Here is a 72089-nt window from a genome sequence, read left to right as displayed (position 1 = left end):
TTTCAAGTGTTAAAGCGGTTCTCTGCCGCTCGGCTGATGGCCCAGGACATGACACCGGACGCTTAGGAGACACAGTTAAATATTTCAAGCACAAAATCACTGCACCATAGGTAAAACCAACAGAAGTTTAAGAGCGCAGGATCGCACATCCACACCTTTGCCAAAACCAATGTGAGACTAGCGGGAGTGAGACTGTGAGACACGTGCGCATGACTTGTATTGGTGGGAAAGCGGTGCTCCGCACATAACTGTGAGTTTAACGCATATAAGGAGACGTTGGTAGAAATAGGTTCCTCGCATAACTGTGAATCCACATAGTCTGAAGCTGCATATAATGAGGATAGAGTGTATAGAGAAAAATAAATCAATTACAGTAAGTATGTATATGTATATTAAATAGTTAAATTAAAAATAATGCAAAAACAGAAATAATAAAAGTGTTCATGGATTCAGATGCCTTAGGTGACAAACCAAATCTCCCCAAACTCCTAATGAAGTATAGTTGCTGTCTTGCCTTCTTTACAGCTGCATTGATATGTTGGGACTAGATTAGATCCTCAGAGACCTTGACATTCAGGAAATTGAAATTGCTCACTCTTTCCACTTCTGATCCCCCTTTGAGGATTGGTTCATGTTCCCTCATCCTACTCGTTCTGAAGACCACAATTAGCTCTTTGGTCTTATTGACACTGAGGACAAAGTTGTTGCTGCCACACCACTCAACTAGCAGGTGTATCTCACTCCTGTACGCCATCTTGTCTCCATCTGAGATTCTGCTGACAATGGTTGTATCATCAGCAAATTTATAGATGGCATTTGAACACATAATCATGGGTAACAAATACATAATTTGTTACTCAATTAAATGGTAGTTTGTCTTTTTTTAATACATTCTTAACTACTTCTGTAAAACTTCGCTTAATTGGGCTGCCGCTTGATTAGCCCAAATGTACCTGTCCCGATATGTCCTAGTTAGCCAGAATCCTCTATATAGAGAAAGGTGCCGAAAAAAGGGCAACAATGTCATAAAGGATCCTACCCATCCTGCTTCTGGGCTGCTTGTCCCACTCCCATCAAGGAGGAGGCTACATAGCATCCACATGAGGACCAGCAGAGTCAAAAGTTGTTACTTTCCCCAAGTAATAAGGCTGATCCAGTAACCCACCCCTCCACTGCTACTTTATCATTTCCTGTCAGAGTTACCTTATGAGCAGACACTCCTGTGCTTCCTGACATACAATCAATTTACTGTATTATATATATGTTAATACCTTCGGAGTTAATATTTATTGTGTTTTATTATTTTGTTGTGTTTTTTACCTTATTATGTTTTCTGGTACTGCATCAAATCCAAAGCATCTATTATTTTGTTCTCCTTTACATTTGGGTACTATAAATGACATTAAACAATCTTGAATCTTGAATGATTTCTGCTTTAAGAGCAGTCAATGTAGAGTGCTCAGAGATGAGATTGTAAGGTCCAAATATTGATAGGAAGTCCTATATTCCTGGAAGAATCACTGCACAAGGCTGAACTGAGAGTATTTACTGGTTAAGGTATGGCCTTCAAGAGGAATGATAGTTTTCCAAACTCACTAAGGCAGCTGGGAGTTTGCCCCTGAATTTAGAAAGAACAATTAGAAGCTAACTAGAACTAATTTGGGTTAGAGATGATACAATTAATTTTGTACAGCAAAAGAAGAGATCGGTTTAAAGCTGTTGCCTCTGAACTCTCAAACTGATTAAGAGGAAACACCAAGATGAAGGGATGACCCAGTGATCCAGATAGTAGATACCTCTGTTTCGCAGTTCCAGTGACCCAGATTCAATTCTAACCTCCAGTGCTGCCAGTACAGAATGTGTACATTCTCTCAGTGACCCATCTGGTTCCTCCCACATCCCACATCCTAGCACATATGGGTTAATGGGTTAATTTGCCTCAGTGGTGGAGTCTGAGGCTATTGTTGGGCTTATAGGTGAATAAAATAGGATGGGTGTAAGATCTGATGGTGGGACAGCACTCCACATGGAACTAATGACACCGGTTTATTTATAGAAACTTTGTCCCACTATATCAAAACCCAGAACTGAGTGGTTTGCAGACAACTTTTGAGCAAGTTCAGATACTTTCAGCATTTAACCCCTGCAGTCTTCATATTTTTAACACTCTTGTTAAAATTATCGTTGAGGTACTCGAATTAAGAGCAAATACTGATTATTCAGTCAATCCAATCCAAAGGATGGCAAGCACACCACATTAGCTTTTGCAATTCACAGCTGACCTCCCTCAAAGCTGGTAGAAGAATAAACATTGAAACAAAATTATGTGATTTAGAAGCAGGTTATGTACCAGGGAAGATAAATAATCAAAATGAAAGAGAAATATTAGTTTTATTTGTCATATGTGCACCGAAACATGCAGTGAACTGCTTTGTTTTTGTGAAATCACATCAGTGAGCATTGTGCAAGTGTCACAACGTTTCTGGTACCGAGATCGCATGCACACAGCTTACATCTTTAGAAAGGGGAAAGAAGCTAGAGGACTTGGAGAAAACCCATCCCATCATAGGGAGAACGTTATTGTTCTCTGCAACCCATTCCCATCAATTTCCCCAAGGTTTTACCTGTCAACTGCATTTAAGGGAAACTTAGAGTGCCCAATTAACTCACCAGCTTGCATATCCTGGATATGGGAGGAACCTCACATTGTCATTCAGGAGCAGTGCAACTACACTCAGACAGCACCAGAGCTCTGCACATTACCACAAGAAACTGCAGAGAGTCCTGGACAGACCACGGAAACCGGCATCCCCTCTATGGAGTCTATCTATATTTCTTACTGCCTCAGCAAAGCAGACAGCATAACCCAAGAACCCACCCTATTCAGAGATACTCTCTGTTCCGTCTTTCATCAGGTAGAAGGATCAGAATCAGGCGAAAGTCCTGAAGTTTGTTCACTTTACAGCAGAGTACAATGAAATAGGTAATTATAGAGAACCAAAAAAAAGAGTTACATTAAGTTTATATATGCCTTTTAAATAGCTAAGTTAAAATAAGTAGTGTAAAAAACAGAAATAAAAAAGAAGTGAGGTTGTAAGATTGTAAAACACAAGTTCATGGGTTCAATGTCAATTTAGAAATCGGATGGCAGCTGTTATTGAATCGTTGAGAGTGTGCCTTCAGACTTCTGTACCTCCTTTCCAATGGTAGCAGTGAAGAGGGCATGTTCTGGGTGGAGGGGATCCTTAATGATGGACATCACCTTCCTAAAGAACCGCTTTACAAAAGCATGAATGTATGTACCACCAGATTCAGAGAGAGCTTGTACCCCGCTGTTACAAGATTTTTAAGTAGATATGGTACAATATGTTGGGATCTTGACCTCACAATCTACCTCATTATGATTTTGTACGTTATTATTTACTGCATTGCACCTCCTTTGAGGATGCTTGACTTTATTCTGCATTGTTATTGTTTCACGTTGTTATCTAATTGTACAGCCCTCTCCGTAAATACAAGACTATTCCATATTCTATTGTTGTTTACTCTTTTTATTACCATAATGCACTTATGCTTGGAATGATGTGTCTCGATAGCTTGCAAATGACACTTCTCACTGTATCTCAGTACATGTGACAATCATAAATCAATTACCAATTACCACTTCTCCAGATTTTACCAAGCATTAACTGGGAGACTGAGGATGTCAGGCATAGAGTTTGTCGACCCCCATGCCTGCATCTCTCATCCAATCCCTTGGGGAGTGGGGTTTTATCCTGAGACAATAACATACAAATGAACTGCTGCTTTTCTAGATTTGAGTAATGCTAATTCCATAAACAGAGTCTGTGTGTTTGTATTCCTCAGTGAATTATGCACGTCATACTGCTGCAGTATTGTGCTAAATCCAAGTGACCTGAGAGACTAACTCTCAACTGAGAACATATGATTTCTCTTTATAACACTCATGTAAGGACATAAATCACACAACAAATAATAGTGATTGTGATTTATATCCACTTACAATTCTAATGGGACTATTTTTTACATGGTCAAGACTTATATATGCCTGTTATATTGATTTCTTTTAAGAAGAAGCAAAGAGAAAGATAATTTAAGTATTTATTTTTCGCAATCACTTGCATTATAAACAGAATAATTCTGTGTGGCCTGTCGTGAGTTGTAATGTTCCAATTATCTGGTTTCCATCAGCAGCAGAAATAAATATTCTGTCACATAATACTCTGCCTCATCTACTCCACATGTCCGAAGATATTAATGATTCTTATAACCTAGGTTCTCTATGCCAGAAATTAAAAGTGCAAACTTAGTTGGCTTGGGCGTCTCTGTAGAATTAATCTCAGTTTACCAAGCAATGCAGAGCCCCTGAGGTTTGGAATAAATCCAGCACAAAGGTGTAGGTTGAGAAGCACAAAGAAAAGCAAACCACAAGAAGAAACCGATGGCCAGTCAGAGCACAAGTGCAGAGTAGCAGTGACCTGGCAGTGCCGGTATTACCGTGATTTCACGGTAGTATTCAAACAGAGCCATAAAAAAAAAAGCAAAACTCAGCTTATTTATAGTTTATATGAAGCTGGAGACTAAATTCCACTCTAGAAATTGATCCCGACGATTTTTCATTTTTATTGTCTGTGTGTTATAAAATAATAAAGAAGATTTGTTCTGCCTAGAGTCAGTAATATAGTGTCAAGCCAAATGGGTTTCAGCTGGTTTTTGCAGGTATGAGTTCCAAAGGCAAATCTGCTGATAAACTAGAATAATATTGTCACTAAACAGGAAGCTTACTTGTGCAGGATGTGTGGATATTTGGCATGAGAACTGGAATACTACTACACTAGAGAGTGATCTCCTCAGGTTGGAATTATAGTGCATCGACGGACTGGTTTCGACAGGTCTTTATTCCACTGTTAAACTGCAGGATGCTGTTATGCACATTGGAGATCCATCTGTTTAAATTCTGAAATATATGTTCACTGTTTGATTTGGCAGTGTTTTATAAAACGATAAAGACAAACTATTATTCATATTCATGATTCCAACTGCTCAAACCAACTGCTTTTGCTAATTTTAGTGATGGAGTACAAGTGCATTAAATATGTCAGGATGCCAAGCCGAAGCAGCAGTAGGGTGTGTGGCTGTGATTGGGGCTGCTGCATAGCCTCCCTCTAATTCTGAGCGTACGCCTAGTAAAAATGAGGACTGTAGTGTCACAAATGAGGAGCTAGTGCTGTCTTCCAGCAGTGCACAATACATACATTATTCTGTTGGCCAGGACAGAGCTCAGCCGAAGAGAATATTTGCAATAACCAGCAACTGCTTTGGAGGAGCTCATTGATTTTGGCTCAAAGTGCATAACAAGAAGTCAAGGAGAAGTCAAGGTGAGATAGTGAGACAATCCTTGTAAGTTAGGATGTTAGCTGTGATTGTGGAAGGCTAAAGATGTCACAAAGAGTGGCTGAAAATCCCTATGGTGTTAGATCTGTATCATGCATCTAGGGAATATTTCATTGCTCCTAGAAATTGCTGAAGGTGCAGAAGACCCACAAACTGATGAAAAGACAGTTGATGCTGAATGATCCACTTCTCAGTCAGGGTTATAGGTAGATATAGCACAGAAACAAGTCCTTTGGCCTGTTGACCATCATGCACCCATACAAATCCATTTTGTGCTTCCACCCCCACCCCCCTTTCCTATCAACCCTCCCCTTACCCAATGCAAACATTACCACTCACCATCACACCAGGAACAACTTATAATAGCCAATTATCCTACGAGCCATTATAATTGTGGGATGTGGGAGGATACTGTGGCACCTGGAGGAAACTTGGTAGATCATGCAAACTTCACACAGACAGCTCCGAAGGTCGGGACTGAACCCAAGCTGCTGCAGCAGCTCTCTGAGTTGCACCACTGTGCTGCCCATAAGAACTTCTGTCTTTAAGATACTTCAGTGCGTCCTCCTGTTGCTTGCCTTTTTCAATTAGACATGAATTCAGCGTGTGTCCTCTGGAACTGATGCAATACAATAGCCCAACAAAAACAGCAAAGCACACATATATTTTCAGCCTGACTCTGTCTCCCTGCAGTACAGTCATCTGCAATGTCATGCAAAGCAAGGGAAAAATTCTGGTTAGATGAATTGTGTTAAATCTTTTCTTGACCTGCTTAACTTGTAGCTGAGCACACTGTTTGGTCCTTCAATTTCCATGCCAGTTCCTCTGCTGAATCTCTAATTCAACTGCATTCAAGAAAATAAACTTTTTAAATCAAATACAATAAAATTAAGTTACTGATTCCTTGAACAGACATCGACCAGGGAGATGTGGGCTGCAAGTCCAGCTAGCACGCAGCTATAGTGAGGCTGAAGAAGATTTAATATATATGCTTTGTTAGCCTGTTCTGATATATTTCCTGATTGAATCCAGTGAGAATGATGTCAACACCAACAAATGGAAAGTGAAATTTGGTGGGGGTAAGACAGGGTGGGAGGATGGTGCTCCCAGCGACTCCACTTGCTGGGAGTAGAGGACAGTGGGTAGAGGAAGGGGAAGGCAAAGGGCGGAGGTGCTCTCAGATCTCTTTGCAGATCCATGAGGAGAGTCTGCCAGATAAGCATGTCCAACAGTGCTATGCAGTCTTCAACTGCTCTGAAATCTGGGAGGATGGATAGCTGCAAACTTGATAAGAACATGTTGAAACATTTAACCTCCCTGGAATCTTAATGTCCATCGCTATCAAACAAGGAGGAGGTAAAATACATCCTTAGAACATTATTGTTGCACATTGGATAATGATAACAGTAATGCACAATGTTACATCAGTGCTTAGCTCCCACCTGTATGGTAATTGTAGATAAAAATAATTCTTGTTCAGGTTGCATGGTATCGATTTGAGGGATATTGATGCTTATGTGGGTACAGGGTACAATGTAGAGAGCTCTACGTTCAAACAATGAAGCAAAGAACCCCCTCAGCCACATTCAACTCACTGTGAAAGTGAAGAGGACGTTGCCATATGCTAACATTATATTTGACATTTACCATGATACACACATGCACACCAGATTGCCTGATGTGACAAGCTGAAAGCATCCAGTTGCACAAAACCTTCAGCTCTGGTAATATTCCCTAGTACTGTAAAATTTATTTCTGTTCTAGACATGTGGATTACCTAACTACAGGTGTTGTGAGAAAAAAATCGCTCATGTGTCAGTGTGCTCAGGTTGGTAAAATGCAAATTCCAGAACAGTGATGGGTGTAGGCTAAATGCCTCAGGCATCTTGAAGACAAATTAATGCTACTGAGATATTAAAATTAATTTTTGCATGTTTTGTACTTTACATGTTTGAAAAAGACCCTGGAACGTTATGTAAAAATTATGCCAAGTTTTGCACTAACATTCAAACATTTATGCATTTAAAACCATCTGAGTTTGCATTTGGCCTCTCATAGATTTATTTACCTTGTCTGAGTTAATGGAATTTCCAAAGGAGATAATCCCTAGTACCTTTTACTGAGATCTCTAAATGGCAATGAATAATGAGGGAAGAATGCAAGACTTACTGCACAAAGGAAGGTCCAACATAACATCTTGTTACAGTTTCAACAACTTAGATTTAGTTAGTTATTTAACAGAATGACACAAGGTCCTTCACAAACCTGCAATTCTAAAAAAGCAAAGTTCTTTTGTTCAATAGCTCCGTGGCATTAATTATCTTCAAGATGTCTACTTAAGCCAGCCATTGATGTCTGATGAATGTGGCTGATTTTCTAATGATCATGACTTCACATTCCACTGAGATAAATTGTGAGAGTGAATTCAGTTATATTGCTCACTGGTGAACTGGCATATCATAGGTGCCACTGATGGTTGTAAAAAACCCATCCGTTCATTTACATTTTTCAGGTGAAAGTTAGCAAACAAATGGCTATAATACACAAGAAACTGCCAAATTCAAGAGCAATTTAAAGAAGCCATGTAGCAGTACTTATGTCCACTGTTAAAGGTACAAAATAAACTTGTCAAATTTGTCTCTTCACTGTCCGGAGGTCTATGTTCATCCATTTAATGTCATCTATGTATATGAGAAATAAGTGCATCTTGTTAGGGTGTGGTACTTCCCAGTTTACTGTGATGGAATACAGCAAAAGCAGACAGCCTAATGGCAATGACAAATGCAAGAATGTTTTTTATTTTCCTGGAAGAATGATGATCTGGCCATACCTCTATTACGAAACATGCCAATTTGATTAGGAACTGCACCAGGAAGTATCAAGGCCTAGGATTTTGAACCTTAGTGATTAGCTTTGAGAGGATGATAGTGTTGAATTCTGAGATGTAGTCAATCAAGAGCGCCTTGATGTAGGTATCGTCATTGTCCAGGAGTTCAGAACCTGAACCAGGTTTAATATCACTGGCATATGTCATGAAATTTGTTGTTTTGCAGCAGCAGTATATTGCAATACATAATAATAAAAAACTATAAACGACAATAAGAAGTATATCTTATAAAAATAAATAAATAGTTCAAAAGAGAGGGGTAAAAATAATACAGAGGTCATGTTCATGGGTTGATTGTCTATTCAGAAATCTGCTGGCGGAGGGGAAGAAGTTGTTGCTGAAATGCCGAGTGTATGTCTTCAGGCTCCTGTACCTCCTTCTGGGTGATGGGAGTCCTTCCTGCTGGATGTGTCTTTCTGAGGTAACCCGAATACTGGAGAGGCTAGTACCCATGATGAAGCTGGCTGAGTTTACAACTTTCTGCAGCACTTTCCAATCTTGTGCAATGGCCCATCCATATCAGATGGTGATGCCACCAGTAAACGTGTTCTCCACGGTACCTCAGTAGAAATCTGTGAGTGCCCTCAGTGACTTAGCAAATCTCCTCAAACTCTGAATTAAGTATATTTGCTGTCATTCCTTCTTTGCAATTGCATCAATATGGTGGGCTCAAGATAGGTCCAGAGAGGTGTTGATATCCAGGCACTTGAAACTGCTCACCCTTTCCTCTTCAGATCCATTGATGGGTGTGTGTGGTGTGTGTTCCCTCACCTACCCCCTCCTGAAGCCCACAATCAATTCCTTGGCTTTACTGATGTTCAGTGCAAGGTTGTTGCTGTGACACCACTCAACCAGCTGATTTATCTCACTCCTGTACGCCTCCTCATCTACCAACAACAATTGTGCCATTGGAAAATTGGACGCTGTTTGAGCTGCTGTGGGTATAGAGAGAGCAGAGCAGATGTCCAAGCATGAGCAAAGAGCCAGTAAAATAGCATCTACTGTTGACATGTTTTGATGGTCAACAAAGTGAAATGGATCCAATTCACTTCTCAGCCAGGAGTTGATATGCTTCATGACCAACTTCCCAGAGCACTTCATCACAGTGGACATAGCTGCTATTGGATGCCAGTAATTCATGCAGGTTACCACGGTCTTCTTGGGCACCAGTATAATTTAAGCCTGCTTGAAGCAGGTGGGTTCTTCAGATTGCTGAAGTAAGAGGTTGAAGATGTCACTCCAGCCAATTTATTAGCACCTTTTTGCATGCTTTCTTTAGGACTTTCTTTAAAGAGGTGGCGAAGACAGGGTGCATCAAGATTAATCACCATTGTAAATTATCCCAGTTCGGTGAGTGGAATGTTCTGGCATAGATCAGGAAAATATAGGGGATTAAATGGAATTTGTATAGGATTAGTGTAAATGGGTGCTTGATGGTCAGTGTGGAATCATTGGGTGAAAAAACTTGTTTCTGTGCTGTAAAGCTCCATTCTATGTATGGTATTCCACCATCTGTTAGACCCGGTCCTCTGATGAGATTAAGTGTTAATTGCCTTCTCAGTACAAGGGCAATTAAAGATGGCAATGAATGGATGAATATAAATAAACATATGAATATAAACTATTGGAGTTACTCCAATTCATATAGTGGCATAGTAGCATAGCACAACGATTTACAGCACAGGTGGCCTGGGTTCAAGTCCCACCGCTGCCTGTAAGGAGTTTTACGTTTTCCCTGTGACTGCATGAGCTTCCTTTGGGTGCTCTGGTTTCCTCCCACAGTCCAAAGAGCTCCCGGTTGGTCAGTTAATTGGTCATTGTAAATTGGCCCGTGATTAGGCTCGGGTTAAATTGGGTGTTGCTGGGCAGTGGAGCTTGATAGACTGGAAGGGCTTATTCTGCGCTGTATCTCAATAAATAAACAAATTCTGAGTATGCCAATGAACTAAAGTATAGATATTCTTTACCTAGTATTTACAAATCAACCAGGTATGAAAGGCTGCAGAAAACTGGAGTCAGGTTATAAAAGAGGAACAGTAGCAGCAGCTATCTTAGAATAACAAGTGTATATTGCATACAAATGAACAGTGATAATCCCTTTACTCTGGCATTATTCATTTAAATAGAAGTGTACTTGAGTGATTGACAGTCAAATGTGTAGGAGCATCTTACATGAGAGTTTGGCTGTGGCCATATCATGTCCTGAAGATCACATATTACTCTATCTAATCTTGTGAAATTAATACTCAGGCTAATTACTGGGGGCAGACTAAATCATTACCATGTGTTGTAAGAGTGTAAAGAGGTAACTTGTATAGGGATTTTTTTCCCCCAGGTTCCCACCCTGAGTAACTGATCAAAGAGTTTTAAAAAGTTACAAATACTTTGGTGAACTCTTTCTCCAAATCCTGAAGGGACAAAACCCATCAAATTACATTTTCCCATTTCATTCATTCCTCATTCCCTCTTCTTCCCTCCTACTTGACGTGATGCTAATAATGTCACTCAACACCTCTTTCTGCTGCTCCCTTGCACTGATCCATGCTCCACATTTCTTCTCCTTACAGTTGCCATGAACTGCTTTTTCTTGGGGGGGGGGGCGGTGGTAGATTTAAACATTGTGAAGCAAGTGAGTGGGTGCTGAGGTAAAAATCCAGGCAAACTGACACTGAGTCAAAAGCTGTCTCAGACACACTGAATCCTGAGTTTACTTCAGAGCCCACAATACCTAGGGAGATGCAGTTTGTAAATTATCATATTAATTACTCAGTCAATTAATGTTGGTTATTTATACTGTTAGGGATTATGAGATAACTTTAATTAGGAGTTGTTGTTCCTTTCTGCACCTTGTAATGCATTGGACAGCAACCTTGATTTTTGTATGTTTTTTTACAAATCCAAGTTGCTACCTCGACACTCAAACACGGATGGAAAGTGCGAAAGGGGCTGCCCGGATTCGAACATTTGGACCACTTGCTTCAAAGTCCGGTGCAGATGCCACTATGCCACAGGCCGGTTTTTAATCAGGAGTATTAGTCAGTAATACAAACAGGAACCAGTCTTCAACTCGGACCAATACAGCTGCAAGAATAGATACCATTGTCTGTGAAGAGAGCAGGCTATTGGCTCACAGTGAGAGATCTGGTTTAAAAACAGATACTTTCTTGCTTGCATTGACCGAACATACTATTGACAGTAAGTCTATGTAATTGCCCTACATCAAACCAGCATCAGATATCTTCATTTGAGATCATTTGCAGCCTTGTGTCTAAGATCCAGGGAGGTTTCTACATTGACACCATGAAGTGCATTCTAACCGGCTGCATTACCATCTGGTATGGGGGTGGGGGGTGGGGGGGGGAGGGAAGGAGATCTACTGCACAGGGTCGAAGTAAGCTGCAGAGAGTTGTAAACTTATTCAGCTCAATCATGGCATTGGCCTCCATAGTATCCAGGACATCTTCAAGGATGCCTCAAGAAGGTGGTGTTCATCATTTAGGATCCCCATCACCCAGATCATGCCTTGTTCTCATCGTGAAAGAGGTACAGAAGTGTGAAGGCACACACTTGATTCAGGAACAACTTCATCCCCTCTGACATCTGACATCTGAATGGGCTCTGAACCCATGAACACTACCTCACTACTACTTATTTAATTTAACTATTTTGGTGTATATATACTTACTGTAATTCATGCTTTTTCTATTATTATGTATTGCATTGTACTGCTGCTACAAAGCCAATACATTTCACACCATATGCCAGTGATATTAAATCTGATTCTGATTATTTTGACAGACGATTGGCATATTAATTGATCAATCCATTTCTAGGGTGTTTATGTATCCAGATAGCCATCCTTCAATACACTTGTAAAAAAAAAATGTTTTGGATGCCTGGATTCCCAACAAAAGTGTCTGAATATTTAGAAATAGTCTTATTGGTTGAGATGCACTTTCATTGTAATTCTGCAATCGGAGTATAGAAGGAAAACTATACAATTGTAACTATTGACATTGGCTCCAATCACCAGCTGCTTTCTTTGTGCTTAAGAGTATAAACACTTAATGCACTTTAACTTCAAGGAGTCTTCCAAGAAAATCTCCTTGGCAGTTCTTTCATTGGAACATCTAAACATTTGTTTGTTTAATTCTAAACATCTATGACTCCGGTCTCTGTGTTCAAAGTTACAACAATAACATGCTCTTTAAGGACCAATTCTTAAATCAAAGGAAGATTGCATGTCTATCATTCTATCAAATTGAAAATGAATCATCTGTAACTCATAAATAGGTGCTTTGTCCCTATTTTGCCCGGGGATCAAGCCAACTAAATGTTATTTCGGGAAAGTATCTTGGAAACTTGCAAGATTTGGATGTGATAAGCAGAGATGTTGGACAAGTGCAAATATGACCTCCATTATTCTTTTTTTTATTCACCCAAAGAATGGCTACAACATAATTTATTTACTCCTTTTTTTCTTATTTCGCTCTGTAAGAAATGTTTTATATAGGATCTTTTTCTATTTTTGTTAGCCATCTTGTAACTAACTCTCAATTATTTTATGACCCTGCATTCAAACCTGTAAGCAACACACAAAGGAGCTGGAGGAACTCAATGGGTCAACCAATGTCCATGGAGGAAATAGGCAGCCAACACCTTGGGTCAAGACTTCCACCAGGACTGGGTATCCTGCAGCTCTGATGAAGGGTTTCAATATAAAATGTTGACTACTTATTTCCCTCCAGAGATATCGCCTGACCCACTGAGTACCTCCAGCTCCTTTGTGCCCTGTTCTAGATTTCCAGCATCTGGAGTCTCTTATGCCTTCAAACTTTTAAGACTTTTTTTATTCCAGTGGGGTTTTAGGAAATTGCTGTACCAGATTACCATTAGCACTAAAATTGCTGCTTCATATTTTTGGTGGATTCATTTGAATGTGCATGGAGTTTCTCTTTTTGTGAACTCCGGCTAAACGCAAATTGATCGTTGCCTGTCTTCAACTGCATCATTGCCACATTTCAAAATTCTTTATTAGTTTTGTTTGGGAGAGGCATTATGTGAGTACAAGTCTTTCTTTCTTCTTTCTCACCTTTTCAGCCCCAGATTTGAACTCCAGAAATGTTACCATGCAGCAAAGTTGCAATTAAGTGATTTGCACTAAATTTACTTGAACCTCTTTATATTTTCTTTTATTTTATGGTTCTGTATTAAAGAGCATTGAATCCCCACTCTCAAGAGACAATTTCCATGCTGGATATGCATGCATCACTAAGAATCAATTAAAAAGCTTATAGACTAGAAATAACCAATTTGAACATATCACACGCTCATATTACATTTTTCACAACTAACAAAGAGCAGATGAATTTGATATGTTAATGCAAATTCAAACCATATATTATTTTTCATGCTTTTGATGACAATACCAATGGTAACTTACAGATCCTTTGTATTTGTTTGATAGTTTTTGAATTGCCACACCCCCCCCCCAACCCCACCGGCTCTGTGTCATTTTCTCTTTATGAAGTATTCATAGTGAGACTCCAGCTCCGAATTTACTCAGAGCCTCTGGTGTAACGGTGTAAGTGGGGGCATGGAGAATGGGGGACAAAGTTGGTCAGGTTTAGGAGGGCTCTGGAGCCCAGGCAGGTTGGGTAATTATCCAAAAAAACACCATGAAGCAACAAGTTTAGATAGACCCCTGTTCTAAATGTGACCCTGATATTAATCAGAAGGAGGGGCTCCCCAACTCTTACCTTGGTCTGTCCAGTGATCTAGCTGTTGGGACAACCTGGACAACCTGATGTATAGTTTACCTTAGAGGCAGAAAGAGAGAGACTGGCCCCCCTATCTGGAACCATACTCAAAGCTTTATATGGATGAGCATTCCCTAACCTCTCTGCATTAACACTACACTCTTTACTTTTTAAGTGTTCATCTGCTCCTCCCTTTCACGATCTACGGAATTATAGATTGCTTCCAAAAAAATTGCAACCCGGAGAACTAACTGAGTGCCTTGGCGATGCCAGGTTTTTTGCAATTTCCTCTCAGTTGGATGAATCTATACTATCTCAAAATGACTTCTGATTGATGGTTCAAAAGATGTTCGTCACTCTGCCATTAAAATGGTATCGTACCTTATTAGGACTATGATCATTTTACCCATTCCCACGAAGAATAGAAATGTTTTCTACCTCCAAGATTTCAAGATTGATTAATGTCTTTTCCAATAGACAAGTGTAAAGGAGAATGAAATACTTGTTACTCTGGATCTGATGCAGTACAAACATACACAGTATGATAAAAAAACACAATGAATATAAATACATAAGATAGCTTATATGCAGATTGATTGTATGTCCATCAAGTGACGTACATTAGTGTCTGTACATAAGATGACTCTTACAGGAAATGACAAAGTAGTGGTGGAGTTAGTGGGTGGAGGTGTTTATCAGCCTTACTGCTTGAGGAAAGTAACCGTTTTTGAGTCTGGTGGTCCAAGCATGGGTGCTACGTAGCCTCCCCCCTGACAGGAGAGGGACAAACAGACCATGAGCAGGATTGGTGGGATCGTTCATGGTGTTACTGGCTCTTTTCTGGCACCTTTCTGTATATTTGTTCTTGATGGTGAATAGGCTGGTCCTGATGATGTGTTGGACAGTCTTGACTTCCCATATTAGAGGCTTCTTATTTGTTACGGTGCAATTTCTGTCGCTTTCAGTGATGCTGCAGCATGTTAGGATGCTCGCTGAAAGGGCATGAGCATAGACTGGCTTAACCAAGCTCTCTTCAGCCTCGTCTGAAAGTAGTGGCATCGGTGAGCTTTATCAATTATGTAAGATGTGTCTACGACCATAAGAGATTGTGTGAGATGTGCTCTCCCAGAAGTTTGAAACTGCCCACAGTTTCTACTGCTGTGCCACCAATGTAACAAGGCGGCGTAAGTGGTGGGAGTTCTCCTGAAGTCGATAAACATCTCCTTTGGCTTGTCAATGTTGAGGAAGATGTTTTTTGCCTGGCAACAGCCCTATCTCTTTTCTGAAGGCCGTCTCGCTGTTGTTGGTGACAAACTTGACAATGTGATTACGTGGGCATTTGGCCGTGCAGTCGTGTGTGAGCAGAGTGTACTGCAATAGGCTCAGCACACAGCCCTGGGGGGCCACATGTGTGAGGATGATGGGGGAGGGGGGAGCAAATGTGCATGCTGACTATCTGTGGTCTGTTGGTTAGGAAGCCCAACACCCAGTTGAACAGTGGTGTATTTAGACTGAACACTAGGAGTTTGCGCACCAACGTTTGTGGGACAATAGTGCTGAATGCTGAACTGAAATACAGAAACAACATTCTGTCATAAGCGTTCTCGGTTTCTGGGTGTGTCAGGGTCAGCGACATGACATATGCTGTGGGTTCTGTTGTAGGGTAACGTAATTGAGAGAAATGTAGATAGTTCACAACCACCGACATCGAGTTGGGGTTTCACTTGAAGAGGCTGGTGTGGCGTGATTACTTTATTATGTAAAAGGTTTTTATTGTACTTTTGTTGTGTCAGCTTTGGAGTTCAATAAAATGTGTTATGGATTTCATTAAACATAAAATGCCTCACTTTGTTTTATTTGCAAAAACCTACATTGTCAAATAAGCATATTGGTGAGTGTCCAGCATGGCAGGAATAGAGTTTTTGATATGAGTCTTTGCCAGCCATTCAAAGCTCTTCATGATGATCAGTGTCAGTGGCACCAGGCGGTAGTTGATTAGCTCCAAAGGTGTAGTGTTCCTTGGTACAGGGATGATGGTGGCTAATTTGAAACATGTGGAGAGAGCAGCTTGGATGAATTAAGTGCTGAAGATGTCTGTGGTGTGCACACTTCCTGAGTGTTCGGCCTGCGATGTTGTCTGGCCTGGTGCCCTTATGGGGGTTTGTTTTCTGCAGAGTCATTCTCATGTCTTCTGCAGTTACAGACCATGGCTGCTCACCTGGGAGGAGGGTAGCTTTCGTGGCTGGCATTGCATTCCATGCCTCAAAATGTGCATAAACGTTGCTTAGAGTATCAGGGAAGGAAGCATCACAGTCGATGCTGTTTGTCCTTGTGTAGTCAGTAATGTCTTTGATGCCCGGCCACGTACACTGGGGTTCATTGTCAGACAAGTACTTTTTTGTGTAGGCGATCACTGGGAATGCATGTCTTGGTTTTGCTTTTTCACTTTAAACATGGTGCTCGCATAAACATAGAGGGGTGATGACATATGCACTTCACATACTTTTACATATAACCCTCAATGTATTGTGTAAACAGCAAAGAATACTTAACCAAATAATATATTTACGATGTTACTCAAATACTAAAAACACAACACTGCTTATCTATAAACTCCAACTCAATATAGAACGTACATACATGCACAGTATACTATATAATTAAACATCCACAGCATGCTAGATTTTAAATTGTTGCATTCAGGCCTTAAGATTTAATTGCTGTAGAGCATTTCTTTCTCTTGTTGGATAACATCTTTCCTCATGGGGTGGGGGGGGGGGGGGGTTGCAAGGAGTAGGAGCTGCAGTCACACTGTTTGGCAGGAAAGACTTGTGGCTCTAAATCAATTTCATGTCCCGGCACCTCATTCATGGTGGTTGTAGGAGTTCATTCTTGGACTACAGGAAGTGGTTCTGACACCTTTGGACACCTTTCTTATGACTTTTTTTCTCCAGTCCTGCCTGAAATGTCAACTGTACTCTTTTCCATCGATGCTGCCTGGCCTGCTGAGATCTTCCAGCATTTTGCGTGTGCTGCTTGGATTTCCAGCATCTGCAGACTTGCTGTTGTTTCTTCTGGATGTGTTGGCATCCCGAACAGTGCATGGCAAGCTGCTTGATCTGCTGGTCTTTCCCAGGCCACAAGACAAAACTTTGAACCAACACTTTCATTTTAACCATGCTTACATGATTGGCATGCAGCTCCTCCAGCACTGTAGCTGTCAGCTTGGATGGTACAACAGCTAACAAGCCCCACATAAAACAACCCCTGTCAATGGCAAGTTCATTCTGTTGCTGGTAAAAATGGGGGAACGTGAGTTTTTGCTGCATGTTCCAGCCTTTTTAGGTGGCAGTGTAGACATAAGACAGTAAGGGCTCTTTTCTGGTTTCCCTTTGGACCATCTCTGCCATAATAAGAAGACCTTTGATGAGATTTAGGGAAAGTACATCAAGAAGAGTGTCCTCTTTTGGAAATGTTTCAGGTATTGCCTTTTCCAATGGTAAACGAGACAATCCACCAGCTTTTCCATGATTAGTTGACCTCTTGAATTCAACCTTGTGATTGTGTCCTCCAAGAAACAGAGACCCTCTCTGAATTTCTGCTGCTGCTGTAAGTGGAACGCCCTTCTGTGGGTTGAAAATAGAAACTAGTGGTTGACGATCAATAATGAGGGTAAACTCCCTCTCACATAGGTACTGGTTGATGTGTTTTACGCCCCAAACCAAACTCAAGGTCTCTCTGTCAATCTGAGCATATTTTTTCTCTGCAGAGGTAAGGGAATGAGATGTAAAGGCTATGGGGTATTCAGTGCCATGGATCATATCATGTGACATGACTGCACCTACAGTGAGCCATAAGACAAGGTGTCACAGGCGAGCTTCACTGGATGATGTGTATCATAATGTGTGAGCACAGCACCTGACTTCACCATTTCATTTGTCTCCTGAAAAGCCACCACACACTGCTTTGTCCATTGCCCTTTTTCCCAATCTGCAGCAATGAGTTCAAAGGTTGGAACACAGTAGCTAGGTTTGGCAAGAACATGTCACAGAAATTGACAAATCCTCAAAAGGACTGTGACTTTGACACACCCTTTGGCCTTGGGGCATCCACCACTGCTTGAATTTTCTCAGCACACTTATGTAATACTTGTGCATCAATGGTGTGGCCACAGTAAGTGATGCTTGGTTTAAACAATTCACACTTGTTGCATCGTGCTCTGAGCCCATAATTGTCTAATCTTTTTAACACAGTCTTGAGACTTTGGGGATATTCCTTGTCATCCTCACCGGTATCAATGATGTCATCCAGGTAACACTGAGGGCTTGGGCAGTCTTGCTGCACCTGGTCTATAGCTTTCTGCCAGACCACAGGTACAGGTCCTGCTTCAAAAATAAGCCTATTATAGCAAAAAATCTCTTTATGAGTCTTTATGGTGAACAATACTTTGGCCTCTTCCTCTATCTCCATCTGTAAGTGGACCTCAGATAAGTCTACTTTGCTGAAATGTTTCCCTCCAGAAATGTTTCCCTCCAGAAATGTTCCTATCCTAGGAAGAGTGTAATGATCTACTTTCAGTACTGTGTTGATGGTGTCTTTAAAGTCACCATAGATCTTGACAGACACATTCTTATGGATTACTGGGAGCACTGGTATTTTCATGGGCTCCACTCAACCTTGGAAAGGATTCCTTTAGCCTCCATGTGATCTAGCTCACTGGCTACTTTATCATGAATGGTATAAAGAACCAGACAGGCTTTGTAAAATTTGGGTGTGGCATTTTCATTTAACACTGTTTTCCCCTTGATATGTTTGAGTTTTACAATGTTATCATTGAACTCTGCTGTGGCATCATCTAGTAACTTCCTCTATTGTAAATTCAATCAATTTGTTGTTGTCTCAGCCAATCATGGCCCCTCCATTCTGACCTTCCTGTTTCTACCACGTACAACCCCAATGTGGCTTGTTGATTGTTGTATTTCACTGTTACGAATGTTATTCCCACAGGAAGTAGCTTTACTCCAGTATAAGTTCTTAGTTGGATATCTGCAGGCACCTTTGAAATGCCATTCAAACTCATTCTGTGGAATGACTGAAACAGCCGAGCCAGTGTCCAATTCCATTTTAATTCATTTCCCATTACCACTTCTGGTGTGTGCATACTGCTTGTCCATTGTCAGTTTTCACACTGTAATCTCAAGGTGATGCAGTCCTGTGTCACTCTTAACATTATCAGATTTTTCATCAACAGTGTGGAGACTATACTCTCTGGAGTGCAGAAGAATGAGAGGGGATTTTATGGAAACATACACAATTTTGAAAGGGATAGATGAGATAGAAGTAGGAAAGTTGTTTCCATTGGTAAGTGAGAAACACCTACCAGAGGGCATGGTTTAAGAATAAGGGGTAGGTCATTTAGGACAGAGTTAAGGAAAAACTTCTTCTCCCAGAGAGTTGTGGGGGTGTGGAATGCACTGCCTCGGAAGGCAGTGGAGGCCAATTCTCTAGATGCTTTCAAGAAGGAGCTAGATAGGTATCTTATGGATAGGGGAATCAAGGAATATGGGGACAAGGCAGGAACCGGGTATTGTTAGTAGATGATCAGCCTTGATCTCAGAATGACAGTACAGGTTTGAAGGGCTGAATGGTCTACTTCTGCACCTATTGGCTATTGTCTATTGTCTATTGAGACTAGAACTAGGGGACATTGCCTCAAGATTCAGGGGAGAAGATTTAGGATGGAGATGAGGAAAAACTGTTTTTCCCAGAGAGTGGTGAATCTGTGGAATTCTTCGCCCCGTGAAGCAGTTGAGGCTTCTTCACTAAATATATTTAAGAAGCAGTTAGATAGGTTTTTACATAGTAAGGGAATTAAGGGTTATGGAGAAAAGGCAGGCAGATGGAGCTGAATTTACAGACAGATCAGCCATGATCTAATTGAACAGTGGGGCAGGCTCAATGGGCTGGATGGCCTACTCCTGCTCCTATTTCTAATGTTCTTATGATCTTATTAGTGCTCTTTTTAAAACTGCAGCTTGACTTTTTATATTTACCCTGTGCAGTCCACTTATTTATGTCCGGCTGACATGCTGTTCATATGTGTCCTACTTTGTTGCATTTTCAGTAAGTTTTGCCTTTAAACCTGCATTAGTCTGGTGTGTGTGAGTGCCTGCCATAATGGTAATACAATTTGTTCAGCCAGGTTGGTTTCTGTTTAGAAGCTGCATTCTTATTCACAATCAGCTTCATTCCTGACTGTAACTCAATTATGTCTCTGTATGCAGTTTCCATTGATACAGCAATTTCAACTGCTCTCTAAAGTGGAAGTTGTGCTTCCATCAGGAACTATTTTTGAATGCTCTCTTGAAAGATTCCACAATCTAAACCATCTCTCAGTGCATCTTTAGGCCCATTACTGAACTCAATGCTCAGACAACTTCTTCAATTCAGCCATGTATGCTGAAGAGGACACCCCTTCTGTTTCATTCTGCTTATGAAACCTAAAGTGTTCTGCTGTCAATGGTGGTTTCTGTTCTACATGTTCCTGCATTACTTTCATGATATCAGCAAGGTTCATTTCAGCTGGTTTGGTTCTTCTAAGCAAGCTATATTCTCTTCCACCTAATGCACTAAGCAAAACTGGCACTCATTTCTTAGTCATTTGCTTCAATTACTACTCAATTCCTTCCATATATGGCAGGTAGTTATCTTCTGTGCAATTTACCGTGTCTATCTTTCCAATATAACTGGCCATTTATGCTCTTTTTTAATTTATGATTATTATCACCCAGTACTCACTGTTTATGAACCCATGAATTTGTCCATTTTCTGGCTTTTTTTTAACTTGTCTGTCTCTGTCCCTGCCTGAGGAAGCACATGCTGTGCTGTTTTTTTACCCGACTGTTTCTTGATGTGCTTTAACAGGTAAGTAGTCATCTCCTTCTTAGCTCTCTTATGTTTTATAACTCTGAATCATAAAATTAATTGAAAGGAAACATGGAGGCAGGAATGCGAGTCTCAGTTTTGCTTTTAAATTTTAAGCGAGGTGTGCGTAGGTAACATAGTGACTTGATGGCATATGTTGTTCCTATACTTTTTTATATAACCATTGTGTAAACAGCAAAGAGTGCTTCATCAAGCAATATACTTACAATATTAAACGTTACTGAAAAATTAAATACACAACAGTTGTGTCTCCACACTCGAAGGTAGCATCCCAGGCATTTAGTAGGGAATTCACCTCTGCATTCAGCCTGGACTTCTGTTTGTGCCACGAAATGACTGTTCTTGAGATACCAATGCTATCTGCACACTGACAGATGGGGCATATTCCTTGAGGTCTGTGTCTTCTCTGTTTATGACAGCCTCCTTGAACATCTGTCGGTTAGTCCATTGAATGCATTACTGAAGCATAGAGATTGCTTCATTAGGGCATGCAGTGATGATCCTGTTGACCGGTTTCTCCACTTGCAGCAGCTGTCAGTATGCTGGGATTAACATTATGGAGATGTGGTCAGAGAGGCCAAGATGAGGGCATGGGATGGCTTTGTCAGTACTGTGTCTGGTGTTATAAGCATGGTCCAGTCTATTTGTTCCCCTAGAGGCCATGGCGATGTGTTGGTGGAATTTGGGTAAAATGTCCGGCAGGTTAACATGTTTGAAGTCTTCCACAATCATGAAGAGACTGACCGGATGCCTGTTTTGTAGACAGCTGATGATATTGTAAAGCTTTCCCAGTGTGTCCTTGGCATTCGTGCTTGGGTGATGTAGACAGCAGAGATGAACACAACAGTAAACTCTTTGATTAGGTAATGGAGCTGGCATTTCATTGTAAGATGTTCAAAATGCCTCACCACAGTATATAGAAGTCTGCATCAAGCATTATTCATTATTTTCTGAGCTTTTAAAGCTTAATATTTATGGCCTTGTTCCTAGTGGATCTCCATGGTACTGTTGTTGTTCATGCCTACTCTGAGTCATATATTCATACAACATTGAACTGGGCCATTCACTCCACTAGCGAGGGAGAAAACAGAGAACTATCATCCTGTCAGCCTAACATCAGTAGTGGGGAAGATGCTAGAGTCCATTATTAAAGATGAAATAGTGGCATATCTGGATAGCAGTGATAGGATTGGGCCGAGGCAGCATGGATTTACCAAGAGTAAATCATGCTTGACTAATCTATTGGAGTTTATTCGAGGATGTAACCAGGAAGTTAGACAAGGGAGATCCAGTGGATGTAGTGTACCTCAATTTTCAGAAGGCATTTGATAAGGTCCCACATAGGAGATTGGTGGGTAAAATCAGAGCTCATGTCATTGGGTGGAAGATATTGACATGGATAGAAAACTGGTTGGCAGGTAGAAAGCAAAGGGTAACAGTGAATGGGTGTTTCTCGGAATGGCAGGTGGTAACTAGTGGGGTGCCACAGGGCTCAGTATTGGGACCACAGCTGTTTACGATTTACATCAATGATTTAGATGAAGGCATTGAGAATAACATCAGCAAATTTGCTGATGATACTAAGCTGGGTGGCAGTGTGACATGTGATGAGGATGTTAGGAGAATTGAGGGTGACTTGGATAGGCTGAGTGAGTGGGCAGATACTTGGCAGATGACTTTTAATGTGAATAAGTGAAAGGTTATCCACTTTGGGAGTAAGAACAGGAAGGCAGATTATTATCTGAACGGTGTAGAGTTGGGTAAGGGAGAAATACAAAGAGATCTAGGAGTCCTTGTTCATCAGTCACTGAAGGTGAATGAGCAAGTGCAGCAGGCAGTGAAGAAGGCTAATAGAATGTTGGCCTTTATCACAAAGAGAATTGAGTACAAGAGCAAGGAAATCCTCTTGCATTTGTACAGAGCCCTGGTGAGACCACACCTGGAGTATTGTGTACAGTTTTGGTCTCCAGGGTTAAGGAAGGACATCCTGGCTGTAGAGGAAGTGCAGCGTAGATTCACAAGGTTACTTCCTGAGATGTCCGGACTGTCTTTCGCAGAGAGGTTAGAGAGACTGGGCTTGTACATGCTGGAATTAAGGAGATCGAGAGGGGATCTGATTGCAACATATAAGATTATTAAGGGATTGGACAAGATAGAGGCAGGAAATATGTTCCAGATGCTGGGAGGGTCCAGTACCAGAGGGCATGGTTTGAGAATAAGGGGTAGGTCATTTAGGACAGAGTTAAGGAAAAACTTCTTCTCCCAGAGAGTTGTGGGGGTCTGGAATGCACTGTCTCGGAAGGCAGTGGAGGCCAATTCTCTGGATGCTTTCAAGAAGGAGCTGGATAGGTATCTTATGGATAGGGGAATCAAGGGATATGGGGACAAGGCAGGAACCGGGTATTGATAGTAGATGATCAGCCATGATCTCAGAATGGCGGTGTAGGCTCGAAGGGCTGAATGGTCTACTTCTGCACCTATTGTCTATTGTCTATAGTCCACGTCAACCCTTTTGTCTTCTACACTTGTCCAATTTACATGCATTAGGATCCATCCTTCTCTGTCTTGCATATTTAAGCCTCTATCTAAATGCCCCTTAAAGTCTGAATTGGAGCTTGTTAACATTTACCCTGCTATCTCCATTCCTTTTGGTTTTAGCTGTAGTCTTCATATGTTATCTCCAGTCAACATACAATCATTGTCTCGCTTGGAATGACTGGGATGGGTGTTTTCCAGCTGAGTGCTTTTCTGAGATTCAGACTTCAAGTTCCATTGGAACAGCAATTAGAGTAAAGTCAGTGAAAAGACTGAATGCAAAGCATGTTTTCATTTTATTGTATGCTCAGCTACTGAATGCATAGATTCATATTAAAACAAAATGTCATTGAAAGCCAAAAAAAAACTCATATGGTTCATCCAATACAGTGTACTCGTTAGACAGAATCACTTGGGAAATATTTTCCAATCTGCATCCTAAGCACATTAAACCAGAGCAGCCTTAAAACTATTCCAGCTGTTAGTTTCACAATAATCTCGAGTTTGCAACTGGCGTAGTTTAACTTCAGCATGTGTTGTAACTAGGGGTGTTCCGTTTTCTGGAGTCTTTTGCACTTTTCAATATATTTGAATCTTTGGAACAGTGATGGGTGTAGTTAGCTCCCTCTCTTTCACCACATTATAAACTGAATCCATCCTTGGACAGTTAGAGCAGCCCAGTGCTTAGAGGAAAATCTCCAGACTCACTCTATAGAAATGATGAGATGATAGTTTTGTTAGAATGGAGGGAGAAAGTAATCACATCTTTGGGTGCCCCAAAATAGTTCACATTAAATGGAAAATGTTTTAAAGTGGATTAATCTATGAAATATTATAGAGTGGATTTTTTTCGAGCATCAAGGTTAAGTAGATAGAAACAAACTAAATGTCCAGAACTTCAGATTTTTAGGTTTGGAATGGATAAGTGGACCAGAACTCTTGCTCTTCTTTGAAGTAGTGTGTTGCCTTATGTTAATATAAGGCAGACAGAAACTTAAAATAATGTCTCAGTGAAACATCTGCATCTGGAACAATGCAGCATTAGCCCTAGTTTGTTTTGGGGTATAAGCCTTGGTATTCTTCAGGATTTAGGACTAGGGCCATTTCATAGATAATGCAGGGAAATCATTATTTATACTTGGCTTAACATTGACAGTGATGTTTTCAGGTAGTAACACTCCGTACCTTGATAACCACACAAAAACAAACAAAGTAAGTTATTATTGGCTTAGAAAACATGCCCCAATAAATCTTTAAATTGATCAGGTTTTAACCCAATTTACGGACCATCTGCTGTACTCTGTGTTGCTGTGATGTATTACCAGCTCCCAAAAGAATGGTAGCAGATGCTCGTTTGTTTTACAACTGAACGAATTCCCTCAGACCATGAATCAGTTGCTAAAATATTTACTTCTTAGCTGAGCCATCTACAGGAAAGACAAAGAAATAGTTGGCAGAGGAGACTATTTCTGTAAAGCTTGCATATTCAGAGTGGAGAAGTTTCCTCTTTGCCTGTACCCAATAAAACCAACAAACAAAAGCAGGTTGTTCTGTTATTACATCACTGTTCGAGTGAGCTTGCAGTGGAGAAATGCTTGTTATATCTGCTCGTTAAAATCAATGATTGCACTTACAAAGGTTATTACTGGCTTTAAAGAATTTTAGGATAACCTGGGGTCTTGAAGGGGCTACATAAATACGTCTTTATTTTTTTCTTTCCATCACACATCTCTTTATTGTCTATTGTCTTTCCTGATGCCCATTTACAGTGTAGTAAAGCAGTGGGGAGTGCAACCAACCCGAAGCTTCATTGGCTCAGGTTCTGATACCAGTGCTGATCTCCAGTGCTCCACTGCACATTCTCCCCCTGACCAGGCGGGTTTCCTGCAAGCATTTCATTTCCCTCTAAAATCCATGCAGGTTGTAGGCTAATTAACTACTGTAAATGGACCTACCATAAGACTTCCTGGTCAGCGAACAGTGATTCCTTCGGCAATATCCTCCAGATAACAAATCTTTCCAATTATTTCACTTTTTCTGTGTCTTCTGCTTGTTCTCTTTCTTTTGTTTGTGTTAGGGAAACTGTTGAGGCCTGTGACATACAGTTTGGAACTTGAGTAAAGGATCCAGGATCTGAAGAGTTGGTTTGAGGAGATTAGAGATGGCGAGGGGGATGGGGCGAAAAGTTGAGAGAACACAAGCTGACACATGAAAAAGCCTAGAGACGAGGTGCAGTATCATGAATGGCTCCATCCCAAAGCAGCGAGCAAAATTGAAGCATTGAGGGGAGTGCGGAGACGGTCAGCAATTGGATCGGCAGCGTTCAGAGCCAGGTCAGCAGTCACTCTTTACGGAGGGTCTGAGTTCATGCGACTGCTCTCCTCGTATGCCGACAAAAAGACTGCTCGCAATACTCCAAGTGAGGCCTCAGTGTGCAAGTGTGTGGAGGACCCTGTGGGAGGGGAGGGGGAGTTGTGGTGGAGGGAAAGGTTTGCAAGAAAAATGAGCGAGGAAAATGGGATTGTTCTCTGAGATGCATGGACTCAGTGGGGGAAAATGTTGGAAAGAAAACTGGAAACATGGGCTACAGCGTATAAGTATTGAAGGTATAAGGCATCAGGCATGGCTGCTAGACTTGGTCAACTTCCTTTCACATCACAGCCTCGCCAGGTCCGAGTCTGGTATCTCACGGTCACGCATATCCTCTGTATGAATAGAAGCAAAATAACCCTGACCGTGCATTAGCCTGAAGTAGTCTATGTCTGTCACTGCATGCACGGCCCTATCTACATATCTGTCGGGGTTGCTGCTGCTATCTCAGCCGGTTCACATAACCTAGGCTAAATCCTGGAAGGGAAGAATTGGAGAAGGCTACAAGTTGAGGACCAGAGCAGAGGTGGACTGCCATTCAGTGGAGTACCCACCAGGAGTCATTAAATGGATTCATAAAGTTTCTTTGCTTTCCTTGCATTGGCTACCTCAATATCAGCCCAATTAATTACTGGCAAATATGTAAAAAGGACTTATATGTACACAAGTATATATTAAAGTGCAACAATGCTTATTTCAGGCTTCTATGCACAAATAGCAATAGCAACAACAATAGAGTGTGCTACCACTAACTAAACAGTCTTCACACAATCTGCTTTCCTGAAAATTTCTGTCCTATTGCATGTTATGTATGTCTGATGCAGGGCCTCCACCAGTGGGCTTCAAATAGAACACAATATCACAAAGTCAAACCACAACTGCTTACCTTGCACTTAACAAGTTTAAAAATTATTTAAAAATTATGTAATGAGAAAACATAAAATACGTGATTTAAAATGAATGGGAGTAATGTAAATAAATGATACTTGGAATTGGATTTTGTGTTAAAAGATTATGAAATTTTTTGTTTTTGATGTGATGATTGACGCCAAATATGTTGTTGTATCAGTAACAGGGGTAGGTGTAATAAGCTGTAGCTTCAGCCTACACCCTTTTGGTCTGTTTTAAAGAATATCTATGGATTTTGTTGTAATCTTGCCCCATGAAATCATCATTGTAAATGATGCTTTTTGTTATATTTGTACTGACTGAAATAAATTAATTTCATTCATTCATTCAAAAAATCTAAAGGTCACCCAAAATCTTAGAGCTTGATGCTTGGGACAACTATTAAAGAACAAAAACTAATGGAGAAAATTGTTGGATTCCATTTATTTATTTGAGATTCTATGCCACTTAATTGGAGTAGGAGACTGTTGCTAAGCAATTTCTGATAGACGTCAGATGTGTGCACTGTGTAGCCATTAGACAGTACACCATGCTTAGAGAAAACAACTTTTAAAAAGCGTCAGCTGTGTGTGTTTGTGTTTAAAAAAATTGATTTTTGAAACTGAAAGTTGGTGGGAAATAAGCAGTAAGACAACTCAGAATTGTTTTGCTCACAATGGTTTCCAGCAATCAGGTCTGGGGATGCCAGAAACTGTGGGAGTGAAAATGAAACAACTTCACTATTTCAACAAGTTAAGAACTATGAAGAATTTGAAAGTATCAACTATCATTAAGATGAAGACCTGGAGGATGCAATCATCAATAACATTGTATAAAGGCAGTCCATTATTTGCACCAGGTGTCTGCTGGTTTTGTTCCTTTACAGTCAATCAAAAGGACATGGCAATGTTCACTGTATGAACTCCTTCGTCGATAACTATTGGAAACTAATACACACTTTTATAGTACTCTAGTGGTATTGACAGTGTTCTAATTTGTTCTGGATTTCATTTAAATATATAACTTGTTACTCAATTAAATTAAATACCTTTTAACTATTTCCATGAAATTGGGCAACTACTTAATGGGATCAAAATTTACTGGTCCCGTTTTGGATCAATTAACCAGCATCCACTCTATTTACTATAGGTTGCTAAAGAAAAAACTGGTTAATGGCTGCATAACTCATGCAAAATAAGCAGGGAAATCATAAAATGTAGGAGAGATATAGCATGGAAACAGGTCCACTGAGTCTTTGCTGAACATTAAGAACCAGTGGTCACCAATCCTATCTCAACCTCTTCATTCTCTTCCCATTCCTATAACACACACCTAGATTCTCCCATTTACCTACTTCCTAAATGTTCCAGATTAATAATCCAGTTTCCTGTGAAATCAAATCCCACCACAACAATATGAGATTTTAAATTTTTCAGTGGAAGAGATCTGCTGTCCTTGGCATCTCTGACATGTATCTGAATCCAGACTTGCCAATGGGGTTAACTCTTCAATATCTTCTGAAGTAAACCATTAATGGTTCAAAAACTTTTAGGGCAATAAGCATTGACATTGCTAATGACATCCAAAAGTGAAATTTAAAGTAAATTAGAAGGTGTTAGATTGTTATAACTCTCTAGCTGTTTCATTCATGATTCTGAGAAACCGTATCTGCCCGGCAGTAGGAATTAATTCTGTGTGTTGTCTCATTCTGTTTAGTGTGATGTTGTTGCAAGCAAGCTTTTCATTGTGCCAGTACCTCACCATGCTTATGTGACAATAAACCCAACTTGATGTCACACCCTCACATATTAATTGTCGGTTTGGAGTTCAGGGATCTCAACTGTACACAGACATGGAAGCAGACCCCAAAATTGCTCTGCATATTTTGTGTGCTGATTGATGTGACGCTACTCACATTTGCTTATATGATTTACTTGTAAGGCCTCAATGTATGCAGTCATCTCAGTGGAGGAATTGCCTGCTCTTTCCTGTGTTGGGAGTACAAACTTAAATGTGAAGCTTCCTGCCATAGCAGAAGATCCTAAAGTGTGGGGGGTGTGAAGTGATCATTATAAGGACTGCTGCTTCAGATAGAAGGGCAAATTTAGATATGGTTTTGCTTGGAGCTGTATGAGTGGGCATGATGTGCCCCTGATGGACAATGGGACATGGGTGGCATATAGAGGGAAGTGGGGAGTGTTGGCTCAAAGCTAAAGACTGGACTAGTCAGACTCTACCCTCACCAGCACAGGCTCCAACTCACTATCACCTCAAGATGAGAAGGCAGCCTTTAAACAAACATTTAAAGCCCACTGCAGAAGATTTTATAAGTCATATTCAGAAGAAGACAACCTGTCAGAAGGAAGAGTAAGATTGGCTCTTTTGCTTCTGCTCTTCACTCTACCACCATCACTGCAGGATCAGCAACCCTCATCCATAAGCATGTTACATGCATCACGAACCAGAATGCAATTTGCCTTTGCATGACATGAAAGTAAAGAAGGTGTGCCACCCAAGACCAGAAACTTATTAGTGTTTAACATTCTGCCAGGATGATCAATTACTGTACAATGTTATTTGATGTGTGATATCAATAAGTATTTTAATTGCTGTCAATAAGTACTAAAATCTCTCCCTAATAATCCTACTTCATTGTTAATTGTCTAAATAATTATAGTAAACTACTCACACCTTTACCTCAGTCTGTTCAGTTTTTTTTGGCTAGCACTTAACTTGAACAAAGGTAGCAACAATAAATGATATTTTGTAATCTGTATAAAACATGCCAACCAGAATTAACAAGTATCTATCTCTTGTACTTCTTGATAGTCCTGCAGAAAGCCACCATGAGCTCACGTTGCTCAGTTACATACTTTTGGAGGAGCTGTCTAAGATTGTTATCTATGGTATGCAACTATGGGAAGTTTTGGCAGCCCACAAGAACCGTTGGTCTCTTTCAGCCAATTTCAGATTTCATTTACCTTAAATAGAAATGAATTGATATCAATTAACTTGGCCTACCAGCACCTAGATTTAAAAATCTGATTTTGTGGTTAACTCTCTACACATCTTCCTGTGTTCTTACCTACTCTGTTTCTTAAAATCAATCTCATTAATCAAGCTCAGCTATTATCTCCTAGGTTTCATATCCGATTATTTCCTTACATTTTACTTTATCATGTTCAGATTGTGTTTTAAATAAATACCATTATTGAATGGTGCTTCTACGATGATAAGACCTAATACTCCTTGAATTTGAGCTAGTGTCACATCACTACCTCAGCGGCAGACTGATGGAATTCCTAGGAAAGTTGAAGTTTACACCCAACAAGATTTCTACATTCCAGTGAAAAAGTTAGAATGACATTGGGTGTTTGAGTGCTTAAACAAAACAGGAAAATGCAGGGCTCAGCAGGTCAGGCAGCATCTGTGGAGGGAGGAACAGTTAAAATTTCAGGTTAATGACTGGAAAAGTAGGGAAAATTGTTTGTTTAAAGAGGGGGAAAAGTGGAACGAGTTATCTGTGTGAGAGTGAAGATCAAGGATGTCCGGCTGAGGTAATGTCTTTCAGTGCTCCAGGTAGGGGAAGGAAACAAAAGAAACACATATGAGATTGTGAGATTCAGAACACAGCACAATTTACTCAATTGAGAGATCTCCTCCGTAGATTACCGTACAGTTTGCAACACCCTTTGGACGATCAATGGTCAGTCATTGACTCCCTGAGCTCGGTTTTCTTCCAGCACAATTTCAGGTTGGAGTTGAGATGACTTCATCCCAATTGTGAAGATCACACCACCTCTCTGCACCCTAACTCAGGCAACCGTTAGGACATTGCCATGGCAGGGAGATCTCAGAGTAAAATTTCAATTTCATTCTCCAACACATTCCCACAATAGACAGTCAAGCGGCAGAATTTTGGTAATCAGGTAACAGCAATAACATTTGCTCTTCCACTGCTCCGACAGGCCCAATTGCATTGTTACCATAACTCAGCAGGGCGATTAGGAGGAGTATAAGATCTTACTTTACATTGCTGAACACCTCAAACCATTGGGCAAAGAAGGGTTCTACCTTGACACTCTCAGAACGACAGGAAGCCAGCAAGAACCAAACGCAGAATTATGATCAGAGCGGATGTATTAAAGATGAAAATTATCATTAGTAGAGGCAAAAGTAATCATAAATTCATGGCGTAATGTGGGTGTTATCAAAATACAGTAGTTATCCATGTTTCATTGATTTCAAATCTCAGAGTGTAATTTTTAAAAAATCCATCATAGTGTGAGTAAGGCACTATTTGCCCTTACCTCAAGAGGCAATAAAGAATTCAGCTTATCAGTGAGTTTTGAATCACATATGGGCCAGAGTATATCAGGAAAGTAGATTTCATCAACTGAAGGACAGTGATGAATCAGATGGGTTTTTGCAATAACCCAAGGGGTTGAGGTTTACCATCACTGAGACTAGCTTGCTTTTTAAATGTTTGAACTCATATTCCTAAACTGTCACAGTGGGTTTCAAATTCTTATCTCTGGATCAATGGTCCCAACCTCTGGCTGCTTGTCTTACAACATATTCATTACTCTGTCACTTAATGCCACTCCCTGCACCTTCCTCTTGGACAGAATTGATTCCAGTGGTAAAGCCAATGTTATTCACATTTAGTAGCATGCACCTCAACTTCTGTTGTCTGCTATGAACTTAATACCACCCATTTGTTGCACCAAGTTCAGATCCAATACACTGCTATTTTAGATGGCCTCATCTTAAACTTTCACAGATTCTTGCGACCCGGTCCAGTTTTACAACAAGTCTGGATAATCGCAGGCTATGCTGGTCACGGGAGATTGCATTTCATCACAAGATTACAGAGAAAACAAAAAGGCTGGTAATATTTGATTTGTCATCGGTTTATAAAAACAATGTTGTAACCCACAAATATTTCATTGTAATCTTGAGTTCAGTATTCCGTGGAAGGTACTAACTCTTCCCTTTGTTGTTGTGAGATAGTTCCGTTTATGCTCTGGTAAATATTTGGTGGAGGAGCAGCTAACCACAGTTAAATATAGTTTTCTGTCCCTGATTAAGCTGTACGTTGTTCACACAAGCAATTATCTGCAGTTCAAACAGCTCTGAAGGTTACTCACATGACCTATAACTTAGCTCACCAAGTGAGATATTTTATATAGTTCATACAAAAGGATTTATAGATTTATATGCTTTGAAAAGAAGCCTGAAAAAGATACTTGAAAGAATGCGGAGGGGGTCACAGCTCGTACAGAAGCTTGTAACTGCCCAGTTTCATTCTTGAGCAACTGCATCACAAAGCAGGCCAGAGAGCTTGGCAGCCTTCCCAGAATCCTCAGCATGTGGTAATACTGAGTGCTGGAGTGTTAACACCTGCCAACTAGTAGTTAGGTGTAAATGTCTCTATTAAAATAAACACTGTTGGTGGCAGTAATTGAAGCATGGAAGTAGATCTGTTGGCTGTAGTCATTTTTTTATCAATTTAATATCACCACTTGACTTGTGTCCCAAGTCTCTCATTAATTGTTTTTTCTACCCTCCCCCAGCACCCCTCTCCCATCGTATATTAAGGGCACTTAAAGCATCACTGTTTCTGGGCTACCGTATTTTTTAATTGAGTACTTCTTATCAGTGTTCTTTACGTGTGAGGACCGAGGGCCACCTGAATTGAAACAACCATCAGGAATGGGCTATGAGCAGGAATCCCTGCTCCAAACCTTAATGAACTCCTGGTTGCGTTTTAGAGTGCCATCTTGGAGCTCTTGACAGCGATATTGCCTGTGAGTCCAGGTAAGGATTCAAGTGTGGAAAGCAGAGCACTCAATATGCAGTCAGCTGACAGCCTGGGTTACACTGCTGGAGGAGTTGCTTTCCTGATGAGAAGTTCTGACTGCTTCCTGTGACGGCAATAGCAAAAAAGACGTATAATGGTTCACTAGGTCCAGAAACCCAGGTGCTGATGAAGGGTCTCGACCTAAAACGTCGACTGTTTACTCTTTTCCATAGATACTGCCTGACCTGCTGATTTCCTCCAACGTTCTGTGGGTGTTGCTGTCTGTCAGGAATTTCAATGTTCTTCCAGTGACCAAGTGGGTTTCCTCCAGGTGCTCCACTTTCCTCAAACACCTCAAAAATATGCAGTTTGATAGGTTAATTAGTCCCAGTAAATTGTCTTTAGTGCAATATTGTTTCTAGAGTGAGTGACAGAATCTAGAAGGAAGAATGTGGGGAAAATAAAAAAGGGAAGAATGAGAGGAGATCTTATAGAAATACATATAAAATTATGAAAGGGATAGATAAGATAGAGGCAGGAAAGTTGTTCCCATTGGTAGGTGAGACTAGAACTAGGGGATGTAACCTCAAGATTCATGGGAGTAGATTTAAAATGGAGATGAGGAGGAACTGCTTTTCCCAGAGAGTTGTGAATGTGTGGAATTCTCCTCCCAATGAAGCAATGGAGGCTACCTCAGTAAATATATTTAAGATAGATTGGATAGATCTTTACATAGTAGGGGAATTAAGGGTTACGGGAAAAAGGCGGGTAGGTGGAGATGAGTCCATGGTCAGATCAGCCATGATCTTATTGAATGGCGGAGCAGGCTCGACAGGCCAGATGGCCGAATCTTGCTCCTATTTCTTATGTTCTTTTATTTTTATGGATTAATTTAGGATGAGTTTAAACTGGGTAGTTAATCGTCAGCACTGACTCACTGAGCCGTGTTGTGTGACTGTGTTTTTATGAGATTGGGATGGATCATATAGAATTGTCGGCCTTCAGTCAGTGAAACAAAGGCCGGTCCTAGACTTTAGCACACCATCGAACATGAAACAATACAGCATAAGAACAGGCCCTTCAGATCATAGTATCTGTGCCAAAGATGATGTCAAATTAAACTAAATCCTTTCTGCCTGCACATGATCCATATCTCTTCATTTCCTGCATATTCATGTGACTATCTGAAAGACTCTTAAATACCACCGTTCTATTTGCTTCCATTGCTACTACAGGCAGCCCAAACCAGCACCTACCACTCTTCGTGTAATGAAACTTGCCCACACATCCCCTTTAAATTTTCTACCTCTTGCCTTAATTACATATCCTGTTTTGGACATTGTTACCCTAGGATAGAGATTCTGACAGTATTTCCTATCGTTATATCTCATAATTTTACAGTCTTCTATCCGGTTACCCCTCAGCTTATGACATGTCTATAGAAAACAATCCGAATTTGCCCAACCTCTCATTTTAGCTTATATCCTCTAATCCTCTTCTGCACACTTTCCAAAGCCTCCACATCCTTTCTATAATGGAGCAATCAGAAAAGCACACAATACTCCAAGTGTGACCTAAACAAAGTTTTATATAGCTTCAATGTGACCTCCTTACTCTTATGATCAATGTCCCTACCAGTGTAGACAAACATCCTGAGGCCAATTTAACAAAAGGGGGAAATGAACCTTGTGAATTTTCATTGCCACTTGATTCCACATGCAGTCTGTCTGGGCTGACCATCACTGCGTTGAAGATTAGCCATGTGAATTCTGGGCCAGCCTCAGAAGACTCGGCATATGAGTTCCATTTGATCTGAACAGGGATTCAAGGGCATACGTTTGGAAGACAGAATGAAAGTGGAAGGTTTAATGTTTTTTGGTGATATATATTTTCATAATTAAACTTTTTTTAAGTTTGAAGGATCTGTAATTACTCAATCACAATCCAGGCCAGGTGTAGGGAGTTGATGCACCATCAATAACACACTCTGAGACGTAAAGGCGAGATATCAGCTTTTATTGACTGGAAGAAGGAACAAGCAGTGGTTGACCACCATACTACATCCTGGAGACTGAGAGGCCAGGCTCAGACCTTGATCGCCTTTGTACCGGGGTCTGTGGGAGGAGCCACAGGAGCAGTCAGCAGAGGGGCGTGTCCAGACAGGCACACGTAGTTCACCACATTCACCCACCCTTTGTTTTAAAAGAGTCCCCATGTGGCGAAGGTTAAGTCTATCAGGTGGTCAAATCTGTCGCTGTGATCTACGTAGCACCGGCTGTGATTGCACAGATGCCGGCGGTGGTGGTGATTGCACAGGAGACGGAGGTTGTGCTGGTTCCAGCCCACTAGGCGCCAGTGGTTCCTCACACATGTGCGAGGCGCCTGGTATATATGCGTACGAAACGCCCGGTATATGAGTGTCGTGAGGAGTCTGTGTAGGGCCTGGTGTGCGCGATGTCACCTCGGGTACAGGGTTCATAGTTACCGGAGAGTGTTCAGGGTAGTGGTCTGCTGCCCCTGCGGGCGCCAGGTCGCGGACGGAGACCGTGTCCTCCGGCCCATCAGGTAAGACCACGTAGGCATACTGAGGGTTCGCATGTAGAAGGTGAACCCTCTCGACCAGCGGGGAGTATTTATTACTCCTCACATGTTTCCGGAGCAGCACTGGCCCCGGGGACGTCAGCCAAACTGGCAGAGTGGTCCCAGTGACAGACTTCCTGGGAAAAGAGAATAGGCGTTCATGAGGGGTGGCATTGGTGGACATATACAACAGAGAGTGGATAGAGTGGAGTGCCTCAGGGAGGACCTCCTGCCATCGAGAGACCGGCAACCCTTTTGACTTAAGGGCTAAAAGTGTGGCCTTCCACACTGTGGCATTCTCCCTCTACACCTGTCCATTTCCCCGGGGATTATAGCTCGTGGTCCTACTAGTAGCAATGCCCCTAGCTAGCAGGCACTGGCGCAACTCGTCACTCATAAAGGAGGACCCACTATCACTGTGGATATAGCAGGGATACCCAAACAGAGTGAAGAGCTGGCGCAGGGCTTTTATGACGGACGTGGCAGAGGTGTCGGGGCAGGGGATGGCAAAGGGGAACCGTGAGTACTCATCGGTAACATTGAGAAAATAGACATTGCGGTCGGTGGAGGGAAGGGGGCCCTTAAAGTCAACACTCAGTCGCTCAAAAGGGCAGGTGGCCTTGATAAGTTGCGCCGTGTCAGGACGGTAGAAGTGCGGTTTGCACTCAGTGCAAATTTGGCAGTCCCTGGTCATCGTCCTGATGTCCCCCAGGGAGTACGGCAGGTTCCGGGCTTTCACGAAATGGTAAAACGCTCGGATGGCAAAGTTGTGCATAAAGGGCGTATAGCTGGTCGAGCTGTGCGCTAGCACACGTACCCCGGGATAGGGCATCAGGGGGCTCATTAAGTCTGCCAGGCCGGTACAGAATATCATAGTTGTAGGTGGAGAGTTCTATTCTCCACCACAAAATTTTATCATTTTTGATTTTGCCCCACTGTTGGTTGCTGAACAGGAACGCAACCGAGCGCTGGTCGGTCAGCAAGGTGAACCTTTTGCTCACGAGATAGTGCCTCCAGTGCCTAACAGTCTCCACTATGGCCTGGGCTTCTTTCCCCACCATGGAGTGCCGAATTTCGGAGCCTTGGAGGGTGCGAGAAAAGAATGCTACTGGTCTGCCTTCCTGATTGAGGGTAGCAGCCAGAGTGATATCGGAGGCGTCACACTCTACTTGGAAGGGAATGGTCTCGTCCACCGCATGCATCATTGCTTTGGCAATGTCCCCTTTAATGCAGCTGAAGGCCGCACTGGCCTCAGCAGAGAGGGGAAAAGTGGTCGACTTGACCAGGGGGCGGGCCTTGTCTGCGTAATGGGGGACCCATTGGGCGTAATAGGAAAAAAAAACCAGGCACTGTCTGAGGGCTTTGAGAGTGGTGGGAAGAGGGAGTTCTAACAGGGGGTGCATACGGTCTGGATCAGGGCCAATGACCCCGTTTTCCACGACATACCCAAGGATAGCGAGGCGGGTGGTTCCGAACACACACTTGTCCCTGTTATAAGTAAGGTTCAGAGCTTCGGCCACTTGGAGAAATCGTTGGAGGTTGGCGTCGTGATCCAGCCAGTCACGACCACAGATGGTGATGTTATCCAGATAGGGAAATGTGGCCTGCAGTTGGTACTGGTCCACCATCCGGTCCATTTCCCTCTGGAAGACAGAGACACCATTCGTGACACCGAAGGGGACATGCAGGAAGTGATAGAGCCTGCCGCCCGCCTCGACGGCGGTGTAGGGGCGGTCCTCTGGGCAGATGGGGAGCTGGTGATAAGCGGATTTCAGATCTATTTGTCGAGTACACCTTGTACTGAGCAATCTGGTTGACCATATCCGCGATGCGGGGTAGAGGGTACGCGTCAAGCTGCGTGAACCTATTGATGGTCTGGCTATAGTCCACCACCATCCTATTTTTCTGCCCGGTCCAAACAACAACCACCTGGGCCCTCCAAAGGCTTGTGCTTGGCTCAATGATCCCCTCCCTGAGCAGCCGCTGTACCTCCGATTGAATGAAGGCCCTGTCCCCCGCGCTGTACCTCCTGCTTTTAGTTGCCACAAGTTTACAGTCAGGGGTCAGGTTGTGAACAGCGGTGGGGGAGGGACCTTGAGGGTGGAGAGACTGCAAGTGGTGTCGGTAGCACAGCTGTCGGCATGGTGCTGGATGGGACGTATGGGCCCATGTGTGTGTGTGGTCAGTAGTGATGAAGTCCCACAAAACTGAGGATTCCTGACAGTGAGTGGTGGGAGGGGCCCGTCATATACCATAGTCACACTTTCGAGATGGCTCTGGAAGTCCAGCCCCAATAGCACAGGTGCGCACAGATTAGGCATGACCAGTAGCGCAAAGTTCCGATATTCTGTGCCCTGCACCACCAATGTCGCTACACAACCCACCCGGATGTCAGTGGAATGCGACCCAGAAGCCAAATTGAAGCTCCGACTTACCGGCCGTTTTGCGAGTCCGCATCGTTGCACTGTGTCCGGGTGAATAAAACTCCCAGTGCTGCCCGTATCAAACAGGCATCTAGTCCTGTGCCCCTCCACCAGGATGTCCATCATTGACCTTGCAAGCTGGTGTGGGACACCTTGGTCGAGGGTTACAGTAGCCAGAGTTGAATCGCCGTCGGGGTACCCAGTAAGCATCGGAGGGTCGGGGGCGGGGCATGCTGACGCAGTCAAAGATGGCCGCCCACATCCGGGCATGCAAGATGGCGGCCCCCATGTCTCACCTGCAGCGCTGCACTCCGCTCGTAGTTTAGACTTACAGACCTTGGCGAAATGGTCCCGATTTCCACAGCTGGAGCAGGTCGCTTCTCACGCATGGCAGCGTTTTCGAGGATATTTACTGACTCCACAGAAATAACACAGCACGGGCTTTTGACGGGCCGCAGCCGTGGTCGGGTTCGGGGAGCTCGTGGAATCGCGACTGGCAGCAGTGTTGGCAAATTCGCTAGCGGGAACCGGCGGCGGCGGGGTCTGAGGCGTCCATGGAACCGGTGGGGAATCGCGCGGCTGGACAGCATCAGCGTTGTGCAGCGCAGCTTCCAGCATGTCGGCCATCTCGATCGCCGAGCGTAAGGTAAAATCGGCTTTTTCCAGCAGCCGCTGGCGCACGTACGTTGACCTCAGTCCTGTCACAAAGGCGTCTCCGCATGCTGTTCTGCCGTGAGCGCCTTGCAGTCACAAGCTCGGACGAGTGTCTGTAGTGCTCGGAGAAACTCGGCGCCCGATTCTCCAGGCCGCTGTCGCCGGGTAGCTAAACGATGTCTTGCATAGATGGTGTTCACCGGCCACAGGTACTGTCTTTTGAGGGCGTCCAGTGCCCCAGCATAGGTCGGCAGGTCTCTGATAGTTGAATAAACTTTTGGGGTGACCCTCGAGAGGAGAATTCTGTGCATAACGGCAGGGTCAGTCGCACGAACCTCCTCCAAGTATGATTGGAAGCATGCAAGCCAGAGTTCAAAAGCAAGAGCTGCTTCAGGGTCTTGGGGGTCCAAATCCAATCTGTCCGGACATAAAACGGTTTCCATGTTTTAAAACTTCCAGTCAATAAAATTGATGCACCATCAATAACTCACTCTGAGACGTAAAGGTGAGATATCGGCTTTTATTGATTGGAAGAAGGAACCAGCAGTGAGTGACCACTATACTACATCCTGGAGACTGAGAGGCCGGGCTAAGGCCTCGATCGCCGTTATAAAGGGGTCTGTGGGAGGAGCCACAGAAGCAGTCAGCAGGGGGCATGTCCAGTCAGGCACACGTAGTTCACCACAGGAGTAACGTTAAATTGCAGTGTAATGGTTGTGTTATAGGACTAGGGTGCAGAGTGCCTGTGAGATTAGCCCTCCATATCAAATCCAAGTAGCTAGGGATGTAGATGGATTGCAGGCAGAGATTTTGGGTCAGGGAGCTAGCCAGGGTAACCTGGACCATTATTTGCTCATTACTGCGTTACTTGTTGTTGAATCGTTGTATGAAATTCGGCTGCTATGTTTCCTACAATAGTAAACTATACTTGAAAACCACTTCAATGGCAGTGAAGTACCACTCTCTCCGAAGCTCCTGAAAAGCACTTCCTCTCTTCTTCATTTATTTGTCTTGATTTGCCTGCAACTAAGTGTGAGTGCAGGAAGAGAAGTGGTTTCCACCTACACAAGGTATACTTCAGTAGCTCTGCTGCACAGGGAATTAATCACCCTGTTTATTGTACAACTCCTTCAGGTACAAGCACTAATGCACAACAACTATGCTTTTTATGAACTCTGTGTGAAATTCCACCTGAGTATCCTCCAACCTGACGGTATGAACCTCAATATCTCTAACTTCCGATAATTTCTCCCCCCTCCCCCTTCTCTCTTCCATTCTCCATTATGGCTCCCCTCTTTCCTCCTCCATTCTCCTCACCTACCTATCACTACCTTCTGGTGCCCCTCTTCCTTCCCTTTCCCCAGTGATCCACTCTCCTATGTGATTCCTTCTTCCTCAGCTCGTTACCTTTTCCACCTATCACCTCACAGCTTTTCACCACCCCCCATCTCCCATTCATCTACTTTCCTCTTCACCTGCCTTTACCTATCACCTTCTAGCTTGTACTCCTTCCTGCCCCCGCCTCACACAACCTTCTTATTCTGGCTTCTTCCCCCTTGCTTTTTGTTATATTTTTTGACTTTAAAACATTAAACTAATTCACGGGAGTCCAGGAATGCAGCTTTGACTTTACCTTTACTTTAAGCGAGACGTTCACGTATCATGTGGTAGCGAGATGACATTTGCAATTAACGTATTTAACGCAATTAACCCGTTATTAATTATTTAAAACAACAGAATGCTTAATCAACCAATATATATACAAGATTACTCAAATAATATTGAAATATTAAATACACCTTTCCTCCCTGCTTAGCTATAGACCAACTCAAAAAAGAATGCATCTCAACTAAATACTCAGTATATTACACAATACAATTACTATATACAGACATCCACAGCATAGTAAATTTAAACTGTCCCATTCAGGCTGAAAGATTTCAAAGATTTAGTTGCTGTGAAGGCTTTCTTACTCTTGTGGGCTAATGTTCTTCCTGCAAGGGGCTCACTCTGTTTGGCGGGTGAGACTTGTGACTATGAAAAAATTCCCAGGTTCTGGGGCCTCCTCCGTGGTGGTTGTAGGAGCCGATTCTCAGACTGCAGGAAGTGCTTCTGTCAGCTCTGGTTACCTTGCTACTCCTTTGCTCACTCTGGATCAACTTTGATCCCTTACTTTTTCTTTCTCACTTTCCTTCTCTCTTTCACACAATTCTCTTTCTCATTCACATTCTTTCCTCCTTTTTCTTCTTCTTTGTTGTGCATCTTGATCTTGAGAAGGTCTATTTAGTTACTGAAGTATTCTCTTATTAATTCTTCCATTGTTCCCTTTACAATCTGATCTCTCCTCATCCACAATGTCATCTGATGAATCTTTTGTTCTTGTATTTCCATTGCCTCCTTCAAATTTCTTACAGCTTAAAACCAAGCCACATTTTGCAAGTAACTACCCAATCAGCATATCAGAAGCTTTGCAGATACGTTGCCAACAAAAACTATTGTAGTCAGACCACAGATTTTGGCACTTTCTTGATTCCTCTGAGCAGCATGGTCCTTCCTTGGTCCAATATGTTTTCCAACCAGAGGCCCAGAGGTTGCCACCAACCACTGTTTGTCCTCTGTTCATGCTGTCAGCATGGAGACAGTATCGGGTGACTATTAAGAAAATGATCAGATGGTATCAGTATTCACATCTGAGATTGTAGCCTTGGAATGGCTCGAAGAAGTGTGCTCTGATTATGTACTTCTATGCTCTGATTGGTTCTCGACATTTCTTGACATCAATTAAAACAGATATTGTAGGCCAAATGTTTTTTTTGAGGTTAGACAGCATTGGTTGAAGCTGCAGGGTCTATGCTTGTGTGTACATTTCTTATCAGTCCCTGCCCACGATGGTTTGAAGGGAATGAGGTGGCAGGCATTCTTGCTAAGCAGTCACTTAAAATTAAGATTATAAATGTCATGGTACCTCTGTATATGGGGGAGGAGAAAGCCATAATGAAAAAGTCTATTTGATCTCTGTGGCAATAAAGTTGGGATAGGTAAAATAAAGGATGACATTGATATAAAATTCAGAAGATGGATGAAAACTCAACTGAGAGATAGGTATAAAACAAAAGAAGTTATATTTAGACATTTATGTAATGGACATATCAGAATAATTTCTCATTCAGAACTAATATGTAGGCAGATGTAGGGAGTTCACTTGTCAAGAAACACTGCAGCATATATTGTTTGAATGCAGTTCCTAAGAAGTGCAAAGGAAACATCTAATTACTAAATTGAGATCTTTGGAACAGGTACTGTTTAACATGCAAAGTTTGTTAAGATTTTAATGCCATTGTAAAATATGTGTGTATTTGACTTCCTGAAAAGCATTAGACTTTTTGATATTATTTAAATTTTCTTGGAGGGGGAGAGTTTAGTGGGCATACTCACTGTCTCTTTGCACCACACTCCAACTCAACAGGCGGCGGTAATGCATTTTATGTTGGTCTGCCAACCGCCATTAAACTTTACAGGAAAACCTACTTAGCATTGGAATAGGAAGTAATGCTAAGGACGTAAAATAAAGAGCTTTGAGAAATGTGTATATTTGCTGATGCCTGGGCTGTGGAATAGCAGAATGTGAGAGTGTTGTATTATGTTCTCTTGAGAATTGTTTGTTTCCTGGATTGATTGAGCAGATTTTGTCTCAAACTGTATCATTGGCTGAGTGCTGTCAAGGACTATTGAAGACTCTACACTTTATTTTGCCTGGAACGGTAGGACGTGGCTGGTTTATTACAATCTGAATCTAAACAATGTTGTAATAAACCAGCATTTTGTAACACTAGGTGATTATAAATAAGCCACAATTTTCAGCTGATCTTTAGAGGGATAACAGCTTTAAACAACTTGATCATGAAACTTCTATAAAGAGAAAAATTAGTTTTACTTACCATATAGTATGTACAGCAAAACACACACTGAAATGGGTTGTTTTGTGTTAATGACCAACACATTCCGAGGAACGTACTTGTGCCAGTCCACAAGTGTTGCCACAATTTTGGCACCAACATAGCATGCATACAATTCTCCCTAACCATATATCTTTGGAAGGTGGGAGGAAACCTATACAGTGACATGCAGGACATACAAACTCCTTACATGTACAGACAGCGGCAGGAATTTGAACCTAATTGGTGATGATGATGCTGTGGGCGATTATGCTGCTACGCTACTGTTCCGCCCCAATGTTTCATCTTGTATGATAGGCAATGTTGAAAAAGTCATTAGTATTTCCTGTAGGGAATTCTGTAAAAATCACATCACCATTTGGGATGTGTTCGACATGGAGTGATTACGGTGAATAACGTGAACCTGGAGCCTTGTGAGAGATGAAGAAGTGAATCATGATGGCGTCTGACCTGTGAATACTACTCAAGGCCAACTGAAACATGAATATTTTTGGGCACTTCCTAGTGGTTGGTGATGATGAATGCTGATGGTTGTTGGGTCAGGTTTGGTTCGTGTATCCAGTTGACACTGGTGCATCTTTGTTAATGAGTGACTGAATTTTGAGCAAATTCTACCCACTTTATGGGCACTCTGGTTATTGACATGGGGATAATGGTATATTTTTGAGATGGGCTCCATATTGCTGGTTTCCAAGACATTCCCACAAGACTTCCAAACACAATCAAGAGAAAATCTGCAGATGATGGAAATGCAAGGACCACGCACAAAATGCTGGAGGAACTCAGCAGGCCAGGCAGCATCTCTGGAAAAAAGTACAATCGATGTCTCAGGCTGAAACGTCAGCTGTACTCTTTTCCTAGATGCTGCCTGATATGCTGAGTTCCTCCAGCATTGTGTGTGTGTTGCCCCCAAGACTTCCAGCTTTGTGGTTGGGGATGGGGTGACTGCACTCTCTTGGAGTCAGTTACTCCTGTCCACTTCACCTCTCAGTAACTGGGAAGGGTAGAGTTTGTTGACATCAGGCTGGATTTGCAGGATGCTGTGAATTCCATAGCATTAGTTCTGGAAAAAGCCATTCCCATCATTGTCAGTAAATTGTTCCTTCATGCCCAAAAAGTGAACTGGAGCAACTCACTAGTGTCTTTGACAACACTTTCTGGACCTATGATCTTTACCTCTTGGGTTAAGCAAGCATGTACATGGAAATATCAACACCAATAACCTTCTGTCTTGTTTCCATAACAGTTCCAATACAACATTAGCTTGAAGACGTGGAACCCTTGCCAACAACAGTACCAGCACTCACCATGTGGATTACAGATGTTGAAGAGGCAATAATGGATCTTCCTTTTAAATAAAAACCTTAGGGTGGTTCACAATGCCTGGTTTGCCATGATGCACTTCACTAGGGCAAGAACTTTCAACAGGTGAGATTAGTCTTTGATGGAAGCCATGAACTCTTCTGAGAAATGTTACATTTATATCCATAGGCTCATAAGGGAATGGAGCTCTGCTTCTGACCAAAGCATCTAGTTAATAATGTGATTACCCACTCCACTCCAACCTTAAAAACTATTGAAACAATCTTCAGGTTTTTGTCTAATCCATTTGTCTGGAAATAATCATATTTTCAATTATGCTGTTTGCAATCCTTGGTCACTCTAAGATAGAACATAGAATAATACAGTACAACACAGAACAGGCCCTTTGGCCCATAATGTTTGAACAATTAACTAAACTAACCCTTTCTACCCACAGAATGTTCATGTTCCTTCATTTTCTGCACATTCATGTGCCTATCTGAGACCTTGTTAAATGTCTCTATTGCACTTGCTTCCACTACCACCCCCAGGCAGTTCAATCAAGCCACCAACCTCTCTCTGTGAATTTTAAAAGAAAATTTAGTCCCATATGTCTCCTTTGAACTTACCCACTCTTACATAAATGCAAGCCTTCTATAGCATTCAACATTTTAATCCTGGGTAAAAAGATATCAGGTGTCCATCTATGTCTCTCACAATCTCCCTTTAGCCTCTACCATGCCAGAGGAATCAATCAAAGTTTGTCCAACCTCTCCAAATAGCATATGCCCTCCAATCCAGCCAGCATTTGGTAGATCTCTTCTGCACCCTCTCCAAAGCCTTCATGTCCTTCCTATAATTGGAAAAACAAAACTGAATGCAATATTTCAGGTGTCTCTAACTAAAGTTTTATAAAGCTACAACAAAACTTCCTGACTCTTCAAATCAATGCCTTAACTAATAAAGTTTACAAACCTATTAACCCTTGCAACCAACATCGGGGTACTAAGGACTTGGACCCCAAAATTACTCTACATTTTTAATGCTGTTCAAAATCTTGCTTTTACTCTATACTTCCCCTTACGTTTAATCTTACAAAGTGCAATTCCTCACATCTGGCAGTATTAAACTCCAGCTGTCCACATCTTTACAAATGATCTATATCCCACTGTATCATTTGGCATTCTTTTACATTATCCACAATACAACGAAAACAAGGAGCAGAGGTCTCAGTTCAAATCTCTGTAGAACACTTCTAGTTACTAACCTTCAGCCAGATTAAGTTTCATTGACCATGACTTCTATAGGCAAGCCAATTTTGTATCCTAATGGTCAAGTTGCCAAGGATCCCATGCACCTTGCCCTTCTGGATGAGTTGGAGGTGGCCCATGGCCTTGTAGTTTTGGTAACCATCCTGTTTTGGTAAAGGAATCCTCCAAGTGATGTGGAATTCATTCCACTGTGAGGACACGAGGATCAGAGAAGTGAGATGCTTGTGTATATCGTATCATAATGATATACAGTGCAGCTGTGTTTGCTGTCACTGGTATGAGGTGATAGTTCAATGTGTGCTCACCAGATTCCTTTCAAGGATGCAGTGGTAACTTTTGAATATTCTGGCCAATATTTACTCTCAACCATTCTCAGGAAAATACAGTTCATTTTCTGCTGGTAGTGTAAGAAGTATTATACAGTTGAAACCATTCTACTGCTGAAATTCATTTTATAAAGTAGAATGAATTTACAAAGAAGAACGTCTTGACAGAACATAGGAATGGATTTTTAGGCAACTATCTGGTCATTATTATACTTGTGGGAGCAGTTTGTTGAATGAAACATTAGCCCACTTCCCATATTACTGCAGCGAATGAAAGTCAGAAGCAGCTTGTGGACTGGATGTTATGCCTAAAGTTGTGAAAGGTGCTATAACTTTTACTGACGAAAAGAATGAATGAATAAAGGAATAATAAAACCACATAATTTAAGACAAATGCTCTCCTTGACAGTTTTAGTAACTGACAGCCATCGTCTGTGTATGATCATTGTTTTGTCCTAAACCCATTTCCTGTTATCTTCTTCCAAGAGGTACAATTATAATCCTGATTGAAAATCTCAAATTTTCTTCAAGTAAACTAGACTACAGAAAGTCAAAGTTCATTGAGTGGCTCCTGACCATGTCACAAATGACAAGTGCTATTTGCAAAAATCATTAGAGTTGCAGTTTTCAATCAAATGTTAAAAAGAATAATAACCTTAACAATCAATGCCACCATATCATATCGACAGAACGTTTTAACACTTTTAACAGTGCCACTTTTTTATAATTGATTTCCAGTGTTTTCGTACATTGAAGAGGTCATGCAGGGTAGGTGGATTCTATCTTTTAAGAGCAGTTCTATCTTGCAAAGTGCAGAAGCATAACCTCTGTGGTGGATGGGGAGTTTGGTCGTCAGTGAATAATAAAGCACTGGGCTGAACTGTCTACTTGAAAAATGAAAGAATTTATAAAGTGAGAGGAGACCATTCATCTGCTGCTTGTGTGTCTACTGTGTGAAGGAATGCTTAAAATGATCACATTTTAAATTGTTTTCTATGTCGCAAAGCCACTTAGTGTTTCAGTTCAGACAACAGTTGCCTCTGCCTTGCTGATACCCTGCAAAGGCCTCCTTGTGAATTTTGTGGATTTGCATTGGTTCCCAGCAAATTAATCAACATTTCATCCTCCTAATCACCTGGTCCGTACAAGAAATGCCTAGAACTATATCTCTTTATGGAGCTACTCTTTATCATAATTCTTATCTCCAGGTCTTTGAATACCTGCGGTCGGAGTGGATGTGTCAGCATCACATCTCTATGAGTTGTATCCTCATGCTCCATTTGGGTGCCTCAGCTGTTACTAAACTGCAATGTTGAGAGAGAACTGCAGTATCGGAGGTGCCATATATTGAATGAGACCTTGAACTGACGCACCTCTGTCTCTCCCATGGAAGTTGAAACCTGCAGTGACACTGTTATGTAAAAAAAAACTAAATAGTTCTGCCAGCATCTTAGTAAATAATTACACCTCAGCTGGTTTCAGTTTAAGAGGTTGTCTGGAGTTTATTGCACTCTTCTTTGTGGGATGTTGTTGATAAACTGACATAATTACATAGATAAGCTTTATTTGTCACATGTACATTGAAACATACAGTGAAATGAGTCATGTGTGGCAAACATCAACATATCCAATATGCACTGGGGGCAGCCCCCGGGTGTCACCATGCTTTTGACATCAACATAACATGCCCACAGCTTACTGACTGTATCCCATACATCTTTGGAATGTGGAAGGAAACCAGAACATCTGGAGGAAACCCACTTGGTCATGGGGAGACAGTACAAGCTCCTTACAGACAACAGTGGGAATTGAATACTGATTGCTGATCACTATTGTTGTAAAGCATTACTACCGTGCCAACTTGTGAGAATGGAATGAAGAGTTAGACAAACAGATTTAGAAAAGGAAAGGTGGACAGAAGCTCAAATTAATCAGAAAGCCAACCTGGATTAGCTGGACCAAACAGCCCATTGCTTTGTGACATAGTTAAACCCCAGCAACAACTTAAAGTAGGCCTGAGAACTCACATCCCTTTTCCTTACTGACTCATTCCTACCCGAATGGAGGAATGTGGTGGCTGCACACTGATTCCACAGGACACATGGCAAGGAAATGGACTGTTTGGCCCAGGCCATCCAGATTGGCTTTCTGATCCACTTGAGCTTCTGGTCACCTTTCCTTTTCTAAATTAGTTGGTCTAACTCTCTATTCCCTTCATACATGCTTGCCCAAGCTCACCTTAACTGCTATTATTCATATCCAAAAAGGAACCCAAAATATGTGAAGCCATTATTTGGGCAGATGTTGCCAAATGACTTGAACTGAGGCAACAAAATAATAGCCAGGGAAGTGTTTTCCAAATCTGGGTAATGTTCCCTACCAGCATCCTTGCAGATATTACACCCTGCCTCTGATGCTCAATCAAACTTACCTGAATTGGGTCAGCATTGCCTAATCCCATTCATCACCAAGCGTGTGATGGATATTCATTTCCAGGCCCTGAGAGGCTTCTACAACAGCAACATGACTTTTCCAAAGTGTCAGAGTTGTCTGTGACCAAGTTAAACTTCTAATAAATATTCCTTGCTCAACTTTTGTTGTGAATGAGATACAGTCTCCAGTTCCTATTTGGCCTACTTTAAACCATGCAACTACAGCTAAGTTATTTGCAATTAGCTCCTGGAAACTTGTAAACCATCTGTGAGAATTACTTTGTCCCAGCAAAGGCACCTGGAAAACATCACAAACAGAAGATTTCATCTAGAATCAAAGCAGTATAAATATTAGGAAACACTGGGAATTGTTAGGAATGACAGAGAGACAAGGTGACAGAAAGAGAACTAGAGTTCATTCCTCAATGTTTGGTTTCTGCAACAGATGACTCGTTTGTCTGCAACTCTGATGATGTTCTTATAGTCTGTAAGCATTCTACCCGTGTTTGGAAATCCTTGTGTAAATTGAAAATCTTTTATAAATCATAAATCCTCTGAGTGTTAAGTGTGTGTTAAGAACAATTTGTCTAAAATTAAAATGTTTACTATTAAAGATAAAATAAACTGTGTTTAAACTACATCTACCTTGTTAGCAGGAAGTATTTCCTCCTTGGTATGGAGAGGGGACCCACCACCCAAGTAGTGTGTATTGGCAGCTAATCTTCACTGCAGATACTTGACAGGGAAATAAGTTTGTCCTTGTAGAGAGTGTATAACCTCCCCATAGTGAGGGTAACCATTGGCATCTATATCAGTTAGGGCTTAAAATCTTCTTTTGAGTTTAAGGTTTTGCAGACAGGAACCCCATACCATCACAAGTGTTTAGGCAGTACAAGGACAAATGTAATATCCTAGCTTTCCACTGGACTCCATTCCAATAGTTGCGATTCACCTAGTCTCTAAAGATTCAGATTCAGATTCAGTTTATTGTCATTTAAAAACCACAAATGCAATGCAATTAAAAAATGAGACAGCGTTCCCCCAGAATGATTTCAGAAAAGCATATGACAAAACAGACTACACCAGAAAATCCACATAGCGTTTGGCAATCCCCAATCCAGAGTCCAGAGAGGCTGCTGCGTGTTACTATTGCGCTACCGTCTTAGCGCTTTCCCCAGAAAGGAGCTCCAAATCCACCAGACAAAAACAAGACCAAAAACTAAAGCTACAAGACCTGCACAAAACCACATAGTTACAACAGTGCAAACAATAGCATAATTGATAAAAAAAACAAACTATGGGCACAGTAAAAATAGTCCAAAGCTGTTAAAGGACTGTAAGTTCAAAAGAAATCACCACACAGTTTCCACAAGTCCCCAGGGTCCCGACAGACTCGCCATCCCACGCCGGCGGCAGAAGGGAATACCCCCGCTATGGACTTCCATGGTGCCGCCCGACTCAGCCTCACATACAGAATTGCAGTACACAACGAAAGCTCCATCGAACAAAAGCGACCTGACTGCAGTGGACTCGGAGTCCGTCGAACCTCCGAGCCGATGGCCATCCCCTCCGGCACAGCTTCTCCGAGCACCATCCTTTGCCAAGCGTATTAAGACGGCCTGCCAATGGCCATCGGCAACGCGACCCCGAGGACTGGGGGGCTGTTCTTTCCAGCAGAGTCCCGGACCTCACAGCAGCAGCAACAATGAAGAAGGTCTTCCTGGAGATTTCCTGATGTTCCTCCGTGCTCCCATGACCATTTTCAATTGATTATGATTGCGCACGGCACCCCACTTCACAAATAACAGATAATCAGCTCTGGAGTTCTTACAACATTATCTCATTACAAAATTATTATTACAGAATTATCTCCAGAAATAATCAATTCTTATAAAGTGATTGTTGTACCCTGAGGTGCATGGACATCAGGAGCCAGCAGCTTTGAGGATGGCTGCCTTTAAAAGTAACATCATTTCTTAGTCTAACTGAATCAGTTGAAATGTCAGCACACAGAATTATGCACACACATCGGGGTCACTACATGTATCAGCAGTTATCAAGCCATTTCTACCAGCAATTAATGTATTACTGTTGTGTCAGGAACAATGCTTTCAGAATGCATTGACAAAGTTCTGAAAGGTTCATCAAAGGACAATTATGTCAGCTGATTTTGACCAATCTGCTATCTATAGAGCATTGACTATGGATTTCTTCAGTATGAGAATGCTAACTGGAAGTGTCAAGGTGACCTTAGGATTTAAATCATTTCACACTGGCGCACTATATATTGAATAACTGCTGCAGCAGCGATTTATTCTTTGCAGGACATTGATCTTCAACAAAATTTAATCATGTGACTGTTATTGTGTAGGCTTGATTTAAAGAATTGTTACTTTAAACAAAACACTCTAAAACATTAACTACTTAAATGAAGCAAATCATAATTACTGACAGTTTCAAGAATTCTTCATTTTACAATCCTTGAGAGCCTAAATTACAGTAAATGGCTTCATATTTGCTTACTTTTAGACTAAGTACTTTTGAACTAGCTGTTAATACCATCAAGCCATTATGTGTAACATGTACATCAATTGGTTACGAAAATTTCAAACCATGGAAACTATAATATGGATGTTACTTCAAAGGATGCCATGACTTTTAGCCTCATTTTAAAATTTTGTAAAAGTAAAGAGATTGTTCATTCTACTTTGCAAAAGCCTTCATTAATATTATATGAGCATTAAATGAGAACAGGAAGAACTAAGTAAATCCAAGCAGCAGTTGAGGAGTTGCAAGAGTTACAAAGGATATGTACAACCACAATGAGCTGCAGTGAGGTCTATTTTTAATGGTGACAATTGATAGCACGCTACTGTTGGATTCTGATGTTTTTATCCAAAGTTCTTTCAGAAATCAGGCAAAACTCATAAAACCTATTGCTTCACGCTTGTTTTATGAGGTGTTATAGAACAAAGTAAATGGAAAAATGGACAATGCTAGTCTACTAAGTGAAGGGAAGTAGAAGAAAAAAAGATGACACACTATGCGGTCAGCTCTTTTATACAACATGAATAAAAAAAATTCTGTTCAAATTCGCAGTTAAGAGTCAGCCAATCAGATAATCAGACCCCTATTCAAATAATGCAGTATCAAAGAAACTTCCAGAGCTTTCCAGAGTCATACAAATGTAACTTCTCGGTGACATAGTAAACAGCTGCATATACATACTGTGACCACTAGGAAGAATGCTTAGCAGTTACTTGTATTTAAGTGATTATATAAAATACAAGCAGTCATTTAATTGCTAAGCTGCAAGAAAATAACAATTAAACAGTTGGATCCAACTCTACCTTCTTATGTTTGCCATAAGCCCTTCAATTCTGCAGGAGAAAGTTGACAACGATTTTGCAGGGCAAACTAGTCAGCACATGTTCTGTAACTAATAGCAGTGCCATTGGAATTTGTAGTAACTGATTCTGCAGAATTTTTACTTTGAATTCCTCCAGATCAGTATAATTGGACTAGAGTGAGATTTAAACTTCAGCACATAAGAATGGAAAAGACATAGCAGACAGTTTGTTCCACATTTCCTTCACACAAAGGGGTATAAAGAGAATACTGTTCATGTGGTCAGTGATGTACAAAGTAGCAGAGCCTAGAATAAGAAAGGATCTCCAATAACTGATCCTATTTGATAGGTATAAATTAATTATTACCTTTTGAAGATGAATCTCAAGATTTTATTCATATTTTGATAATAAATTTAGTTTGAACAAAATGTTCAAATGGCTAAAGTATTGTTTGTGGTACTTTGGAGATCAGTGCTGCCCGAAGTAAGAGATGGGAGGTATATTGTAGAAATTGGAGAAACCATTTATTAACAGAACAATAGCATTGAGAGTCACTCAACAAATGGCACAATGAGAAATTAATTTAAATGTTTTTAAAGGAATACATCTATGGACATGCCCAAGGATGGCAGGATGTGTTAACATGACACTTGATAAAGCAAGTGGGTTTCTGAGTTTTACAGATTAAAGGATCTAAGGAGGAAGTTACACAATCTACACAAATCATTTGCTTGGCACCACTTTGGGAAGTCCAGCCGAAGGGTTTCGACCATTTTTGTTTGTGACCATTTTGGGAAGGTTATTTTTTTCTGGATGTACAATTTTAGGGCATCTCCTGGTCTAGCATCCACTGCAAACAGCTATTGGGTAAAGAGCAAAAAATTGTTGAGTATTAAGGTGATCCTCACCTACTGTGCTTTGGATTTTTGTGTAAGTTTGAAGATGACCTTCTTGAGGCTATTTCTGAAGACTTGACCAATTATTTATTCTATAATTCCTCTATGGGCTTGTGGAATAAATTTTAAAACATGAAGTGATTACTTCTCCTCACTTTTAGACACCATTGCTGCATTAAGAACAGGTGATGTGGTAAACATCTTTGCAGTACAAACTCTCAAATCCTGACTATCAGCAGATAGTACCCTCTATGATAGCTGCTATGCTTCCAGTTTAGGCATTGCCCACACATTACTATCCTTTATTTCAGCTCCAGTACTGGCTACACGTAACTATAGTCAATGCCTTTAGGCTCACAGGAAGCCATAGGCATCACTCTACTGATTGTAGAGTCAAGACAAGCCAATACCATCCTTTACATTGGTCAATTGAAGCTAAATTTTGCAGCCATTCATTTGTACTGGATTCAAGGCTCTCCCCTTTAAATTCTACAACTTTTTGGTTAAGCCATGTGTGGAGTATAGTCTGATGTATTGGGTGCATCATTGTAGGAAGGATGGAGACCGTGCCGAAGAGATTCAATCAGATAAAGAGTATTAGCTACTGAATAAGGAGACGCTGGACACATTTGAGCTGTTTTCTTTGGAGAATCAGAGGCTGAAGGATAACATGAAAGAAATATATGAAATTACAAGAAGCATTAATAGATAGTCGATCTTTAGAGTGGAACTATCAAATACTAGAAGGCATATGTTTAAAGAGAGAGGGGAATAGTTTAAAGGAAATTTACAAGCCAAGTTTTTTTTACATGTAAGGTGGTAAATGGCTGTTTCGGTGCTGTTCTCTTCCAGGTCCTCCTGGTCTATAACTTTCCTTCTTCCCCATCCTTTGAACACTTTGTTCTTTGGCAATAGTATTTCATACCTGCCACTTTCCCTTGGCTTCCAAAGCAGAAGAAACATACTTATTCTTATCCTACTATTTCCAGTGAATAGGAAATAATGGAGAAGAACCTGAAAGTGAAAGAACAAAACATGGCAAAAGCCAAAAGTAAAACATGCCATAGGATAACAAGAATTTTTGTATTTTAGGAGCTTAAGTAAGGAACAATTTTAACATATGTAGTAATTTATCTATTAAAATAACTAGAAATTAATAGTTGACCTACTGTGGAATCTGAGCCAAAAGCAAGTCATGTCCTAACTAGTAAAACAATTGCTCCTTGCTCTAGTTCATTGACAAAGTGAATACTTGGCTCAACTTTGGTTAGTATTTCAACACTGATAGCAAATCCAATCCTACCCAGGACAAAGCAAAATGCTAGCTTATTTTGAGCTCAAACTTATTGAAAAACTAAATCTAAATATGTTGTGGATCTGAGTTGTGTATTTTCTGTCATCAGCAATTACACTAATGACAACCATGCTTAAGAATTGCCAGTAGATTGACTCATTTAAATTGAGTCTGATGAAAGATTTAAAGATGTTAGTCAGAGAGTTGCACAATACCTCTCAGCTCCAGTGACCCAAGTTCAGTCCTGACCTCCCAGTGCTGTCTGCATGAGTTTGCACGTTTTATCTGTGATTAAGTGGGCAACATTCCCTTTAATTTTTTTTACAGCTGGGTGAACCAACCATTGTTCTGAGCTAGATATTTCTACATGGCTGAAAACAGCGCGGGACTTTAAAGAAAATTCCAGCTGCACGGCAACAAAGGCTGTGTGTGAGGGAGCATTTTAGTTACTGTGCACCCACACAGCTTAGAGGGAACTCTGCTTGTGGGCCTATCCCAACGCCTCAGGATTTCTTACACTTCTAAAAGATGTGTTCATTGGTAGTTAAATTACTTAAAGCAAATTACCCCATATGGTGGTTGTGTGGATGGCAGGAGAATTTATGATGATGGGCATGTGAGACAAAAAGGAGATGAGAGACTGTAGATATGAGATAGAATATTAGATAAGTAAGTGAGGGAATACTGCCTTCAATTTTCCATGAAAATGATCTATCTTGGATTAACAAATGAGTTTAAGGGTAGAAGTATGTTGAAAGAAGAGCCTGATGTTTCCAAGTTGTATGGCAAGCCCAAGAATTGGAAGTTTTAGTTAACAATGATAAGAAAAATCAGGAGAAGATAGAATATGATGGCAATAAAAAAAGTTTCTTAAGAATTTCAAAACTATTAAAAGTAGCTAAAAAATTGAACTAGAGGCAGGAATATTACAATAGGAAATTGAGAAATCTTAAGTTATTGCAGAACAATTTTATCTGTTTACACTAAAGACTACTGCTGGATCAGCATGAATCTGGGAAAGAGAAGACCATTTATCTTGATAACAGTTGTTGAGTAAAAATTCTACAATATATCATTAAACAAGTGATCATGAAGCTCTTCAACATTCAATTCTGCTGTCAATGTGCTTTTATGAAAAGAAAATGTTGAGTAACAAATCTAATAATTTTGAGAATGCAAATGGCAGAGTTGAGGATAGAGATGATGTGGTATATCTAGATTCTCAAGTAGACTAGAAAAAGGTACTCAGAGCTGCTATACAGGATCAAAGATGATAAGAACAGATAAATGGTGCAAATAAGATTTAGGCAGCTACTAGTGGGGTCTGCATGGTCCCCACTGGCTCCTAATTATTTGCAATCTGCATTATCAATTTGGATGAAAAAGGGTGTATTATAGTCATGTTTACTGGTGGTTTTAAACAACGTAACATAAACCCATCTGGAAGTAACAAATTACTTTCTGCTTTGGAGCAAATATATTTCCATATGTGTTTATTTTAAAAAATACTGCACAATGGAACCCTGGGGTCTGCCTTTTGGATCAGAGGAAGTGATAAAGAGTTGATATTCTAAGTCAGCCACAAAGAGCCTGGACAGAAAATGGGAGGAAACCTTTATGTAGAACATTATGACATCATGTTTATTTCTCTGAGGTTTGTTTGCAATTGAGACGTTGCATACTTGGAGCACAAGAACATAAGGAAGTAGGATCAGGAGTTTACCCCTCAGGACTGTCCTATCATTCTTTTTAATCATGGCCTATTTGCCTGCGGCCTCACCATTTCCATGTCAGTTCCCTGTGGCCCTCAATTTATCGACTCCCTCTTTAACTTCCTCAGTGATCCCATCTCCAAAATCATGCAAGGTAGAGGATTCCGGAGATCCACCACAGTCTGCAGGAAATTATTCCGTTTCAGATGACCACATCGCTGTCTAGTAACTGTGTTCCCTCATTCAAGATTCTTCCACTAGTGGAAGCATCTTAACACCTACTCCACCATGATCGCCCAACGGTTCCTTCACCCAAGCCATCAGACTCCTCAATACTTAGGGTCTAGACTGACATCCACATCATTTATTATTATATTGTAATTTGCCCTCTACTGTGCCTATGGTCTTGTTTATTAATTATTGTACTGCCCTGCACTGTTTTGTGCACTTTATGTAGTCCTGTGCAGTTTTTATGTTGCTTTACATAGTCTAATGTAGCCTTGTGCTGTCTCACATAGTCTGGTGTAGTTTTGTGTTTCATGTAGCGCCTGGAGGAACGTTGTTTCATTTTTACAGTGTACTGTACCAGTAAATTATGGTTGAAATGACAATAAACTTGACTTGACTTGATCTTGCATGTTTCCTAAGATCACTCCTTCTAAACATAGATCTAATTTACTTAGCTGCTCATAATATAACATTGGCAAATTAGATGCAAAAGAGAATTCGGGTCAAGGCATACGTAAAGAAAATGGCACTGATGCATTTATTTTGGATCACACTCACGAGGAATGAGTGAAGCAGTAAGGAGATACACTGCTTCCTTCTGCACCATAAGCTCAAGAATTCAATTCCAAATCCCGCACTTTAGTATACATTTGACTACCAATATCAGCAGTTGACATTTTATTCAAACATTCAATTCTATGTTTCAAAAGTCCTGAATGGAAGGAAATGTGCTGAACATACGTGGTCTAACCTGATGGTGACTCCAAACACATCAATGTGGTTGACACTTGCCTTCTTCATTTCCAGGACAACTGGAGACATTCATGGGCAATTCTTCCCAGTGGCATCGACAATGCATGAATTAATATTTTTAAAAACAATGTGCTCATGATCTAAATAGTACTGTTTTATTTTCTTTTGTTGCCAATTTGCTTCCATTTTCTGTGCACATAATTGAAATATGCAAAATAGGCATATTTTGGAAATTGAAATAGGAAATGATTTGTTGTCATCTCTGAAATGGAACATAACTATCTCTTTAATGCCTTACAAAGTCATACAGGATGGAAACAGGTTCTTGGCTCAAGGTTATGCTAATCATCAAGTATTTATTTACACTGATATCTTTTACCAGTCCTTAGCTCAATGTTCGCCTCAATGTTCCAAGAGTTAATCTAACTACTTAGACAATGTGAGAGCACCTGTCTATGCCATTGATTCAATTTTTATGTTCCAGAATTTACATGCCATCATTTAGTTATAAGCTTGTGGTGAACTACATATACCTGTCTGGACACGCCCCCTGCTGACTGCTCCTGTGGCTCCTCCCACTGACCGTGGCTCCTCCCACTGACCCCTGTATAAAGTCCATCAAGGCCTGAGCCCGGTCTCTCAGTCTCCAGGATGTAGTATGGTGGTCACTCACTGTTTGTTCCTTCTTCCAGTCAATAAAAGCCGATATCTCGCCTTTACGTCTCAGAGTGAGTTATTGATGGTGCATCAATTTTATTGACTGGAAGTTTTAAAACATGGAAAGCGTTTTACGTCCGGAAAGGTTGGATTTGGACCCCCAAGACGTTGAAGCAGCTCTCGCCTTTGAACTCTGGCTTGCATGCTTCCAATCATACTTGGAGGAGGTTCGTGTGACTGACCCTGCCGTTATGTACAGAATTCTCCTCTCGAGGGTCACCCCAAAAATTTATTCATTTATCAGGGACCTGTCGACCTACGAAGGGGCACTGGACGCCCTCAAAAGACAGTACCTGCGGCCGGTGAACACCGTCTATGCAAGACATCGCTTAGCTGCGCGACAACAGCGGCCTGGAGAATTAAGCGCTGAGTTTCTCTGAGCCCTACAGACACTCGTCCGAACTTGTGACTGCAAAACGCTCACGGCAGAACAGCATGCGGAGCTCCTGGTAAGAGACGCCTTCGTTACAGGACTGAGGTCAGTGTACGTGCATCAGAGGTTGCTGGAAAAAGCCAATCTTACCTTACGCTCGGCGATCGAGACAGCCGACATGCTGGAAGCTGCTCTGCACAACGCTGACGCTGTCCAGTCGCGCGATTCCCTGCCGGTTCCCATGAGCGAATTCGTCAACACCGCTGCCAGTCGCGATTCCACGAACTCCCCGAACCCGACCATGGCGGCAGCCAGGCGAAAGCCCAAGCTGTGTTATTTCTGCGGAGTCGTAAAGCATCCCCGAAAACGCTCCAGCTGCGGAAAGCGAGGCCATTTCGCTAAGGTCTGTACGTCTAAACTACGAGCAGTGTGCAGCGCTGTGGGTGAGACATGGGGGCCACCATCTTGCATGCCCGGATGTGGGCGGCCATCTTTGTTGGCGTCAGCATGCCCCGCCCCCGACCCGCCAGTATTTACCGGGCACCAAGACGGCTCAACTCTGGCCACCGTAACCCTCGACCAAAGCACCCCACACCAGCTTGCAAGGTCAATGATGGACATCCTGGTGGAGGGGCACAGGACTAGCTGCCTGTTTGACACAGGCAGCACTGAGAGTTTTATTGACCCGGACACAGTGCAACGCTGCGGACTCGTGACACGGCCGGTAAGTCAGAGGATCACTTTGGCTTCTGGGTCATATTCCACTGACATCCGGGTGGGTTGTGTAGCGACATTGGTGGTGCAGGGCACAGAATATCGGAACTTTGCGCTACTGGTCATGCCTAATCTGTGCGCACCTGTGCTATAGGGGCTGGACTTCCAGAGCCATCTCGAAAGTGTGACTATGGTATATGATGGGCCCCTCCCACCACTCACTGTCAGGAATCCTCAGTTTGGTGGGACTTCGCCATATACCCTGCTACCTGTGCTACCAACACCACTTGCAGTCTCTCCACCCTCAAGGTCCCTCCCCCACTGCTGTTTGCCAACCTGACCCCCGACTGTAAACCTGTGGCAACTAAAAGCAGGCGGTACAGCGTGGGGGACAGGGCCTTCATTCAGTCGGAGGTGCAGCGGCTGCTCAGGGAGGGGATCATTGAGCCAAGCTCAAGCCCTTGAAGGGCCCAGGTGGTTGTTGTTTGGACTGGGCAGAAAGATAGGATGGTGGTGGACTATAGTCAAACCATCAATAGGTTCACGCAGCTTGACGCGTATCCCCTACCCCGCATCGCGGATATGGTCAACCAGATTGCTCAGTACAAGGTGTACTCGACAATAGATCTGAAATCCGCTTATCACCAGCTCCCCATCCACCCAGAGGATCGCCCCTACACCGCCTTCGAGGCGGGCGGCAGGCTCTATCACTTCCTGCACGTCCCCTTCAGTGTCACGAATGGTGTCTCTGTTTTCCAGAGGGAAATGGACCGGATGGTGAACCAGTACCAACTGCAGGCCACATTTCCCTATCTGGATAACATCACCATCTGTGGTCGCGACTGGTCAGATCACAACGCCAACCTCCAATGATTTCTCCAAGTGGCTGAAGCTCCGAACCTTACTTATAACAGGGACAAGTGTGTGTTCGGAACCACCCGACTCGCTATCCTTGGGTATGTTGTGGAAAATGGGGTCATTGGCCCTGATCCCGACCGTATGCGCCCCCTGCTAGAACTCTCTCTTCCAACCACTCTGAAAGCCCTCAGACGGTGCCTGGTTTTTTTTTCCTATTACGCCCAATGGGTCCCCCATTACGCAGACAAGGCCCGCCCCCTGGTCAAGTCTACCACTTTTCCCCTCTCTGTTGAGGCCTTCGCGGCCTTCAGCTGCATTAAAGGGGACATTGCCAAAGCAACGGTGCATGCGGTGGACGAGACCATTCCCTTCCAAGTAGAGAGTGCCGCCTCCGATTTTTCTCATACCCTTCAAGGCCCTGAAATTCAGCACTCCGCGGTGGAGAAAGAAGCCCAGGCTATAGTGGAAGCTATTTGGCACTGGAGGCACTATCTCGCCAGCAAAAGGTTCACCTTGCTGACCGACCAGCGCTTGGTTGCGTTCATGTTCAACAACCAACAGCGGGGCAAAATCAAAAATGATAAGATTTTGCAGTGGAGAATAGAACTCTCCACCTACAACTATGATATCCTGTACCGGTCTGGAAGGCTCAATGAGCCCCCTGATGCCCTATCCTGGGAAACGTGTGCTAGCGCACAGCTCAACCAGCTATACGCCCTTCATGCATATCTTTGCCATGCGGGGGTCACTCGATTTTACCATTTCGTGAAAGCCCGGAACCTGCCGTACTCCCTGGAGGACATCAGGACGATGACCAGGGACTACCAAGTCTGCCCTGAGTGCAAACCGCACTTCTACCGTCCTGAAACAGCGCAACTTATCAAGGCCACCCGCCCTTTTGAGCGACTGAGTGTTGACTTTAAGGGCCCCCTTCCCTCCACCGACCACAATGTCTATTTTCTCAATGTTATTGACGAGTACTTGCGGTTCCCCTTTGCCATTCCCTGCCCCGACACCACTACCACAACCGTCATAAAAGCCCTGCGCCAGCTGTTCACTCTGTTCGGATATCCCTGCTATATCCACAGTGATAGAGGGTCTTCCTTTATGAGTGACGAGCTGCGCTGGTACCTGCTAGCTAGGGGCATTGCTACTAGTCGGACCATGAGTTATAATCCCCGGGGAAATGGACAGGTGGAGAGGGAGAATGCCACACTTTTAGCCCTTAAGTCAAAAGGGTTGCCGGTCTCTCGATGGCAGGAGGTCCTCCCTGAGGCACACCACTCTATCCGCTCTCTGTTGTATATGTCCACCAATGCCACCCCTCACGAACGCCTATTCTCTTTTCCCAGGAAGTCTGTCACTGGGACCACTCTGCCAGTTTGGCTGACGTCCCCGGGGCCAGTGCTGCTCTGGAAACATGCGAGGAGTACTAAATACTCCCCGCTGGTCAAGAGGGTTCACCTTCTACATGCGAACCTCCTGTATGCCTACGTGGTCTTACCTGATGGGCGGGAGGACACGGTCTCTGTCTGCGACCTGGCACCCACAGGAGCAGCAAACCACTACCCTGAACACTCTCCGGTAACTATGAACCCTGTACTCGAGGTGACACCGCGCACACCAGGCCCTACACAGACTCCTCACGACACACATATACCGGGCGTTTCATACGCATATATACCAGGCACATGCGTGAGGGATCACTGATGCCTAGTGGGCGGACACCTCCAGTTAGGCTGGAACCAGCACAACCTCCGTCTCCGGTGCAATCACCACCGGCACCTGTGCAATCGCAGCCGGTGCTACGTAGATCGCTGCGACAGATTCCACCACCTGATAGACTTAACCTGTAAATATACTTGTAAGAAACTCCGCCCCGTTGAGACTCTCTTTTAAAACAAAGGGGGGGTGAATGTGGTGAACTACATATACCTGTCTGGACACGCCCCCTGCTGACTGCTCCTGTGGCTCCTCCCACAGACCCCTGTATAAAGGCGATCAAGGCCTGAGCCCGGCCTCTCTGTCTCCAGGATGTAGTATGGTGGTCACTCACTGCTGGTTCCTTCTTCCAGTCAATAAAAGCTGATATTTCGCCTTCACGTCTCAGAGTGAGTTATTGATGGTGCATCAAAGCTTTTTCCTTGGATCACCTCTATATCTCCTGCCTCTTTCCATGAGCCAGTGTCATCTTGCTGTAATCACCTCTGCTAAGGGAGTAAGTTTCTTATTGTCTCTCCAAGTTATGTACCTCTATCCCCATACATGTCAATTATTGTCCCTTACTGTGCAATTCATCTTCCATTTTGATTGGAAAGTGAGGGTAGCCAATACCCAACTCCTTGTGAATATCAAAAAGGCAGCACGATAGTGTAGTGGTTAATGCATCACTATTACAGCCCAGGACATTGGAGATCAATTGCAGCACCGCCTGTAGGTAGATTGCATATTCTCCTCGTGAACTGTGTGGGATTCCTCCCACAGTCCCCGTTAGTAGATTAATTGATGATTATAAAGTGTCCTGTGATTAGCTCATTCGTTATGTGCCATGTTGTATGACATAGGTGATCGTGGTTTTTCCATGATCTTGATTGTCCTTGGCAAGTTTCTCTGGAGAAGTGCTTTGCTATTGCCTTCTTCTGGGCAGTGCCTTTACAAGACGGGTGACCCCAGCCGTCAGAGATAGTCTGCCTGGTGTCAGTGGTCCCATAACCAGAACTTGAGATATGCACCACCTGCTCCCATGGCTTCATGTGACCCTGATACTGGGGGCTAGGCAAATGCTACACCTTACCCAAGGGTTACCTGCAGACTAGCGGAGGGAAGGAGTGCCTTACACCTCCTTTGGTACCACCGTGTCTCCACCTCACCACCCATGCTATTGTTAAGTAGGTGGGTTGCTGGGCAGCACAGCTCATTGTGCCAGCAGAGCCTGTTCCACACTGTATGTCAGTTATAGATGGCTAAGTAAAGGAGTGTCTGCTCTTCTGTTCAGACTTCCAACAGGACAGTACTTCACTCACTGTGGCTAAGTAATCACTCTAATTATGCAAAAGCTGGCATGTTTTGATGGTGACATCTGCAGAGAAGGAACAAGGATTCCCCCTGCTTTTCTTCTGAATATTGCTCTTGGATCCTCTTCCAGCATCCAATAGGACAGAAGTCAGTTTACCTAAAGGTGCTGTGTCTGACAAGTGTTATGTCTTAACTATAAACATTTGGTCTCACTTCTCCTGAGATGGGACTGTAATCCACAATAACTGACTCAGACAAGGGGCTATTACTAATGGTCTCATGTTGTGATCCTGGAACTACAATGTAAATATATAAAGCACCTTTAACACAAGACATCCTTGCCACGTGCTTAATTAAATAAATCATCAAGGAAATAATTAAATAAATTATTACTTTCAATAAGTGAAATGAAGCTTAAGATCATATATATGAATATAAATAACCATTTTGATGTCATGTAAGCTTTAAGACATTTCTCAGCCCTAACCAGTAATTTGCAGCTGAAACATTTCCCAACCATTGAGTTGGGTAGAGTCAACTTCATACCAGTTAGTTTTGGTTTCAGTACAGCATTCTTTATAATTGTTTACTTATTTATTTAGAGGTAATGCACAGAACACCTGGCAACCTACCTATTTAACCTACTAATCTGAGCTGAAATAGCATCACGTTTTATCTATTAATCTAATATCAATGGTAAGATGTAATCACTGAAATTATATGCAGAATATTTTTGAGACGAAAAAGGGTCTAATGCTTTCCTGGTGTATATGACAAATAAGTCCTTCTCAGGCTTCCAGATGGGTACAGGTATCGATTATAACTGACGTTTCAATGACATATTCTGCCATCTTCTTCAGGGACGATACCTGGCCATGGTGGTATTTATACACCCGTGGTCCATTCCTCCTGATTGGATAGTCCACAACCAATCAGGTTTCTGCTCTCCCACCTTGTTTACAATTGAATTCCAGTTCTTAAAGTGAGACATTCGTCTAAACCCACTACAGCAAAATCCATCCATCATGATTTTTTCAGTGGACAAAGGAAATGCAATGGTCAAGTCAAGTCAAGTCAAGTCACTTTTATTGTCATTTTGACCATAACTGTTTGTACGGTACACAGTAAAAACAAGACAATGTTTTTCCGGACCATTGTGCTACATGAAACAGTTCAAAAACTACATTGAACTACGTAAAAATGACACAGAAAAAAAACTACACTAGACTACAGACCTACCCTGGACTGCATAAAATGCACAGAACAGTGCAGGCATTACAAATAAATACCTGCACTGTTTTGTGCACTTTGAAGTCTTGAGGTCCTCTGAGGAATACCACAAGAAAGTCCATCAGATTCCAGACGATCCTGCCTACAGTTCTACAGCAGGATCCCACAATTTCAACTGTCAGGATGGCCTCTGCTTTACTGAAGAAATCAAACTACCAGCAGACATATGCAAGACACTGCTGCCTCAGGTGCTGGTGTCATCAGGACTTTATGGGTTCCCTAAGATACATAAGGAGGCCTATCGTCAGTGTGAGAGATTTTCCAGCCTAATACCTTGCTACGCCTTTAACGACCATGCTGTCTCCCACTGTTGGGGGCTGAGAGCATCAAATCACGAATTTGGCTGACTTTGTTAAAACGATAACCAACATCCAGCTGAACCTGGAGGACATATTGGTCAGTTTGGATGTGGTGTCCCTGTTCACAAGAGTTCCCATTAAGGTCAGCTTGATCCTCCTGTGGTCAAGGTTTGATGTGGGTACCATTGACCTTTTTGAACACACCCTTACATCGACATACTTCCTCTGTAAGGGGAACTACTACGAACAAATGGCTGTAGGGTCGCCCTTGTCACTGGCTATTACTAATTTCTACAAGGAGGACTTTGAGGAGAGGGCTCTGAGTTCATCACCCTTACGGCCCTTCAGAATGCTTCTTCAGATGTGTGAATGACACCTTCGTAGTGTGGCCCCATGGGCTCCTGGCTCTCCCACAGTTCCATGACCAGTATACATCCAAACATTCAATTTACAATAGAGATGGAGAAGAATGGTGGCCTTCCATTCCTGGACATTTTAATACAATGGAAACTGGACAGTAGCTTTGGATATGGCGTCTATCAGAAACCCACTCACACGGACTTACACCTCAACAGTAAAGACACCATCATGCCTCCCAACATAGAGCAATTCTTTCTACTTTGATTAACCATGTGAAAACTAATACAGACCTGGAGAGTCTACCCAAGGAAACAAGACGATTAGGCATGACATTCCTACAGAACGGCTACAAGGTGAAGGAATTCAATCAGGCCCTTAAAAGGACTGACAGAAAAACCAGGAAACCAAACAATGAGGAGGAACCCGTTACTACCACCTGTCTTCCCTATGTTTCCATGGTTTCTGGAAGGATCGCCAGGATCCTGAAGAAATACTGGATTAATATCATTGACAAACCCACAAGGGAACTCAAATTACAGCTTATGTGGGTCAAAGGTGACCTGGAACTCAGGTCACCTGCCATTTACAGGACTCTCTGCGAATATGAAGTAGCACATATTAGCCAGATGGAAACCCGCATCAAGGAACCCCTAGAGGTGAGTCAGTTTGGGTTACTTGGAGAAATCTGCAGTAGCAGAGCGCTACTTTAACGGCACTAAACTACTGTGCTGCCCCAATGGTTTCTGGGACTATCTGGTAGAGGAAGCCAAAGAAATAAAACTAGAGAAAAAGGATTTTAACAAAGACGAAGGTCTCACTCTAAGTAAAAACTGGAATTTAATTGTAAACAAGGTTGGAGAGCAGAAATCTGATTGGATGAAAACTAACCATTCAGGAGGAACGACTATGGGGGTATAAATACCACCGGACTAACATGCCCAGGCATCACCTTGAAGAAAATGGCAGAATTTGTCACCAAAATGTCGAATACTATATCCGGCTAGAAGCCCAAGAAGAGTTTATTCAGATTTGTGAGATGTTTTTCAAATGAGAAATCTTGGCAACTGTCAATAAACACTCTATTTTGAAGACATTATTTTGTTTGTGATCATTTATTAATCAGAGAAGTGCTTCCTTTCTATCAGAGAAGTACGTCCTTTTTTATTAATCCGTTTCTGACATTGGCTTATAAACAAAACAGATCCCTCCCTTTAATGCTGTGCTCTATTAACCAGATATTAACTGGGCTTTGTTATGGGCAGGGGTTTCAAAGATCCAAAGTACATTTATTATCAAAATACAAATTGTGCAAACCCCTGCAAAAATATGAGTGAAAAACTCCAAATATAAAATACAAAATTGAAAAAGTCCAGGCATATTCAGTTCACTTCAGTTCAGGCCTCCCTCCAATCAAAATTGCCCAAAATAACAACAAAAAAAGAGGAATGTCGAGAAACCAAAAACACATCATAACATGAACTACAGAGTCCAATCCACAAACCAGGTCGATTCAACCCTGTCCAAGACCAAGAAATCCAGCACCTCCAACAGCATAAAGGCAGAGAAACCATTCAAGCACAGGGACCTTCCTTCAGGAGCAACGAGCAAGAGGCAGGGAGAGAGAGAGACAGTCACACACAAGCACCTTCATACAACAGCAGCAGGCAAGAGGCTGGTAGACAGTGCTGAACGCCCACGTGCTATTTGCACGCCTCAATCTTCTTTGGCACTTTAATCAGCGGAACCGGCTGAAAACGGAGCTGATCATGGGCTCGTGCCCCATCTGTAAGCTTATTGGCCTCACTTTGTTCAAAGCCTTACGGAACCCTCTTGGGGACAGCAAATCACCAGATCACTCAATTGGCACAAAAACATATCACCAAAATGAGTGTGCAATAGTTCGATAGAAACCCAGTGTATTATGCCAAAACAATGGAGACTACAATTGGATGAGGGAGGATTTGGCTAGTGTAGACTGGGAACACAAATTATATGGTTGGGGAACAGTGGAAGACTTACAAAGAGATTTTTCACAGTGCTTAACAAAAGTATATTCCAGTTAAAAGCAAGACAGTAAGGGTGGGGACAACCAGCCCTGGATAACCAAAGAAATAAAAGAAGGCATTAAACTGAAAGCTCATGTTTACAAAGTCGCCAAGAGTAGTGGAAAACTGGAAGACTGGGAAAACTTTATAAAGGAACAAAGAACCACAAAGGGACCAATAAAGAAAGGGAAGATACATTATGAAAATAAACTAGCACAAAATATAAAAACAGAAAGTAAAAGTTTTTATAATTATATAAAGTGGAAAAGGTGGCTAAAGTGAACATAGGTCCCTTGAAGGACAAAAGGGTAATGATATTGGGTAATTTGATATTGGGTAATGAGGAAATGGCAGAGGCTTTGAATGACTATTTGGTGTTGGTCACAATGGAAGACATGTCTAACATGCTAAAGAGAGACATTATGGAGGTGAGGATACAATACAATAACTATCACTAAAGAGGTAGTGCAGAGCAAACTTGTGGGCCTGATGGTAAATAAGTCCCCTGGTCCTGAAGGAATACATCCCAGGGTACTGAGAAAAATGGTGGATGTTATAGTAGAGGCTTTGGTGATAATTTACCAAAATTCTCTGGCCCTGGCAAATTGGAAGATGGCGAATGTCACACCACTGTTCAAAAAAGGATTTAGGCAAAAGGCAGGCAACTATAGGCCAGCTAGTTTAACATCTGTAGTTAAGAAAATGCTTGAAGCTATCACTAAAGAAGAAATAGTGAAGCATCTGGAAAGAAATGGGTCCATCAGGCAGACGTAGCATGAATTCAGCAAAGGTAGGTTCTGCTTGACAAACTTACTATAGATCTTTGAGGATATAACGAGCACAATGGATAGAGGGGAACAGATAGACATTATTTCTTTGGATTTCGAAAAGGCATTCAATATGGTGCCTCATAAAAAACTTATCCATAAGATGAGGATGCATAGAGCTGGAGGTCATGTATTAGCATGGATAGAGGATTGGTTAACTAATAGAAAACAGATTTGGGATACATGGGTCAATCTGGTTGGCAATCAGTAGTGAGCAGTATGCCACAGGAGTCGGTGCTGGGCCCTCAATTGTTTGCAATATGCGTTAACGATCTGAAAGAGGGGACTGAGTGTAATGTATCTAAGTTTGCTGATGATACTAAATTGAGTGGAAAAGCAAATTGTGCAGAAGATTCGAAGAGTCTGCAGAGGGATACAGATAGGTTAAGTGAGTGGGCAAGGGTCTGACAGATGGAATACAATGTTTATAAATTTGAGGTCAACCACTTTGGAGGGACGGATGGAAGAGCGACTCGGGAGAGCTCATGCATGAATCACAAAAGGTTGGTTTGCAGGTGCAGCAGGCTATCGAGAAGACAAATGGAATGTTGGCCTTCATTGCTAGAGGGATTGAATTTAAGAGCAGGGAGGTTATTCTGCAACTGCACAGGGTACTAGTGAGGCCGCACCTGGAGTACTGTGTGCAGTTCTGGTCTCCTTACTTGAAGAAGGATATACTGGATTTTGAGGCAGTGCAGAGGAGGTTCACCAGGTTGTTGCCAGAGATGAGGGGTGTTAGACTATGAGGAGAGATTGAGTTGCCTATGACTGTACTCACTGGAATTCAGAATAATGAGAGGAGATCTTATAGAAACACACAAAATTATGAAAGAGATAGATAAGATAGAGGGAGGAAAGTTGTTTCCACTGATAGGTGAGACTAGAATTAGGGGACAGAGCCTCTCACTTAATGCAAGTAAGACCAAGGAGATGATTACTGGTTACAGGAGAAGGAAACCAGAAGTCCATGAGCTAGTCCTCATTAGGGGATCAGAGATGGAAAGTGTCAGCATGTAAGTACAATTATGAAGAAAGCATGGCAGTGCCTCTACTTTTTAAAAGTTTGCGAGGATTCAGCTTGTCATCTAAACTTTGACAAACTTCTATAGGTGCGTCATGAAAAGTTCATTGACTGGTAGCACAACAGCCTTGTATGGAACACCAATGGCCTTGTATGGAAAAGACTACAAAAAGTAGCAGATACAACCCAGTCTATTACACCATCTAGATGGATGTTTGCAGGAAAACAGCATCCATCATCAAGGGCTCCCACCATCCGGGCCATGCTCTCAACTTGCTGCTGCCATCGTGAAGAATGTACAGGAGTCTCAGGATCCGCAGCACCAGGTTCAGGAACAGTATTACCCCTCACCATCAGAGGGAACAAGTTCACTCACCCCATCACGGCTCTGTTTGCATTACCAACTGTCAAAGACTCTTCATTTTATGTCCTTGATCTTCATTGCTAATTTATTTATTGTTACTTTCTTTTTTATACTGGCATGATTTTTTTTGCAGATCGGTTGTTGTCCATCCTGTTGCATGGGGTGTCTTGTGTTTCTTGTATTTACTGTGACTCTGCAAGAAAATGAATCTCAGGGTTGTTTATGGTGACATATATATACTTTGATAATAAATTTACTTCGATCTGCAGAGTGACAAGAGGGATTACTGAGAGTGCTCTCAAGCAACATTCACTTAGCAACAGCCTGTTCACAGAAGCTCTGTTTGGGTTTTGGCAAAGCCACTCAGCTCCAGAGCTCATTACAGCCTTGTTTCAAACATGGAGGAGGAGCTGAACTCCAGAGATGAAGTGAGAGGAATTGTCTTTGGCATCAAGGCAGCATTTGATTGGGTATGGCATTAAAGAGCCCTGGCTAGGACCCAGTGAAAATCAGGGAGAAAACCTCCGCTGGTGGGAATCATTTCAAGCACAGAGGAAGATGATCATGGTGACTGAAAGTTAATCATCAGTGCCACGGGACAGTTCTGCAGAAATTCATGTGATATCCCAGCCACAACTACCTTCAGCCACTTCATCCGTGATCTTTGTTCAACTGCAAGATCAGAAGCAGAAGTGCTTGCTGATGATTGTTCATTGTTCAGCAGCCTCCATGATTTCTGAGATAATGAAGCAGTCCACGACCAAATGCAGCAAGACCTGGACAATGGGGGTCAGGTAACAGAAGGACCAGACAATGACAATAACCCAGCAAGAGAAAGTCCAACTTTCAGCTCTTGATATCAATATCCTAGGGGCTACCATTGGCTGGAACTGAACTGGTGTAGTAATATACACAATTGACTACCCCACCTTCTAAATTCCTAAAGCCTGTCCACCACCTACAAGGCACAGACAGGTCAGGAGAGTGGTGGCATGCTCTCCTCTTGTCTAGATGAGTGGAGTTTTAACAACACTGGGGAGGCTTGGCACTATAGTTGACATAGTACCTGCCTGGTAGGAATCCCATCCACAATCTTCCACTCACTCCACAACCAACACACAGTAGCAGAAGTTTGCACGATCTACAGGATGAACCTCACAATGCCTCCAGAGATAGCCCCTGCTCAACCTCCAGCATCTAGGAGCATTCAAAAGCACATGAGGGCCACAAGCAAACCACTCACCACCCTGACTTGGAAATAGATTGCTGCTCCTTCACTGTCACTGGGGCAAAATCATGAATCTCTCTCCTTAACAGCATTGGGGGCATGCCCACACCTCAAGGGCTGCAGTGATTCATGAAGACAACTCACCACCACCTTCTCAAGGGCAATTAACGGGTGAGAAATTAAATGCTGTCTCAGCCTGCGAGGCCTACATCCATTGAATTAATATCGAAAAAAATGCATTGATTTGCAATACACAGTCAAGAACTGTATGAATATACTTACAAGTATTTATAATGGGTTAATCTTTGGCTGCTGTATTCTGTTCAGTTCTGAGGACCACAGTCACCAGATTATGACAGCTTTCTCTTCCTAAGAACGTTTCATAAACTGAACTGTTACCAAGTCAGAAGTGAATAAAACAAGTGGAAGAAGATCATAGAAACAACTGTGATGGGAGAGCGAGCAAACAGGGCGAATAGTCGCCAGCCGGTCTCGCTGACTCAGCAAGTGTGATTGGGCCTTCTAGCTCTGTTCAACCATCCCCAAATGATGCAGCTTGGAAGGGGAGCGAAAACACACAGAAATGCCTTGTTTCCACCCAGCAGAAAATGTCTGAAGCAGCTGACAAGTCCACCTCCATCCATCCCACCAGTCTCCCATGTGTTCAGTTGTACGCAAAGGGCATCCACCATTTGAGCGTTTTTTAGTTTGGAGAGGACCTGTATTATGTTTCAGAAAGGATGAGATGACGATGGAAAAGAAGGAATTGACTAGAAATGGATGAGATTTAGGGTGGACTTATTTGACGTTCTCAATGTTATGATGCAGTAGATAGGGAGAAACTGTTGCTATTAGCAGGCAGTTTAGTAATCAAAGGATCAAGAGGAAATTGGTAAAAGAACTGGGGAATTGCAGTAACATAAATGTGCAGGGAGTCGGAAAGATCTGCGATGCACTGCCTGAAAGAGAATAGATTCAGTGTTCATTTTCAAAGAAAGACTGGAATGACTGGGAAGACTGGAATGAAAAAAAATTCAGGGCTCTGGGGAATGAGCAGCAGGATGCTGCTAATTCGATAGCTTTATCAAAGTGTTGGCACCGATGGTCCAAGTAGAGCCATTATGTATTGCATAATTATAAGGCTCAATGACTCAATGAAAATAAACTTGGGCCAATTAAATACTATGTAAGTAATAAGTAGTTCCCCCCGTACTTTATAGTTTAAATGGTGTTATGGCAATGTTCTATGTTTCTTGCAAAAGCTAAATTCACAGCAGTCTCTTCATTATTCACCTCCAATTTAAGGTGATTTATGTTAAAAGTAGAAGTACACTGACAAAGTAACAAATATAGTATTGATGTACAAACTTGTACCATATATTGAAGACTTGCAAAGCTAAGATAACTAACGCAATAGGTTCATACCTAATTGAAAAAATATATTGTCGGCCAATTAAGATTCCTCCTCAGATGTTGTTACTTTAGTGCTTGAAATGTTGTTACTCCTCCACAGCAGGTGCTTTTTCTTTACATAACCAGATGTTGCTATGGTTCCTCTCCAGATGTTGCTACGTTATGTCTCTAGGTGGTGTTACTTTCCCTATCTAGATGCCATTTTTTCCCTTTGCAGGTGCTGGTACTCAGGGAAGACAGTCTAAATCTTTCAACATCTGCATTTCCTTAAATGGCATTTAAGTTCGGAGAGTTCATGAACTGATGTAATCTTAACTGAGATCATCAAATAGTGCTAGAAATAATGAAATAAATTCCTATTCTCCCTGCTAAGAGGCAGTCACCCACCTGTTACGCAATCGTCAAAGGTTACAACGTGCAGCTACCTATGTAATTTTAGCTGGGGAGACCCCTAAGATCTAAGCATAAAGGAGCGAGGATAGATGAAACCAACGAGAAGCCATCACTCTTAAAGAAGAGCAGCTGGTGCACAGTGGAGAAATGTGAAGCCATGAATCCATCAAGCAGCTTGTGCTTTCATGTTAGCACATTCACCCCATGAACTGGCACACAGCGCAGGCTTATGGTTTATACATTACCTGCTATTCTAAGCAGCAGGCAAAGGGACCCCGTATCATACTTGCTTCCAGTCATCCCTTGGTCTAAATTTCAACCACATCAAAGACTGGAGCAACTTATCCCTGTTTGCGCATGTCCAAGTTAAAAAGAGATTAATAGGCAAGGATGATTCCTCATCAAGGGATTCAGATAACACAGGAGCAAAGCTTGTGAGAGTCATTGTGGCTCTAGTCCTGATGAAATCATTCCCTTGTAAACATTTCCAGCTTTATATTATTTGGCAAGGTGTACACAGCACTGATATCCTGACTGATCTAGCTGCAGTCTGGCACATAGTTGCCATATGCTCCTGTCCCTTCAAGCTGTTTTCTCTCACTGCCGTGGGTAGCATTGCTGACATTAATGCTCTCACTCAGGCTGAGGAAAGATGACCCCCTCACCACCCTCCCTCACTGTAAGATTAATAGCACTTCTGCATTGCAGGTAACACTTTGAAATTGCTGCCTGATTAAAGCAATCAGGTTACAATCTGACTGCTGGTGGAAATCGAGTCAGCTCAGGCAGGTTACTTTTCATGCAGAATAACCACAGCTGAAGGCTTATTCTGTTTTGTCCGAGGACAATTTCCATTTCCAAAAACTGGCCATGCATTAAAGAGCTGTGCTGACCAACTGACTGGTGTGTTCACTGAGAACTTTAACCTCTCGCTTCAGCAGTGTGTGGTACTCACCTGTTTCAAGCAAGCTTCAATTACAGACAGTCTCCAAATTACAAACGTCTGACTTACGAACAACTCATACTTACGAACGGGGGGAGGAGAACGCCGTCCGCCATTTTTAGTCAGATCACGATGCCGTCCGCCATTTTAAGTCATTGCCGTTAACACTGTGTTGAGTGTGTAACTTAGTATTTGGCTTAAATATTTCTTAGAAAGATTCACCCTGACCCTCCTTTTCCAGTCAGCATTGCCCCCACTTGTTCCATTTAACCTGTCTCAGTGTGGATGGACTTTAGGACCCAGGGGAGCAGAGGACCCACCACCCACGGCTGCTGCTGAACCTGCAGCTTTCTGTTCTGTTGACGGAAAACGATCACGATTGAAAATAAAGTGGAAATAATAAAGCGATCGGAAAGAGGTGAAACGCCATCGGTCATTGAAAAAGCGTTA

General features: G+C 42.2%; 2 long non-coding RNA genes across 2 annotated transcripts; one reads left to right on the top strand and one right to left on the bottom strand.

The window, feature by feature from the left end:
- Window positions 1-32460: 32460 nt before the first annotated feature.
- LOC132378518 (uncharacterized) lies at window positions 32461-48140 on the top strand. Its single transcript, XR_009507086.1, has 3 exons — window positions 32461-32619; window positions 43462-43643; window positions 46323-48140. It is a non-coding gene; the product is annotated as an uncharacterized LOC132378518 (long non-coding RNA).
- A 3531-nt stretch (window positions 48141-51671) lies between these two features.
- LOC132378517 (uncharacterized) lies at window positions 51672-53333 on the bottom strand. Its single transcript, XR_009507085.1, has 3 exons — window positions 53302-53333; window positions 52718-52806; window positions 51672-51756 (listed from the first exon to the last, which is right to left on the bottom strand). It is a non-coding gene; the product is annotated as an uncharacterized LOC132378517 (long non-coding RNA).
- Window positions 53334-72089: the final 18756 nt, after the last annotated feature.

The sequence above is a fragment of the Hypanus sabinus genome, chromosome 20 (genome assembly GCF_030144855.1).
Source record: "Hypanus sabinus isolate sHypSab1 chromosome 20, sHypSab1.hap1, whole genome shotgun sequence".
In the NCBI taxonomy this organism is placed as follows: Eukaryota; Metazoa; Chordata; class Chondrichthyes; order Myliobatiformes; family Dasyatidae; genus Hypanus; species Hypanus sabinus.
Note: the sequence above shows the minus strand (reverse complement) of the source record. Positions and strands in the feature narration are given on the sequence as shown.